The sequence below is a fragment of the Pituophis catenifer genome, unplaced genomic scaffold (assembly GCF_029215685.1).
Source record: "Pituophis catenifer annectens isolate HBS135680 unplaced genomic scaffold, rPitCat1.0.hap2 SCAF_1, whole genome shotgun sequence".
In the NCBI taxonomy this organism is placed as follows: Eukaryota; Metazoa; Chordata; class Lepidosauria; order Squamata; family Colubridae; genus Pituophis; species Pituophis catenifer.
The window spans coordinates 341,599,817-341,660,764 of record NW_027256881.1 but is presented as its reverse complement, the minus strand read 5'-3'; the positions used below and the strand labels follow the sequence as shown (position 1 = coordinate 341,660,764).

The 60,948-nt window shown below is 46.0% G+C and overlaps 1 protein-coding gene across 1 annotated transcript; it reads right to left on the bottom strand.

The window, feature by feature from the left end:
* Positions 1 to 10,324: 10,324 nt before the first annotated feature.
* Positions 10,325 to 52,225, bottom strand: MIER2 (MIER family member 2). Its single transcript, XM_070931874.1, has 11 exons — positions 52,062 to 52,225; positions 46,911 to 47,036; positions 40,128 to 40,251; positions 32,131 to 32,237; positions 28,121 to 28,188; positions 26,794 to 26,947; positions 21,725 to 21,806; positions 14,487 to 14,581; positions 13,649 to 13,752; positions 12,180 to 12,316; positions 10,325 to 10,791 (listed from the first exon to the last, which is right to left on the bottom strand). The coding sequence occupies exons 1-11, from the start codon at positions 52,215 to 52,217 to the stop codon at positions 10,325 to 10,327; spliced, it is 1,620 nt and encodes a 539-aa protein (XP_070787975.1). The 5' UTR covers positions 52,218 to 52,225.
* Positions 52,226 to 60,948: the final 8,723 nt, after the last annotated feature.

Here is a 60,948-nt window from a genome sequence, read left to right as displayed (position 1 = left end):
ATCTGTAGGTGTGATCAGAATCCCCCAGGGGTTTTGCATTAAAAAATAATAAGACGCTTGTCCTTGGCTGATTGTGTTAGGAGCAACGCAATCTGGGCTGGCTTCATTATCAACTGTTTAATTTACTCAAAGCTCATTTCAAGTGTTGCATCTAGTTCTTTTTTTAAAAAAAGAGAGCCTGAATAGAGTGGAATGGGTGCAAAAAAGGGGAAATGATCTGAGGATTGAAAAGAAAAACCTGTAAGGAGAATGTTTATGAGATAACAAAGAGCTGGAAGGGCTCTTGGAGGTCTTCTAGTCCAACCCCCTGCAGAAGCAGGAGACCTTATCGCCGTGATGCCAGACCTATGGCACATGTGCCACAGGTGGCACACAGAGCCCTCTGTTGTGGCCCGCCAGCGGCCTGCGCGGATCGTGGCTGATCCCGACGACGAGGAGGCTGGTGTGGTGTCGCGCCAGCAGCCTGTGCAGCCGGTGCTCGCGTCGGACAGCGAGGAGGCTGAAGAGGATGTGGTGCCAGAGGCAGAGACTCAGCCAGGGCCTTCAGAACCTCCAGAGGCTCCTTCAAGTGAAGAGAGTAAAGTGGAGGAGCCTCTTCTCAATGCTCGAGCACGCAGGGTTGCCAAAAGACAGGAGTGGCTACTCAGGAGGAGGAGGTCTCCTCGAGAGTAAGGCTTGAGGATAATTGGCCACTCCCTTAGCCTATTTAAGTCACATGCCGTTAGTAAGTTTCTTGCAGGAAACAACTTGTAATTATCATCAGAGCATTTTTGGAAAAGTCTTATCGTATTTTGTTTTCTGGGATGGTTGCCAGCCTTTGCTGGACTTTGGTTTATTCTTGCTACTTAATAAATTTGATAAGGACCGTTGGTGTGTGTCAATATCCTCGGAAATCCGGAGCTGGGGCAGAACATCCTCTCAGCAGGCAAGCGAGCCGTCGCCCAGCTCAGCTCCACCGTACCGGCCAGCTGATTTTTGGGTCTCTGCCGCGCATGCGGGGGGGGGGGGGGGCGCATGTGGGAGAACATGGAGGGCAGAGGGGGGCGGGTGGGTCACGTGCGCGCATTGCATTATGGGTTGTAAGTGCAGGGAGGCTTACTAGGCCCAAAAAGGGGCATGAGGGGGTTGTACGGAGTGGCCTCCCCACAGCCCATTTTTGCTCCCAGGAGGCTGCAGGAAGGCCTACTAGGCCCAAAACGGGGTGCGGGGGCAGCACGGGGGGTTCGCGTGTGCATGCATGGGGGCAGAGGAAGCGGGGGGGGTCACACGCACATGCGCGCGGGGTGTGTGTGCCGCGCGCGCATTGCTTTCGGCACCTGACAATAAAAAGGTTAGCCATCACTACCCTATCGCATTTCAGACCATACGGTTGTCCAGTCTCTTCTTAAAAACTTCCAGAGTTGGAAGTTTTCCATTCCCCACCACCACCCAGTCAGAGCTGAAGAAGCTTCTTGGATGAGAAGCGAAATGTCTTCAGAAACAAAACAAAAAAACAAGAAAGTCCAGTTGCCTCATGAAGAAGTACCTTTGGGGACAACCATGACCTGGATGACTGAGGATCTCCACGGACTTTTAGCTGTACAATTTGGGATGAACACCCTTTGAATGGTGTGGGAGTAGGAACGGATTTCGTAGGGCCGTGATGGTGAACCTATGGCACGCGTGGCACAGGTGGCATGCGGAGCCATATCTGTGGGCACACGAGTGTTGCCCTAGCTCGGCTCCAGCGCGCATATGCGTGCCGGCCAGCTAATTTTCGGACCTTCTGGGGCCCACCGGAAGTTGGGAAATGGGCTGTTTCTGGCCTCCGAAGGGCCCCGGTGGGGGGTGGGGAGGGCCGTTTTTGCCCTTCCCAGGCTCCAAGAAAGCCCCTGGAGCCTGGGGAGGACGAAAAACAGGCCTACCGGGCCCACTGTGCCATCACATGCCAAAAGTAGGGGGAGCGCAGGAGCGGGGTGCATTGAATTGTGGGTGTGGGCATGTGTGTGCGTGACCCACCCCCCCCGCGCTCCCCCCTTTTGGCACACAATGGCAAAAAGGTTAGCCATCACTGTCCTAGAAAAAAAAAATTACATTGTGGTAAACATGTTATCAGGCCATGCCTTGTCAGAATCAAATCTGCTGGTCAGGCTATTGAGAGATCTTCCTTCAAGGCTCTCTCGTTAGAAGTCCATTTTACGTGGACAAGTCAACCGGACTTCTTAAGATTGGCCGCCTTTCCTCGAAAGACACTCCTAAGGGAGGTTCAGATGTCCCCCTCAACCAGCGTTTCTCAATCCTGGTGATGTTGAGATGTGTGGACTTCAACTCCCAGAATTCCCTATCCAGCACTGCTAGCTGAGGGATTCTGGGAGTTGAAGTCCACCTGTTGTGGTCCACCAGCAGCCTGCGGAGCTGGCAGCGGAGTCGGACAGCGATGAGGCTGAGGAAGGACATGGGCCAGTCCTGGAGGCTGGGGAAGGCCCGGATGAGGGCTCTGCGTCTGAGGCAGAGATGGGGCCAGGGCCATCGGGGAGTGATGTGCAGACTTCGGAGCCTCCAGAGGTTGACAGCAGAGAGGCAGAGGAACAGGAGGAGCCTGTTCCTAGTGCACATATGAGAAGAGCTGCCAGAAGGCAGGAGCAGCTAAAGCAGAGAGGACGACTCGGGAGTAAGGCCAAGATATGATTGGCCCCTCCCATAAGGCTTAAAACAGACCAGCAATGGCGTTTAGGTTTTGCCGGAAAACGACGTTGGTAGCTTTGTCTTCTTCGTCTACGTCTTGTATTTATTTTTGTATCTGGGACTTCTGAACGTTTGCCAAGAAAGGCCTTTGGCAGTTTGCCTAATTGGACCAAGGTTTGTGATAGGACTGAGAAGTTTGTGTTGGGAGGAATTTGCTTTAATTTAGTCGAATGATGCTGGGAATGAAGTCATTCTTAGCTGTTCGAATAAAGTTTGTTTGTTTTTTCACTGACTGATTTTCCTACTATTTACTTGGGCCTGGGTGACAACACCACCTCTCTTACAGTGGTCAAGAGTGTACATTTTATATCATGTGTATAAGAAATAAAACTGAAAAACTTTTCAAGAGTGAGATCCCAAGCTCAGGCCTCAATCTAAGCCTTTAGGTTTTCCACTGACTCTCAAAAAATTCTTTTAGTTTTGGATTCTTCGCTATTCAATTTCTCAACGTACATGGTTAGCCCTGTAAATTGGATTCACAAATCGTAAATAAATAAGACTTAGGAGGACTTGAAAGTACAGGTAGACCTCGACTTACAGCAATTTACTTAATGACCGTTCCAAGTTACGGCACTGGAAAAAGTGACTTACGACCATTTTTCACTCTTTTGACCATTGCAGCATCCCCCCCCCCCATGACCATGTGATTTACATTTGGATGCTTTGACAACTGATTCACATTTATGACCATTGCACTATCCCGGGGTCATGTGATCCCCTTTTGTGACCTTTGGACAAGCAAAGTCAATGGGGAAACCAGATTCACTTTTAACGACCGTGCTACTAATTGAACAACTGCAGTGATCCATTGAACAAATACGGCAAGGAAAGACGTAAAACAGGGCAAAACTCACCAAAGTTTCTCGCTCAGCCACATAAATGTTGGGCTCGATTGTGGTCGTACGTTGAGGACTACCTGTGCTACATCATAGAGGTAGGGCCCATAACCAAATATTAAGTCTGCAGAATGCGGGCATATGGATTTTAACTCCAGGAGGGCCAGGCTTTCATTGAATTTATGAAAAAACTATCTAAGAGCTTTCAATCTCCGTTTCATGGGATGGTGTTGAAGAGATGGATGGGTCCCTGTCAGAGAGTGATGTCTGGAATGAGCAGGGGGTGAGCTGCATGACCTCAAAGAACCCTTTCGAAAATACAACAGATACGATGCCTTCTGTGAGAGATGTTGGCCAGACAGCAATCAGGTCATTGGTGGGTTTCAAAAAAATTTACTACCGGTTCTATGGGCATGGCAGGGGAAGGATATTGTAAAATCTCCATTCCCACCCTACTCCAAGGGAAGGATACTGTAAAATCTCCATTCCGTCCCCACTCCAAGGGAAGGTTACTGCAAAATCCCCATTTCCTCCCGATCAGCTGGGACTTGGGAGGCAGAGAATAGATGGGGGCGGGGCCAGTCAGAATTTTTACTACCGGTTCTCCGAACTACTCAAAATTTCCGCTACCGGTTCTCCAGAACTGGTTCAGAACCTGCTGAAACCCACCTCTGAATCAGGTGGTGAAATAGTTCATCTCAATTCACTCAAAGGCGGTGTGTGGGCTGTGGAGATTAGTAACTCAAAATTGAGTTTTTCAAACTCGGTTAGTTGAAGATGGGTGGACTTCAACTCCCAGAATTCCCCAGCCCAGTTTGAAAAAAAAAAAAAACAACCAAAAAACCCCACTGTACAGGTAGTCCTCGACTTACAACCGTTTGCTTAGCGACCGTTCGAAGTTACACCGCCACTGAAAAAAGTGACATGACCCTTTTTCACGCTTACAACCCCTGGAGCATCCGTATAGTCACGTAATCAAAATTCAGTGTTAGAAACTGATTCCCATTATGATGGTTGCAAGCGTCCCGACTTACAACAGTTCGTTGAGTGAGTGTTCCAACGGCACTGAAAAAAATGGACTTATGACCATCTTTCAGAGTTATGAACTTTGCAGCATCCCCATGGTCACACGATCAAAAATTCAGACGCTTGGCAACTGGTTCATATTTATGACGGTTGCAATGTCCCGGGATCACGTGATCCCCTTTTGCGACCTCCTGACAAACAAAGTCAATGGGAAAGACAGATTCACTTAACGACTGTGTTCAGTAGTGGGTTTCAAATCCCGCCGCTACTGGTTCGCTATTGGTAGCACGTGGGCGCGCTTGCTTGCTTTGCGAGCGTGCGGCGCTTCTGTGCATACACAGAAGCTTCTGCACATGTGCAGAGTGTTTTTGATGACGTCTGAGTGCCGCTACCAGTTTGCTTGAACCGGGGCGAACTGGGAGCAACCCAGCACTGATTGTGTTACTAACTTACTAACTTAAGGACTTTAGCGATTCGTTTAACAACTGTGACAAGAGAGGTTGTAAAATGGAGCAAAGCTCGCTGGACAATTATCTTGGACAAAATTTTGGACTCAAGGGCGGTCGTTAAGTCGAGGACTACCTGTATATGAACTCTTCCGGTGAAGCAGCCAAGCTGTCCCAGTGATAGGTACCTTAATACAGGAGTGGGCAACTGTGGCCCTTTTACAACCTGTGGACTTCAACTCCCAGAATTCCTGAGACAGCCAAGCTGTCTCAGGAATTCTGGGAGTTGAAGTCCACAGGTTGTAAAAGGGCCACAGTTGCCCACCCCCTGCCTTAATGCAAAAAAGAAGGGGGGGAAAATGGACAAAAGGAAAAAAAGAACCAGAATATTGAGAAGTAAGGCAAGAAGGCGAAAGGGGAGAGGATAAATCAGAAAAAGGGAAAAGGGGAACAGAAAGAAAGTGAGATATAGATATAGATATATATTTATTTTTATATATATATATTTTAAAAAAAGACACAAGTCTCCCATTTGGTTTTTCTTCCCCTCCACAAACTTATGCTTTTAATTAAATAAATAAAGGGTATTCAAGGCAATATCACTTCACAGTGGAAAACCCTCCGCGGCTTCAGCAGTGGGGGGAGGGCGGGGAGGGGGCAGGGAGAGAGGCAACCAGGAAATAGGATGAAAAAAAAACAAAAACAAAACAAAACAAAAAACAAAAACAAAAACAAGGCAACGAAGATAAATGAACGCTTCGTAACAAAATAAAGGAATAAAGATTTTCTTCTTTTGTGGAACAACCTTCCCTCCCCCCACCCCCATTAGCACGGTATTCCTTAAAAAAAAAAAAAAAATCCCCCCCCCACACTCAATGTAAACAAACTTGGAAAATTCGTAGTATAAATAAGACATTTTCAAATATTAAAACAGAAGGAATGAAATAGGGCCGTTCCAAAGGAAGCGAGGGGACAAGATGTTAAAAGGATTCATTGGAGCAAAATATTTATATTTTTATATATATATATATATGTATATGTATATATATATATAATCTTTTGAGAAAGGACATTATGAACAAAGGGGATTGTACGGGATTGATGGTTGCTTCCATCAAATCAGTGTTTCTTAACTTTGGCAACTTGTAAGATATTGTGGATTTCAACTCCCAGAATTCCCCAGCCAGATTTGCTGGCTGGGGAATTCTGGGAGCTGTAGTCCACACTTTAAAGTAGACAGAGTTGAGAAGTGCTGAATTAGATGGCGTTTGATTGGGGTAGGGGGATACATCCATCAAGAAGGGCCCAAACGTATATGGCCCAAGACCCTTCCCTAAAATACAGCGAAGGGCAAAGGTCACACAAGAGCTTCCTGTTGCCAACTGCAACTTTCTGTCAACAGGGGAAATCCGTCGGCAGAACCTCTGCCCCCTACTGGTAGAACCTAGGAATGCAGCAAGAGAAGAAAAGCATTCTGGACATTGGTCTAAAAGGGGGAATGTGGAACTCTTCTGGGTGACCTGAGAAATCATGTACCAATACATTGTTTTGTCCTGGGTGGGATTACGTGATCCTGTGGAACATTTTGGAGACCATTGGACATGCCAAGAAATCAAGTTACCGTATTTTTCGGAGTATAAGAGGCTCTGAAGTATACGACACACCTAGCTTTTGGGGAGGAAAACAAGGGGGAAAAAAATCTGCCTCTGCCTCCCAGCAATTTGCCTCCTTGCAGCAAACAGCAGTCTGTTTCAGTTTCAGCTGCAGCACAGCCTGATTAGCACAAGCAGCTGATTGTCAGTTGGATGCCTCCCGACGATCAGCTGTTTCAGGCTGCAGGGATTGCCATAGCCTATTGCCGTCTCCACATGCCCCATTCTCGGCCTCTGCATCCCATTTTTGGCCTCCGCACACCCCATTTTCCACCCATTCTGATCCCTGCCACCCAGAACAGGCGGAAAATGGGGGTGGAGGCTGAAAATGGGGTGCATGGAGGCGGCAATAGGCTATGGCAACCCCTGCAGCCTGAAACAGCTGATTGTCGGAGGCCAATCCAGCCGACGACCAGCTGCTTGTGCTAATCAGGCTGTGCTGAAGCTGAAACTGAAACGGCTGTTTGCTGTAAGGAGGCAAATTGCTGGGAGGCAGAGGCCAAAGGATGGGGGCCGGCGGGTGGGCGGGGCTACATTCGGTGTATAAGACGCACCCTAATTTTCAGCCTCTTTTAGGGAGGAAAAAAGTGTGTCTTATACTCCGAAAAATACGGTATTATGCTCCTCAAAAGGGCAGACCCAGCCCTGTGCAAAGGAATGGGCAGGCGTTCTCAAAACGGGATGTGGGTGGTGGTGGGTTTCGCCTTACGGTATCCAGAACAATGATTGAATGCGTGAAGCCCCTTGGAAGAAATGTTAACCCTGAGAGTTGAAGATTGACCGGTCTGGGGCGACATTAGCGGGTGACGAAATCCAGAATCCCCAGAATAATCAAGGTTTAAAATGAGGAAGAGAAAGGCGGAGTGGGGGAAGTGAGAAGGAAGAAAAGAATACAGGACGTTAGAAAAAGGAGTGGAATTCTTGTTTTGCTGCCAAAAAAAAAAATAAAAATTTAAAAAACTCTTCAGAAACCAGGTTTTTTTGGGTGGGTGGGTGGGTGGGCGTGGGTTCACTGAATCCAGAGGAGCACTGAATGAGAAGAACAGGAAGAGGGGAAAAAAAAAGAAAAGAAATATATTTCTCGGACAGTCCTAAAAGGGATTTTTCATCCCTGCTAAGCTGCAAGGAAACCCCCACTTGTAGGACATTGAGTTCTCAGCTCAACCAACCAAGCATCGCTGCTTGATTTGCTCCGTCCACCACCCGGCGCTGGTCCCTAAAAGCAGATCCGGCCATCTTGTCATCACCGCTTCATTTTGGAGCTGGTTTTCCTTCCCTGTGACCTGGCGCCTCGCCTCTGCAAGCTCTCTTTTTTCCAGAGAGGCTCTCCAAGGTCTGTGGTGGGAGAGGCGTGAGATAACCATTGACCTTCCCCTTCAAAAGAAGCCGGGGAGGATGAAGGACGATTAACTCTGCGACTGGATCCAGAATGATTAAAAAAATAAAAATAAAAACACTTCTGGCTTTCCCTCCTGCACCCATCTTCACTTCCCCCCAAAACATCTGGGGCAGAAACAGCCCGCAAACCAGCAGGGAAATCCAGTGAAGTCTGCTACCAGTTCGGTGAATCTGCTACCGACAGCGAGACGGGGAGAATCCGCTGTGCCACATGATTTAGATTAGCTAGAAAGCAGGAAATCCGACGATTCTAGCTAATATAAATCGTGCGTCACAGCTGATCGTCGCCCAGCTGATTGTCGGAAATACTGATTCGCCCGAACCGGTAGCATTTTTTACTACCAGTTCGCCTGAACATGTTCGAACCGGTAGCATTTCACCCCTGCCAGAAACGATGCGGTGATTGGATGGAAGCAAGGTGCGGTATTATGAGGTAAGGTGGTGTCCTCATTTCCCGTTCGTTTCCATTTTTACCTGTTCTAAGGCTCCAGTTGTACAAAATTGGGGAGAACGCAAAGCTTGGGCTGTCTCTTATCTCGTTGAATTGGGAGGGGAGTTGGGGTGGGGGTGGGGATGTTCTCTTTTGAGAGTATAAATGCAATACCCCCCTCTTTGGGACTTCACGGTTTAAAAATTTTAAAAGGAAAAGGATCTGAAATGCAATCTGGGAACATCGTGGAGAAAGGAGCTGCGTGTATGGCACTGTCTTTGTCCTTGCTAATCCTGCCAACGTTTCGGAGTGGTCAGAACAACTAAGCTTGGAGAGGGGGGGTGGGTGAGAGAACTCCTCATGCTCCCCTTCCCTCTCTTACTCCTCTCTGCACTCCCCTCACCCACCCTCCAAGTCTCAGTTTGGCACACCGAAGAAGCAGCAGTAGTAGAACTGCTGCGAATGGAGTAGTAGGTCGTGAAAAATATCTCTCTTTAGCAAAAATAAAAGACAATAAAATCAGAGGGTGGGGTTCCCCCCCCCCATCTTTCCCTTGCCTGAAATCACTCTGCTAAACATGGAATGTATGTTTTTGGGGTGTGTGGGTGTGTGTGAAAGGGGATGTGCAAGGAAAAAAATGGGGGCCACTGAATACCACCCAAAGATGCTGCTAGGCCAAATTCCCCTCTCCTTACTCTTTTGTCTCCCTACTTGCACGGATTCTGCACTAAATGTGACTTTATCAGAAGTGGGAAAAATAAACCTTGTGAGCAATTCCTGTAGGGCAGTGTTTCTGAACTAGGGCAACTTTTAAGATGGGTGGACTTCAACTCCCAGAATTCCTCAGCCAGCATGGATGTCTGGGGGAATTCTGGGAGTTGAAGTCCACAAAATGCCAGCTTGGGAATTCTGGGAGTTGAAGTTGCCAGGGTTGAGAAACATGAGGATCAGAGACGTGCCCCCCCCCGGACTGTTTTCTGCACCTGACTTCGAGGAAGCCCCCTCCTCCCCACCAGATAGAGGTCACAGGGAGGAGAAAACAGGACCCAACAGGGTTTCCACTCGTTCTAACTACACAGGGTGCAATCACAAAATTTGGCAACAAGTTGTCCCACGTACGCACGTGCCCGTGTGCGCATGTATAGCAACACACTCGGACGCTCTCACCCACCCACACCAAATCAGGTGTACGGAAAAGACCTGAACTAGCGGGAGGTACCAGTCCTGACATTGATGAAACTAAAATTCAGGTATTCTCTACCCTATTTTGCTCCGGTGATTAGGAACCCGATGCATTTTTATGCCTAGTTCCCGCGCTCCAGGAAACCTTGCATTCCACCCCCGTCCAGCCCCCTCCCTCTTCAAAGTGCTCGCGGCCAGCCTTCCTCCCTGCAGAGTGTCCGTTCTGGGGCCAAAGCGCCTTCCCCTGGCAATCCGAGGGGTTTGGCTGAATGTGGAGACGGCGGGTGGGGGGGGAAGACTCGGTCTGTCCCGCATGGCTTTGAGGGGGTCCCCGTCCGTGATGACCCCATGGGGGTCACAGTTCCCTTCGGCCAGCTCCTGCGATAGGCGCACAGGAGATTGTGACGGAGGTGTTTGGTTTTGCTGGAGAGACACTGGAACTGCCAGGGGTGGGGTTGGCTGGCGGGGAACCGGCGCTCCTCGGATTTCGGAAGGGGAGAAGCAGCAGGTTTGTCACCGAGGACCAGGAAAAGATCATCATCGAGCCAAGATTTCTGATCTCTCGTCCCCTCGTCTCCCCCAGAATACAAGTCAGCTCCTGGCCTACAAAAGACCTCTTGATGGCCGCTGTCACTGAGACACTGAGTCTGAATGGGCCACGGGTGCCGGACAGGATTGTGGCGTGGTCAGGAGGCTATCGACTTCTCCAAGACCCAGGAGGCTGAAATCGGGGACAGCTAAGGACACTTGCGCAGGGGCCACCAACGTCTCTGGATCTCCCTCCAGTCCCGCGTGGCTGGAAATTAAAGGTAACCTTTCCGTGACGCTCTCGGGGAGTGGGGTGAAGTCCACGGTGATAGCTTCTCCCGAGCACTGCAAGGGCTCCTCCTGCTTGTCCGTCGCAGCCATCTGGTAGAATCCGGCTTCGGAGGGATTTGGTGGGTGCTGAAGGTACGTTGGGACACGGCTGGCGGGGGGCACCTCCTCGGGGGGGTCAAAGGAACAGTTTGTTTCTGAAGGCGTGCTGCACTCGTAGCCATGCCCGGATTCGCTGGTGCTGCCGAGACTGCAGGCAGCGCTTTCAATGCTCAATGGCTCTGCAGGGGATTGGGGGCGTAAGGAGGGGGGGAAAAATCCCAATTCATTCAATACCACTCATTAACTTGCATTTCATAAACTACCCTAAGCTTTTTCGGTCTGGTAGTTAAGCAATATAGATATGGCACTGGGCCAAGTTATCTGCGGGACCACATTAACAGTCCTTTGGGTCGGAGATGGAGAACACAATTCTTGTCCCTTTCCCTGAAACGGCTCAACAGTAGTAACTGTGAGAGGAATCTCAGACTCCTGGTAGACAATCACTTAAATATGAGCCAGCAGTGTGTTGCAGCAGCCAAAAAAGCCAACACAGTCCTAGGTTGCATTAACAGAGGGATAGAATCAAGATCACGTGAAGTGTTAATACCGCTTTATAATGCCTTGGTAAAGCCACACTTGGAATTCTGCATCCAATTTTGGTCACCATGATGTAAAAAAGATGTTGAGACTCTAGAAAGAGTGCAGAGAAGAGCAACCAAGATGGTTAAGGGCCTAGAGACTGAAACATTTGAAGGACAGTTGCAGGAACTGGGTTATCTAGTGTAGTGAAAAGAAGAACTGGGGTGACATGATAGCAGTGTTTCAATATCTAAGAGGCTGCCAAGAGGAAGAGGGGTGGGTGGGGTGTCAACCTATTTATTTATTTATTTATTTATTTATTTATTTGTTTGTTTGTTTGTTTGTTTGTTCAATTTATATGCCGCCCTTCTCCGAAGACTTAGAGCAGCTTACAATGCACTTATAGCAATAGCCTTCATTCTTTTGTATATACCTGCTTATTAGGGCTTTTGGCCCCCCATAAGCGGTGTTTCTACAAAGTCAGCTGATTGCCCCCACAATCCAGGTCCTCAATTTACCTACCTACCTAAGGATGGAAGGCTGAATCAAACTTGAGCCTGGTGAGATTTGAACTTGGACTAATTGCAGGCAGCTAAGTGCTATATAACAGCACTTAGTCCGCTGCACCACCAAGGCTCCTAAATTTTCCAAAGCAACTGAAGACCGAACAAGAAGCAATGGATGGAAACTAATATATTCAACCAAGAACTAAGGAGAAATTTCCTGACAGTGAGGACAATTAATCAGTGGAACAACTTGGCTCCAGAAGTTGTAAATGCTCCAACATTGGAAGTCTATCTATCTATCTATCTATCTATCTATCTATCTATCTATCTATCTATCTATCTATCTATCTATCTATCTATCTATCTACAGTGTTTCCCTGAAAATAAGCCCTCCCCAAAAAATATTTAAACGCACGCGCAGCTGGTCCCCACCATTTCCTCTGCTTAGAGTTAGGGAGACAGAGCTGGATGCATCCACTCGCAGGACTAACCACCCCCGTTTACTGGGATCGAGAAGACGTGCAAACCTTGTAAAAACGTACCTGCCGTCTCCATTGTTAAATGATCCGGGTTGAAACAGGAGTCCAGGCAGCCAGCGGCCGACGCAATGGGCGGAGAGCTTCGCGCGCGGCTGGCGCTTTCCACTTCCCCGCCATCTAAAAAGTTATCCACGTAATCCCTACGGAGTTGGGAGAGACGGAAGGAGACAAAAGAGGGGCAAACATGTCGGTGGTTTTTCCATAGGAACAAAGCAATCTTCAGGTAGTTCTCGACTTACGACCACAATTGACTCCCCCCCAAATTTCTGTTGTTAAACGAGACATCAATGAAGCGAGCTTTGCCCCATTTTACGACCTTTCTTGCCACAGTTGTTAAGTGAATCACTGCGGTTAATAATAAGTTAGTAACACGGTGGTTAAGTGAATCTGGCTTCCCCCGTTGATTTTACTTGACAGAAGGTTCGTAAAAAGGGATTGCGTGACCTTGGGACGCAGCGACCGTCATAAATACGATCCAGCTGCCAAGCATCTGGATTTAGATCATGTTATTGTGCCTCTGCTGCGAAGATCGTTACTGTGAAAAACGGTCGTAAGTCACTTTTTTCAGTGCCGCTGTAGACTTTGAACGGTCACTAAACGAAGCGTTGTAAGTCGAGGACTACCTGTAGTTTTCAGAGTCTTCCACACTCTGCAATCCTAGGAGACTTTGTAGGATTAAACCAAAGATTAAAAATTTCCATCTATGGCCATTTGATGCCCCCACATCCTTGTCCTTTGGCTGTCTCTGTCTGGCATGAGGTCAATTGTAAATTAGAAATCAAATGCAAATCACAGCAGTGCTTAGACTTATATACCGCTTCACAGTGCTTTTACAGCCCTCTCTAAGCGGTTTGCAGAGTCATCCTCTTGCCCCCAACAATCTGGGTCCTCATTCTACTGATCTCGGAAGGGTGGAAGGCTGAGCCAACCTTGAGCTGGTGAGGATCGAACTCCTGGCAGTGGGCAGAGCCACCCTGCAATAGTGCACTCTCACTACTGTGCCACCACGGTCCTTCCTTCCTTCCTTCCTTCCTTCCTTCCTTCCTTCCTTCCTTCCTTCCTTCCCTCCCTCCCTCCCTCCCTCCCTCCCTCCCTCCCTCATACTCCTTTCCTTTCCTTTTTCTTTTTTTTTTTCTTTCCTCCCTCCTTTCCTTCCTTCTTCCCTCCTACTCCTTCCTTCCTCCTATTCTTTCCTTCCCTCCCGTTTAGTAACTTTAAAAGGTCACTAAACGGATGGTTGTAAGTCAAGGACTACCTGTATTCTACCAAATTCTGACTTTACCAAGGATGTGGGTGTGTTAATTTCCAGCTTTCAAATGCCCATATGCAGATTTCTGGACTCAAGCCACCTAAGGATTAGGGTCAAAAGCTCTGGGCGCAATTCCATGGGGATTCAATGCTTCGCCAACTACGGCCAGTGGCACCAGACATTACTCTCTGGCCAGCAAGTGGCTTCAGGAGGTAGGACGTACTTCTTCCTTCCAAACCGCGTCTGTTGGGTGAAGTAGTCGTACCGCTCCGATTTCTTCCATATGTAATAGTATTCCACGCATTCACCTACCGACCTGGTCCGGACCTACAAAAACCGGTAGAAAGGTGAAGCGTTATTTGAAAAGACGGGACAGCCACTTGTCTGAAATGGTATAGGGCAGGGGTGAAATCCAGCAGGTTCTGGAGAACCGGTAGCGGAAAGTTAGAGCAGTTCGGAGAACCGGGTAGCGGAAAGTTAGAGCAGTTCGGAGAACCGGTAGCGGAAAGTTAGAGCAGTTTGGAGAACCGGTAGCGGAAATTTTGAGTCCATGGCTGACTGGGGAATTCTGGGAGTTGAAGGCCACAAGTCATAAACTTGCCAAGGTTGGGCAACCTTCGTCTAAATCAGGGGTCGGCAACCTTAAACACTCAAAGAGCCACAAAGGTCCTAACCGGAAGCCCCCCATTCAATTCTGGAGCCGACCGGAAGTCCAGTTCCACAACCATAGAGTCTCCTCCTAGCACGGCGTCCTTTTTCTTCTACCTGTCCTAACCGAAAGCCCTATCAATTGTGAAGCTGACTGGCGACAGGGAGCCACAGCAGAGGGATGAAAGAGCCACATGCGGCTCCAGAGCTGCGGGTTGCTGACCTCTGGTCTAAACTGTCATCATGATGCCCAAACTTGCCAGGCCCTGCAAGAAGGTAAGAAGGGGAGTCAGCCTCCTGCCACTTAGCCTTTTCCTCTGTACCTTTGCAAAGGAGCCACAATCCTGCTTAGGATTCCCAGAGGACATTACAGGTACCTGGCTGGTTTTGAAAGTGGGTGACTTTAAAATTACCTTGTTGGCTTGAATAAGGTGGAAGTTTTTTCCATGCACCCGGAATCCATGTTCGAAGTTCCTGCATTCTTCTTCGCTCCAGGCACAGAGCTCATCTGTAAGGGGGAGAGAAGCAATCAGGAACAGAATGTCAGCCCTGCAAGATAGGCCAGGCCAGGTCAGGATATAAAGGCTACCAAAAATACTAGAATTCGACTTTATTGCTATAGGTTGTTAAGAGCAGAATCTTAAAAGCCATAAAAAAAAAGAATCAAAGTAGGACAAACAAGCTTTTTTCTCTTATTTTCTTGTCCTAAAGTCACATTTTACTGACAGTAGATGCAGTCTGTCTCTATGGTCGTCTTCGTACAGGTAGTTCTCGACTTAGAGCAGGTTTTTTTTAGTGACCGTTCAAAGTTTCGTCGGCACTGATAGAAATGACTTATGGCCATTGTTCACACAACTATTGCAGCCTCCCCAGGGTCACAGGATCAAAAATTCAGACACTTGGCAAGTGACTCCTATTGCAGTGCCCCAGGGATCACGTGATCCCTTTTGCGACCTTCTGACAAGCAAAGTCAATGGGGAAGCTGGATTAATTTAACAAGAATTCATTAACTAATTTAACAGCTGCAGTGATTCACTTAACAACTGGGGCCAGAAAGGTGATCAAATGGGGGCAAAACTCACTTAACAACAGTCTCTCTTAGGAAAAGAAATTCTGGGTTTAACTGTGGCCCTACTAGAAAGAAAGAAAGAAAGAAAGAAAGAAAGAAAGAAAGAAAGAAAGAAAGAAAGAAAGAAAGGAGGGAGGGAGGGAGGGAGGGAGGGAGGGAAGGAAGGAAGGAAGGAGGGAGGGAGGGAGGGAAGGAGGGTGGACGGAAGGAAAGGAAGGAAGGAAGGAAAGAAAGTAAGAAAGGAGGAAGGAAGGAAGGAAGGAAAGAGGAAGGGAGGGAGGGAGAAAGGAAGGAAGGAAGGAAGGAAGGAAGGAAGGAAAGAAAGAAAGAAAGAAAGAAAGAAAGAAAGAAAGAAAGAAAGAAAGAAAGAAAGAAAGAAAGAAAGAAAGAAGGAGGGATGGTGGAAGGAAGGAAGGAAAGAAGGAAGGAAGGAAAGTAAGAAAGTAAGAAAGGAGGGAGGGTGGAAGGAAGGAAGTAAAGAAAGAAAAAGAAAAAGAAAGAAAGAGGGAGGATAGAAGGAAGGATATACATATACATACATACATATATATCTTAGATAGGTAGGTAGGTAGGTAGGTAGGTAGGTAGGTATAGATTGAAAGATAGATAGATAGATAAGATAGATAGATAGATAATGAATGGATGATGGATGGATGGATGGATGGATATCCTCTATAAAGAAAAAATATTTTTCCTAAACTTTTAGAAATTAGAGCACTCCATGTAGATTTTTTTTAAGCTGTTCAATAACTGAGGCAGATTTTTTTTTTTTTAAATTAAAGGAGAAATATGCTTCAATCTCCAAGCACTGACATATTTTTATCTGGTCTTGCCGGATCGTTCTGCAACGAGATCCTGACTTTATTGGAAGTGACTGCATTTAATTGTTGCATCGATCGCTGATCCACGATTCTTTCTTTCAAGGCAGGAGACGTAGGACTGCCTTGGAAACGCTCTGTTCTTTGACTTTCGCACAGAGTGCACGAGCTACGCAGGAACTGCTTAGCAAGACCTACTGAGAGGGAGAGGAGAGGGTACGAGAATTCTAGCAAACCGGATTACAGCTAGTCCTCGACTTACGACAAGCCCAAAATGTCTGTTGTTAAGTGAGACGCTTGTTTAGTTTTGCCCCATTTTACAACTTTTCTTGCCACAGTGGTTAAGTGAATCACTGCGGCTGTTAAGTTGGTAACACGGTTGTTGAGTGAATCCAGCTTCCCCAATGACTTTGCTCGTCAGAAGGTCACAAAAGGGGGGGGGGAATCATGTGACTCCAGGACACTGCAACCGTCGTAAATATGAGCCGGTTGCCCAGGATTCTGAATTTTGGTCACGTGATGAGGCTGCAATGGTCGTAAATGTGTAAATCGGTCATAGGTCGTTTTTTTTCAATACTGTTGTACCTTTCAACATTCACTAACTGTTTTAAGTACACGTAGTCCTCGACTTACAACAGTTTGCTTAGTGACCGTTTAAAGTTACAACGGCACTGAAAAAAGTGACTTATGATCATTTTTCACACTTATGACCGTTGCAGCATCCCCATAGTCATGTGATTTACATTCGGATGCTTGGCAACTGACTCACAATTATGACGGTTGCAGTGTCCTGGGATCATGTGTTCCTCTTTTGCGACCTTCTGACGAGCAATGTTCATGGGGGAAACCATATTCATTTAACAACCGTGTTACTAATTTAACAACTGCAGCAATTCACTTAACAAAGGTGGCAAGAAAAGTCGTAAAAAATGATTAAATATTTAATTTGATTAAATAATTTTATGGTACTACTCCCCATAAAAAAGGGGGTGTTATTAGCTAGTTTTTAGAAAATGCACTTTTCCCAAAAGGTTTCCACAATTTTGGCCGCTACTGTATAAGTCTTCTTGCTATTAAGGGACTGGAGGCTTAAACAAAGAATGGTTTCTGGAATTGGGAATTCTAGTGGGGTCAAAAAGGAGAACTAGGGGGTGACATGATAGCAGTGTTCCAAAGTTTGAGGGGCGGCCAGAAAGAAGAGGAGGTCAAGCTATTGTTGTGGCCCGTCAGCAGCCTGTGAAGATTGTAGCTGATTCTGACAGCGAGGAGGCTGGTGTGGTGCTGCGCCAGCAGCCTGTGCAGCTGGCACTTGAGTCAGACAATGAGGAGGCTGGAGAAGATGTGGTGCCAGAGGCAGGGATTCAGCCAGGGCCTTCAGAACCTCCAGAAGCTCCTTTAAGTGAAGAGGATGAAGAGGAGGAGCCTCTTCTTGATGCACGGGCATGCAGAGCTGCCAAAAGGCAGGAGTGGCTCCTCAGGAGGAGGTCTCCTCGAGAGTAAGTCTTGGGGCTAATTGGCCACTCCCTTAGCCTATTTAAGGACGAACGCCGACTGAAGCAATTTGTAGGGAACAACTTTAGTTCATTCTCCTTCGCGTCTGGATTCTCTGCAAATTGCTTCTGGGCTTTCTGCCAACCTTCGTAAGATTGTGATAACTTTATCTTTGGTTTCTCGTAGGCTGTTAAGAAAGTTTATTAACAGCCTTTGTTTGGAAATTATTTTAGTAAATTTAAGTTTTGTATAAACTTTGTGTGTGCTGTGTTCTTTGGGGTCCGTAGCTGGGGCAGAACAGCTATTCTCCAAAGCACCCGAGGGCAAGGCAGGACAAGAAGCAACGGATGGAAACTAATCGAGGGGAGAAGCAACCTAGCACTAAGGAGAAATTTCCTGACAGAACAATTCATCAGTGGAACAACTTGCCACAAGAAGTTGTGGGTGCTCCAACACTGGAAGTTTTTAAGAAGATGTTGGATAACATCTGTCTGAAATGTTATAGGACCGTGATGGCGAACCTATGGCACGCCTGCCACAGGTGGCACACATAGCCATATCAGTGGGCATGAGAGCTCAGCTCCGGCACTTCTTTCTGACCTGCTCCAGGGCCTCTCTAGGAGTCTGGGGAGGGCAAAAACGGCCTTCTCCACCCCCCCCGGGATGTCCTCCACAGGCCGAAAACGGCCCAAAAATGGTCCCACCAGAAGTTATCAAATGGGCCGTTTTCGTCCTCTGGAGGTCCTCCAGGGAGATGGGGAAGGCCGTTTTCACCCTCCCCAGACTCCTAGAGAGGCCCTGGAGCCAGGTGAGAAAGAAAAACAGGCCTACCGGGCCATCGCATGCCAGGAGCTTGGGGGGGGGGTCGCACGCGCACACACATGGCACATAGAATTATGGGTGTGGGCACGTGCGCGCCCCCCTCCTCCTGGCACGTGATGGCAAAAAGATTAGCCATCCCTGGTGTAGGATTTCCTGCTTGAGCAGGGGGTTGGACTAGAAGACCTCCAAGGCCCCTTCCAACTCTGTTATTCTGTCATATAGAAGCTGGAAGAGGAAATGGATAGCTGGAAGGGGGGCGAGCCGCCGCCTCCTTTGCCCGCCCGGACCTCCGTCCTTCTCAGCTCTGCCTTCCTTGGGGGCTCCGGGGGGCCCCGCGGTCGTCCAGCCGAGGGGAGCCTGGCACCAGCCTGCCAAGCGGAGTCCTCCTTCAGGCGGGGCAAGAAGACTCCCTGTTGGGATGAATGGATTTCCTCCGAGCGGCATGAAGATGGAGAAGCTGCCCGAGAGAGCGCTGGAAAGCACAATGGAGCCTGGATAGCTCAACAGACAGAGCTCTGTAATTTAACACCAGCTGTCTGCAATTAAAGTAAGATCGAATCCCGCCAGGCTCAAGGTTGACTCAGCCTTCCATCCTTTCTAAGGTAGGTAAATTGAGGACTCAGTTTGTGGGGGCAGTAAGCTGACTTTGTATAAATATACAAAAGGATGAAGGCTATTGCTTAACGCATTGTAAGCCACCCTGAGTCTCCGGAGAAGGGCAGCATATAAATCAATTTTTTTTTAAAAAAAAATGTAAGTGCGGATTGAGCCTCCTTCAGACGTACACGATGATTTAGAGCAGTGTTTCTCAACCTTGGAAGCTTGAAGATGGGTGGACTTCAGCCAGCAGCGCTGGGTGGGGGATTCTGGGAGTTGAAGTCCACCCATCTTCAAGCTACCAAGGTTGAGAAACACTGATTTAGAGGCTCTAAATCTAACACAAAGCATGGCTTGATAATGTGGCCAACATTCTCCATCTTAATCACTTTATCCTGGTTCGGATGACATCTCAGAGCTAAGTGTAATAAGGCTCCGTGAGATGTTCAAACCCTCCCTTAATTAATTCTTCATTAACTCTTGTCCCTGAATCCACCTGGATATTGGGGTTGTTAATCCAGCAGCCCTTCTCTTCACATTAAGGGGCCGAGATTAAACTGGAGAGACCCAGGTTTAAAACTCCGCTCAGGGGTGAAATTGATCCATGGGTAACCTTTATCTTTAATCAATCTTTTTCTTTTCTTTTTTTCAATTCCCCCCCACCACCTCCCCCCACATTTCCTTTCTATTTCTTTTCCTTTTAAAGGAATAGGTGGTAGACCTCTACTTACAACAGTTCATTTAATGACCATTCGAAGTTACAGCATCACTGAAAAAAGTGACTTAAGTTGGGTTTTTTTCCCCACACTATCATCATTGCAATATCCCCGTGGGTCAGGTGATCAAAGTTCAGACGCTTGTCAACTGACTCATATTTATGACGGTTGCAGCGTCCCAGGTGATTCCCCTTCTGACAAGCAAAGACAATGGGGAAGCCGGATTCATTTAACAACCGTGTGACTAACTTGACGACGGCAGTGATTTGCTTAAGAACTATGACAAGAAAGGTCGTAAAATGGGGGCAAAACTCATTTAACGAATGTCTCACTTTAGCAACAGAAATGTCGGGCTCCAATGTGGGCATAAGTCGAGGACTACCTGTACCAATAGTAGTGTTACCGATATTTATTTATTTATTTATTTATTTAGCGTATGGCATAACATACATGGACTAGCAATAGATATTAACATTTAATCCAGATTAACAGAACCCAATGCAAGTATAAATGTTAAAAAGATCTATGCTCAACTATCAACTGCCTAGACAAATACAAATGTTCTTATAATATTAATAACTAGAGATTTCTAGCTAAAATGCCGCAGGAAACCGAGTTCTTTACATTTCAATAATCAATTCATGAGGTAAGGAAATTCAAATTTGGTGGTATTTGCAAATACTTTGTTCATTTAGCGGCATTTTATTCTTTATCTACCAAGTCTCTTTACATCTTTTTTTTTATTTCTTTTTCATTTCATTTCATTTTTTTCATTTTATTTAATTTGTATACTGCCCTACTCCTGAAGGACTCAGGGCGCTGAACAGGCACAGAATAAAACACATAGAATACAAAAATTAAGAACAAAAGTAAAATCGAATTAAATCAATTTAGTCCAAGACAAATTTAAAACCCCCAGGTTAAGAACAAATTTAAAATTTACATTAAAATTTACATTAAAAAAAGAATGGGAAAGGTTAGGCCAGACCAGCCTGGTGAAATAAAAAGGTTTTAAGAGCGCGGCGGAAGGTGCGTAGATCTGGGATCCTCCGTTCCAGATAGTAGGTGCCCCCACAGAGAAGGCTCTCCCCTTGGGGGCCGGCAGCCGACATTGTTTGGCCGACGGCACCCGGAGGAGTCCCTCTCTGTGAGAGTGTACCAGCCGGTGGGAGGCCGTTTGGGGCAGCAGGTGGTCCCGTAAATAACCAGGCCCTAAGCCATGGAGCATCTAAAGATGGTAACCAAAACCTTGAAGCGCACCCGGAAGACCACCGGGAGCCAGTGCAGCTCGCGCCGGAGAGGTGTTACATGGGAGTGCCACGTCGCTCCCATAACCACCTGCGCAGGCCGCACTCTGCGCCAGTTGGAGCCTCCGGGTGCTCCTCAAGGGGAGCCCCATGTATGCTACTGTTTCTTTAAATGTTGTAATAAGTACAGATAGTCCTCGACTTATGACCACAACGAAGCCCAAAATTTCTGTTGCTAAGCGAGACAGTTGTTAAGTGAGTTTTGCTCCATTTTACAACCTTTTCTTGCCACCGTTGTTAAGTGAATCCCTGCAGCTGTTAAGTTACGAACACGGTAGTTGAATGAATCAGGCTTCCCCATTGACCAGGTTTGAAAAGGTTTGGGGAATCTGGAGGGGAGAGAGGTTTTTTCCAAGTGGGACTACAGAACTTCTGCCAAACAAAAGAAAGGAGAGAAAGAAGAGAAAGATAGAAAGAAGAGAAAGGATAGAAAGAAGAGAAAGGATAGAAAGAAGAGAAAGAAAGAAGAGAAAGATAGAAAGAAGAGAAAGGATAGAAAGAAGAGAAAGGTAGAAAGAAGAGAAAGGTAGAAAGAAGAGAAAGGATAGAAAGAAGAGAAAGGATAGAAAGAATAGAAAGATAGAAAAAAGATAGAGATAGAAAGAAGAGAAAGGTAGAAAGAAGAGAAAGGATAGAAAGAAGAGAAAGATAGAAAGAAGAGAAAGGATAGAAAGAATAGAAAGATAGAAAGAAGAGAAAGATAGAAAGAAGAGAAAGGATAGAAAGAAGAGAAAGATAGAAAGAAGAGAAAGGTAGAAAGAAGAGAAAGGATAGAAAGAAGAGAAAGATAGAAAGAAGAGAAAGGATAGAAAGAACTGCCTTCTGTCTCACCTCGAATGACTTTCACGTTGAACCGGAGTCGCCGCAAAGCTTCTTCTGCATTGAAGTTACATTTCACCAATTCGTAGAGGGCCTGTGGGAGACAGAAGCGCACAGGGAGGCGGATGATCAGAAAAGCAGCTTTGGCTACGGGGACAAGAAAGAGGAACCCGAGCAGGGAAAAGGGATGGGAAGAAGAAGCGAGACCACTGTCACCGTGCACAAAAGCTATGGGGTAACAATGGCTGAGGAGGGACCCAGCTCAGCTGCAGCGCGTTGTGAAGCAACGTGTGCAAGAAAACAACCAAGTTCAGGGAGCATCAAGGACCTCAGTCGTTCTCCTCCATGTTCTCCTCTCCCTCTTCTCCACTCCCTCCTCCTCTCCTTCTCCATGTTCTCCATGTCCTCCTCCTCCACCACCACCTCCTCCTCTCCATGTCCTCCACCTCCTCCATGTCCTCCTCCTCCTCTTCCTCCCCCATGTCCTCCTTCTCCACCACCTCCTCCTCCTTTCCATGTTCTTCACCATCTCCTCTCCTTCTCCATGTCCTCCTTCTCCAACACCTCCTCCTCCTCCTCTCCATGTCCTCCTTTTTCACCTCCTCCTCCTCCATGCCCTGCTTCTCCACCACCTCCTCCTCATCTCCATGTCCTTCACCACCTCTTTTCCTTCTCCATGTCCTCCTTCTCCACCACCTCCTCCTCCTCTCCATGTCCTCCACCTCCTCCTCTTCTCCTCCATGTCCTCCTTTTTCACCTCCTCCTCCTCCTCCATGCCCTGCTTCTCCACTACCACCTATTCTCCATGTCCTCCTCCATGTCCTCCACTCCTCCTCCACCACCACCTCCACCTCTCCATGTCCTCCTCCTCCTCCATGTTCTCCACGTCCTCTCCTCCTCCATGTCCTCCTTCTCCACCACCTCCTCCTCTCCTCCATGTCCTCCATGTCCTCCTCTCCTCCTCCATGTCCTCCTTTTTCACCTCCTCCTCCTCCATGCCCTGCTTCTCCACCACCACCTCCTCCTCTCCAGGTCCTCCTTCTCCACCACCACCTCCTCCTCCTCTCCATGTCCTCAACCTCCTCCATGTCCTCCTCCTCCTCTTCCTCCCCCCATGTCCTCCTTCTCCACCACCTCCTCCTCCTTTCCATGTTCTTCACCATCTCCTCTCCTTCTCCATGTCCTCCTTCTCCAACACCTCCTCCTCCTCCTCTCCATGTCCTCCTTTTTCACCTCCTCCTCCTCCATGCCCTGCTTCTCCACCACCTCCTCATCTCCATGTCCTTCACCACCTCTTTTCCTTCTCCATGTCCTCCTTCTCCACCACCTCCTCCTCCTCTCCATGTCCTCCACCTCCTCCTCTTCTCCTCCATGTCCTCCTTTTTCACCTCCTCCTCCTCCTCCATGCCCTGCTTCTCCACTACCACCTATTCTCCATGTCCTCCTCCATGTCCTCCACTCCTCCTCCACCACCACCTCCACCTCTCCATGTCCTCCTCCTCCTCCATGTTCTCCACGTCCTCTCCTCCTCCATGTCCTCCTTCTCCACCACCTCCTCCTCTTCTCCATGTCCTCCACCTCCTCCTCTCCTCCTCCATGTCCTCCTTTTTCACCTCCTCCTCCTCCATGCCCTGCTTCTCCACCACCACCTCCTCCTCTCCAGGTCCTCCTTCTCCACCACCACCTCCTCCTCCTCTCCATGTCCTCAACCTCCTCCATGTCCTCCTCCTCCTCTTCCTCCCCCATGTCCTCCTTCTCCACCACCTCCTCCTCCTTTCCATGTTCTTCACCATCTCCTCTCCTTCTCCATGTCCTCCTTCTCCAACACCTCCTCCTCCTCCTCTCCATGTCCTCCTTTTTCACCTCCTCCTCCTCCATGCCCTGCTTCTCCACCACCTCCTCCTCATCTCCATGTCCTTCACCACCTCTTTTCCTTCTCCATGTCCTCCTTCTCCACCACCTCCTCCTCCTCTCCATGTCCTCCACCTCCTCCTCTTCTCCTCCATGTCCTCCTTTTTCACCTCCTCCTCCTCCTCCTCCATGCCCTGCTTCTCCACTACCACCTATTCTCCATGTCCTCCTCCATGTCCTCCACTCCTCCTCCACCACCACCTCCACCTCTCCATGTCCTCCTCCTCCTCCATGTTCTCCACGTCCTCTCCTCCTCCATGTCCTCCTTCTCCACCACCTCCTCCTCTTCTCCATGTCCTCCACCTCCTCCTCTCCTCCTCCATGTCCTCCTTTTTCACCTCCTCCTCCTCCATGCCCTGCTTCTCCACCACCACCTCCTCCTCTCCAGGTCCTCCTTCTCCACCACCACCTCCTCCTCCTCTCCATGTCCTCCACCTCCTCCTCTTCTCCTCCATGTCCTCCTTTTTCACCTCCTCCTCCTCCTCCATGCCCTGCTTCTCCACTACCACCTATTCTCCATGTCCTCCTCCATGTCCTCCACTCCTCCTCCACCACCACCTCCACCTCTCCATGTCCTCCTCCTCCTCCATGTTCTCCACGTCCTCTCCTCCTCCATGTCCTCCTTCTCCACCACCTCCTCCTCTTCTCCATGTCCTCCACCTCCTCCTCTCCTCCTCCATGTCCTCCTTTTTCACCTCCTCCTCCTCCATGCCCTGCTTCTCCACCACCACCTCCTCCTCTCCAGGTCCTCCTTCTCCACCATCTCCTCCTCCTCCTCTCCATGTCCTCAACCTCCTCCATGTCCTCCTCCTCCTCTTCCTCCCCCATGTCCTCCTTCTCCACCACCTCCTCCTCCTTTCCATGTTCTTCACCATCTCCTCTCCTTCTCCATGTCCTCCTTCTCCAACACCTCCTCCTCCTCCTCTCCATGTCCTCCTTTTTCACCTCCTCCTCCTCCATGCCCTGCTTCTCCACCACCTCCTCCTCATCTCCATGTCCTTCACCACCTCTTTTCCTTCTCCATGTCCTCCACCTCCTCCTCTTCTCCTCCATGTCCTCCTTTTTCACCTCCTCCTCCTCCTCCATGCCCTGCTTCTCCACTACCACCTATTCTCCATGTCCTCCTCCATGTCCTCCACTCCTCCTCCACCACCACCTCCACCTCTCCATGTCCTCCTCCTCCTCCATGTTCTCCACGTCCTCTCCTCCTCCATGTCCTCCTTCTCCACCACCTCCTCCTCTTCTCCATGTCCTCCACCTCCTCCTCTCCTCCTCCATGTCCTCCTTTTTCACCTCCTCCTCCTCCATGCCCTGCTTCTCCACCACCACCCTCCTCCTCTCCAGGTCCTCCTTCTCCACCACCACCTCCTCCTCCTCTCCATGTCCTCAACCTCCTCCTCTTCTCCTCCATGTTCTCCTTTTTCACCTCCTCCTCCTCCTCCATGCCCTGCTTCTCCACCACCACCCTCCTCCTCCTCTCCATGTTCTCTACCACCTCCTCTCCTCCTCCATGTCCTCCTTCTCCACCACCTCCTCCTCTTCTCCATGTCCTTCACCACCTCTTCTCCTTCTCCATGTCCTCCTTCTCCACCACCTCCTCCTCCTCTCCATGTCCTCCTCCTCCTCCATGTTCTCCACCTCCTCTCCTCCTCCATGTCCTCCTTCTCCACCACCTCCTCCCCTTCTCCATGTCCTTCACCACCTCCTCTCCTTCTCCATGTCCTCCTTCTCCACCACCTCCTCCTCCTCTCCATATCCTCCACCTCCTCCTCTTCTCCTCCATGTCCTCCTTTTTCACCTCCTCCTCCTCCATGCCCTGCTTCTCCACCTCCATCTCCTCCTCTCCATGTCCTCCTCCATGTCCTCCACCTCCTTCTCCACCATCACCTCCACCTCTCCATGTCCTCCTCCTCCTCCATGTTCTCCACCTCCTCCTCTCCTCCTCCATGTCCTCCTTCTCCACCTCCTCACTTCCTCCTCCATGTTCTCCACCTCCTTCTTGTCCTCTCCATGTCGTCCTCCATGTCTTCCATCTCCTCCTCCTCCACCACCTCCCATTACCTTCTAGCACTGATATCTTTGGGTAATGAAACATCTGCACGAAAACAACCAAGCTCAGAGAGCACCACTGGCATCGTGATACTCGATGCTGAAGACGTTGACATGGCTTGGAAACATCCTTCTCTCCAAGAGAAGGGAATATATGTAGCTCAGGGTTAATCTGTGCAGTCCTTGGTGCTCTCTGAACTAGTTTATCTTTTTTTTTTTTGTTCTTTCCACTACCCAACTAGGTTAACATCTTCCCCAGCCAAGCACCTGCCAACTTTAGCATCTAGTAGCTAAAGCTTTGTCTGACCTGGGCATATCTTTTGCACAAAGAAAGTAAGTTAAGAATCACTGTTAGGGCCGAAACACCTTTGCAAACAGGCTAATCTATTTTTTTTTTTTTTTTGGTTTTGTTGCCCTAGTATCCTTTTCTGCTGAGGGGAGGTTTGAGGCGGCATCAGAATTTTTAAATTACCGTGTTTTTCAGAGTATAAGACACACTTTTTTTCCCCTCTAAGAGGGTGAAAATTTGGATGCGTCTTATACACCAAATGTAGCCAAAAACATGAGGCACAGAGGAGGCAATGGTCTATGGCAATCCCTGTACCCTGGACCAGCTGATTGGGGTATTCCGGGAGGCCGATCCACCCACCAATCAGCTGCTCGTGTTGAATCAGGCTGCAATAATGTCCTGAAGCTGACTTGGCTGTTTGCTATTTGCTGCAAGGAGTGTCAGAGTTTGTAGCAGCAAGCAAAACACAAGCAGAGGAGAGGAGTTTCAGTTTCAGTTTCAGAGATCAGCACAACATGCAGCTTTAGAACAACTGACCTAAGCCATGCCCAGGCTCCTTGCTGCTCACATAGCAAGTACTGTTTCAGTTTCCAAACAGTCTCACACACTGACAGGACGCTAGCCAGATGAATACCGATGGATGCTGGTAGGCAAAGGCAGATTTTTTTTTTCTTATTTTCCTCCCCCAAAACTAAGGTGCGTCTTATACTCCGGAGCGTCTTATACTCCAAAAAATACAGCAACTCATTAATTAATCTTCCTACCGTTCATAAGCATCTTCCTTGCAGCAATCTCACTCGTGATGGGGGAGCCTTAGCCACACAGAACTCACTTGTTCGTTATCCTTCACCATCTCTCCTTCAGGAAGCCTGGCGTTGGAGACTTCATCCCATCTCCTCTTGATAGCTCGGAAGAGGAATTCTTCCACCTCCCTCTCCGGAAGGATGTTTGGGTCCCACAGCAACTGGTCATCATTTTCATAGACTAGGTGAAAAAAGAAAGAGTGAGTGAGTGGGAGAGAGAGAGAGAGAGACAGAGAGAAAGAGAGAGACTAAACCCAGAGTTTAGTGTGGTGGTTAAAGTCCTGGCCTAGAAACCAGGAGATTGTGATTTCTAGTCCCACTTTAAGCATGAAAGCCGGCTGGGTGATGTCAGGCCAATCACAAGAGGTGATTGAGTTCTAGTTCCACCATAGGCATGAAAATTGGCTGGATGATTTTAGGATCAATTACCAGGAGACTATGAATTCTAATAGGTATAGGTATAGGTATATACATATACCTAATAGGTATATACCTATACCTAATAGGTATAGAAGCAGACTGGGTGACTTTGGGCCAATCACCAGGAGACATTGAGTTCTAGTCCCGCCTTAGGCATGAAAGCCAACTGGGTGACTTTGGGCCAATCACCAGGAGACGGTGAGTTCTAGTCCCACCTTAGGCATGAAAGCAACTGGGTGACTTTGGCCAATCACCAGGAGACGGTGAGTTCTAGTCCCACTTTAGGCATAAAAGCTGGCTGGGAGTGACTTTGGGCCAGTCCTTCTCTCTTAGCCCAACCCATCTCACAGGATTGTTGTGGGGAAAACAGGAGGAGGACGGAGTATTAAATATGCTTGCTGCCTTGAGTTATTTATAAGGTAAAAAAGGAGGGGTAAAAGTCTAATAAATAAGGAAATAAGCAAGCAAGCAAGCAATTTCTCCATTCCCGTTACAAGGAATCTAGGAAACTGGGCTCAACCAAACTCACTCCTAGGCCCTAGTTGCACACATGACAATTGTGAGACCAACGTTCTGGTTGCACCCATCACAATTGTGTGACAAATGTTCAGCACTTTAACTCTGAGGTGAGAACCTCAATGAAAAACTCAAATACTGTAGGTTTGTAAAGAAGAAGACAAAGTGTTCAAGCAACAAGGCTTGTTCTTTTCACTGTCTGCAAAACATGGCAAATTTTCACTTTTTTTCCCCCCAGGGGCTATTTCTTTGTTTTTCCAAAACTCCGAAATCCTCAACTGGTGTTGTCCAAGGACAGCCCGATTTGCACAGCTCCTGGCCCTGAAGGTTAACTTCTAGGAAGAGAAGATTAAAGACACCCATACAGCACTGCCGAAGGCTAAAACAACAAGGCTCCTCAGGAGAAAAATTGCTCACCTTTTTCGCCCCTGCCGGTTCAAGTCCAAGAGAGGGACAATGGCCTGGTACTGAGGTCCCACCATGATCTCCTAAAAGGGTGGGGGGAGGAGTAAAATGTGTAGATATTATAAGCGGAAGGACGCCATCTTTGAGGGCACAGTGGCTAAATTCCATCTGCAAAAGGGATACTTGTTTCCTTGACTGAAATCTCTGCCTAAGAAGCTTCAAGGGTACAGGTAATCCTCAATTTACAACCCCAATTGAGCTCCAAATTTCTTTCTTTTTTTTTTTTTTTGCAGTTTTTTTAAATACAATTTTTAAAACACACAGACAAACATACAATAATACATCTTTTCAGAACAGAGCATTGATCCGGTCATAAATTTGTTCAGTTTTTTTCGTTTCATTTTTAACACAATTTTGTATGTTCTATTTTTGCCATAACATTTATTTCTTAATCTTGGCTCACATATCTCAACTATTACCATCTTATCATAAGCATACTCATATTAAGATAATCAAAACAATTACCCTTCTATTAATCCACCTTAAATCTTAATTCAAATAATACCTCATAATACATTTCACAATTCTTACCCTAAATTCTCACTATTAACAGTACAGTTCAAACATATTTATGTTTCCGAATCTTATTTCAATTTCTAAAACTTCCCTACATTTTATTATTACTTCATATACTATTCATTAATTCTTGATTTGATTATTACTTCATCAAATTTAAATCTTATCTCTGATCTTAAAAATATACCAATTGAGCTCCAAATTCCTGTTGCTAAACAAGGCAATTGTTAAACAAGCCTCGTCCCATTTTTTTTTTAAATTTGATTTATATGCCTCCCTTCTCTGGAGACTCAGGGCGGCTTACAGTGTGTTAAGCAATAGCCTTCATCCTTTTGTATATTTATACAAAGTCAGCTTATTGCCCCCACAAACTGGGTCCTCAATTTACCTACCTTAGAAAGGATGGAAGGCTGAGTCAACCTTGAGCCTGGCGAGATTTGAACCTGCAGTAATTGCAGGCAGCTGGTCTTAATAACATTTTAACATTTTAGGACCTTTGTTGCCACAGCTGTTGCGCAAATCACTGCAGTTGTTCAGGGAATCATGTAGTTTTTAAGCGAATCTGGTGTCAACCCTGATGTGGCCTAACTTTGGCCATTTGCTGCCCTTGTAGCCTTTCCTATGAGAGTTTTAGTTTTCACATTGCTGCAGGGCTGACACAGCCTGGAGCTGAGGGGCAGGGAGGGGGGGTATAGAGCAGTGGTGGGATTCAGCCGGTTCTCTCCGGATCACACAAACCGGTAGCAGAGACTGCGGGAGGCTCCGCCCACCCGCCCGCACGTAATGCACGACTGTGCGTGCGCAGAAGGCCGTGCGCATGTGCAGAGATGGCGTGTGCGCTCACATTTGAGGACTGGTAGGGAAGGTAAGTGAATCCCACCTCTGGTATAGATAGCTGGGGTGCTGTAGCCAAAATAAAATTCTTTCCCCTGGGAATCAAGGACGTTTCTGCAGGTGTTCAGAAGGTGGAGACTGAGGTCACCTAGCAACTGGACTGTATGCTGATTGGGTCATGTGACTGGTGACTTATCTGAATTGGATACAAAACCGGCGGGAACGTAAGAGCTGGTTTTCCACCAAGCTTGTGCCAATATGATATGTCCCAATAAAATGTTCTTTGAGGACATTTTTTTTTGGGGGGGAGACAAACTTATTTGAATTGGATGCAAAACCGGCGGGAATTTAAGAGCTGGTTTTCCACCAAGCTTGTGCCAATATGATATGTCCCAATAAAATGTTCTTTGAGGACATTTTTTTGTGGGGGGGAGACAAACTTATTTGAATTGGATGCAAAACCGGCGGGAATTTAAGAGCTGGTTTTCCACCAAGCTTGTGCCAATATGATATGTCCCAATAAAATGTTCTTTGAGGACATTTTTTTGTGGGGGGGAGACAAACTTATTTGAATTGGATGCAAAACCGGCGGGAATTTAAGAGCTGGTTTTCCACCATGCTTGTGCCAATATGATATGTCCCAATAAAATGTTCTTTGAGGAATATGCCTGCCTCTGAGTTCTTATTGTTGGGGATGTATTACTTGGAACCTGTTGTGGCCCGCCAGCGGATCTGGAAGCAGATTCGGACAGTGAGGAGGTTGGGGAGGAACATGGGCCAGTCCTGGAGCCTGGGGATGGCTCTGATGAGGGCTCTGCATCGGAGGCAGAGAGGGGGCCAGGGCCATATGCCAGTTATCATTTGCCTTCGGAGTCAGACATCAGTGGGCAGACGAACAGCTGGGGCCTGTTCCCAGTGTGCGCATGCGCAGAGCTGCCAGGCGAAGGGAACAGCTAAGGAACAAGGGTCGACTCAGGAGTAAAGCCACAGGTGGACAGTGAATGGGCCCCTCCCAGAGGGAATAAAAGGGGAGCAAAAGAGGAGGGGAATTTGCAGGAGACAATTAGTTCATTATTGCATTCTTGCCAAGTATTGTGGTGTCTGAAAGATATCGGCCTGGCCACTCTCCAAGCCTGATAAAGGTCGGTCATTGTGAACTATCTTGAAAGACTTTGCTGGAGAGGAGTTCACTGTCAATTAAATAAAAGTGGTTTATCGGGATGAGGACTTGGCTTCGTGCTGCAGGGGAAGCCTAGGTCAGGACAGAACCTTGACATCTGGCTTCTCCCACTGACTTTGCTTGTCGGAAGCCGGCTGGGAAGGTCGCAAATGGCGATCAGGTGACCTTGGGACAGTACAACCGTCATAAATTCATGCCAGTTGCCAAGCGGCCGAGTTTGGATCACGTGACCACGAGGAGGCTGCAACGGTCGTAAGGGTGAAAAACGGCTGTAAGTCACTTTTTCAAGTCTAAGTCAACACCGAGCCTGGTGAGATTTGAACTACCAAATTGCAGTCAGCCGGCAGTCAGCAGAAGTAGCCTGCAGTACCGCACTCTAACCACTACACCAATGCAGCTCATAGTTAGAATGCAATATTGCAGGCTATTTCTGCCGACTGCCAGCAGTTTGGCAGTTCGAATCTCACCTGGCTCAAGGTTGACTCAGCAGCCTTCCATCCTTCTGAGGTCTGTAAAATGAGGACCCAGATTATTGGGGGCAAGATGCTGACTCTGTAAAACCGCTTAGAGAGGGCTGTGAAGCACTGTGAAGCGGTATATAAGTCTAAGTGTTATTCCTATTGCTATTCTGACGAGCAAAGTCACTGGGGAAGCTGGATTCACTTAATGACCATGTTACTATCTTAACAACTGCAGTGGTTCACTTAACAACTGAGGCAAGAAAGGTTGTAAAATGGGGCAAAATTCACTTAACAAATGTCTCACTTAATAACAGAAATTTTGGGCTGAATTGTGGTCGGACGTCGAGGACTACCTGTAATACAGACTTCCAACCCTAACCATAATCAGAAGTCACCTCGCTCTGAAAAGGGGAACTTAAATCATGTGATATCACTTGCAGGATTTCCACTGTGACCATCCATGAATAGAATAGAATAGAATAGAATAGAATAGAATAGAATAGAATAGAGTAGAGTAGAGTAGAGTAGAGTAGAGTAGAGTAGAGTAGAGTAGAGTAGAATAGAATAGAATAGAATAACAGAGTTTAAAGGGACCTTGGAGGTCTTCTAGTCCAACCCCCTGCTTAGGCAGGAAACCCTACACCACTTCAGACAAATGGTTGCCCAATCTCTTCTCAAAAACTTCCAGTGTTGGAGCATTTACAACTTCTGGAGGCAAGTTGTTCCACTGATTAATTGTTCTAATTGTCAGGAAATTTCTCCTGTCTCTTTTACGGCTTCCTTCTGAGCTACCTGGGGATACCTGGCTGTCAGGAACAGAGATAGATGGGCCTCTTAAGCCAACTTCTGCTGGCTGCTGAAAACACCAACAGCTTGAGCCTCAAATCTTCTCCGTGGAGTCTGAGCCAGAAAGCAGAATTTGCTGGGCGCCTGTGCTAATGAGGGAGGACAATTATGGGATGCCAAAGCCTTACCTTCTTGCAGTCATTAGGAGCGATGGAATCTTCTTCGGAGTCTTCAGCTGAGAAGGAAGCACAAGGGGAGGAACAAGGAACCTTGTCTCCATCTGCCACAAAATTAGCTTTGGGGGAAAGAAAAGACAAGATGACCTCTTTCCGATTTAAATTGAGAAAATTGGTCTCTGAGCTTCGTTGCTTTTTTTTTTTTTTACAGATGTTTCATGACCCAACTAGGGTCATGAAGCGAGTGGGGTTTGCTGAGAGCATGGGAGCTGAGAACAAATCTTACTGCTTTCTAGCACTGATGATGTTACTTAGTTGGGTTATAAGACGTCTGCAGGAAAACAACCAAGCTCAGAGACCACCAAGGACCTCACAGTTCAGCCCTGAGCTACACATTCGGTTTTGTCAACAATAAAGCAGAGAACAAGCAGAGGACACTTAACAACTGTTCTAAAGCCAATTAGCACAATTTGGAGTCAAACTGGATAATTATTTTGTCTACCGATGAAGTCACAAATATCGACTCTCTTTAGGTAGATATTATCTCTTTTTTTTTAAATCTTGATTTAGTCAATTTGCAACTTGATGTTTCTTCCAATAACTTTCATCCTTGATTCTGTAACAGTTCTATAGCTAATTGTATTTATAGTACAGTTTTTATGTTTTAATATTTTACTTGCAGATTGCACACAGAGTTGCTTTGGGAAGGAAATGGGCTGTTTTTAACACATGCACACACAAACACACACAGCACACACACAAAATTGTAAGCAGCTGTAATATTTTCCGCTACATCCTAGAACCGTGATGGTGAACCATGATGGTGAACACGTGCCACAGGTTACACGCAGAGCCATATCTCAGCTCCAGCACACATGCGTGCCCTGGCCAGCTGATTTTTGGGCCTCCCAGGCCCACTGGATATCAGGAGGCCGTTTTTGTCCTACCCAGGCTCTTAGAAAGGCTCTGGAGCCTGGGGAGGGCGAAAAATGGGCCTTCCGGTCCCACCGTGCCATCGTGTGCCAATAGCGGGGGTCGCGGGTGGGGTGTTGCACTCACATGCGTGGGGGGGCGGGGCACATTGAATTATGGGCGCCAACATGCGTGTGCGTGACCCCCCCTGCGTTCCCCCCGCTTTTGGCACACGATGGCAAAAAGGTTAGCCCTCACTGTCCTAGAATATAGAATATTCTACATACAGACGTATATTGAATTAACACTATAAAAAGGCGGATGAAGAAGTATATATCCAAAGCGTTCATCGTTTTTCTTTTATTAAAAAAAAAAAGACTATGCATCCCACTTTTAAAGTTTCCTCAACCCCAAATTTGCAAATTGTAGTTTTGGACTACAATTCCCATCCAACTGGCCACAGTGGTTGGATATTCCTTGGAAAAGTGATCCAATTCAGAAAACTTTGTCAGCGCCGTTTCTGTCAATGTTCTGCAATCTGGGTGACTTTCTTTCTATTACGTCTCATCCGTTACACATCTATAGGAGCACTTGGTTTGAAGCCTGCATATTACAGGTCTTTTCTCTCAAAGTACAGGAAGTCCTCGACTTACGACAGTTCGTTTAGTGACCGTTCAAAGTTACAACGGTGCTGAAAAAAAAAAAGGGACTTGTGGCTGTTTCCCACACTTACGTCCATCGCAGCATCCCCCAATGGTCACATGATCAAATTTCAGCTGCTTGACAACTGGTTCATATTTATGACGGTTGAAGTATCCCGGGGTCATGTTATATCCCCTTTGGAGTCCTTCTGACAAGCAAAGTCAATGGGGGGAAGCCAGATTTACTTAACAAGAGTGTTACAAGAGCCACGGTGGCACAGTGGTTAGAATGCAGTACTGCAGGCTACTTTTGCTGACTGTCAGCTGCCTGCAGTTTGGCAGTTTGATCCTGACCGGCTCAAGGTTGACTCAGCCTTCCGTCCTTCCGAGGTAGGTAAAATGAGGACCCAGATTGTTGGGGGCAAGAGGCTGACTCTGTAAACCACTTAAAGAGGGCTGTAAAGCACCATAAAGCAGTATATAAGTCTCCTTCCTTCTTCTCTCAAGAGTCCTGGTGGCACAGTGGTAAGAATGCAGCATTGCAGGCTGATTCTGCCCACTGCTAGCAGTTTGATCCTGACCAGCTCAAGGTGGACTCAGCCTTCCATCTTTCCGAGGTGGGTAAAATGAGGACCCAGATTGTTGGAAGGGCAAGAGGCTGACTCTGTAAACCGCTTAGAGAGGGCTGTAAAGCACCATAAAGCAGTATATAAGTCTCCTGCCTGCCTTCCTTCCTTCCTTCCTTCCTTCCTTCCTTCCTTCCTTCCTTCCTTCCTTCCTTCCTTCCTTCCTTCCTTCCTCTCTCAAGAGTCCTGGGGGCACAGTGGTAAGAATGCAGCATTGCAGGCTGATTCTGCCCACTGCTAGCAGTTTGATCCTGACCGGCTCAAGGTGGACTCAGCCTTCCATCCTTCTGAGGTGGGTAAAATGAGGACCCGGATTGTTGGAAGGGCAAGACGCTGACTCTGTAAACTGCTTAGAGAGGGCTGTAAAGCACCATAAAGCGGTATATAAGTCTCCTTCCTTCCTTCCTTCCTTCCTTCCTTCCTTCCTTCCTTCCTTCCTTCCTTCCTTCCTTCCTTCCTTCCTTCCTCTCTCAAGAGTCCTGGTGGCACGGTGGTAAGAATGCAGCATTGCAGGCTGATTCTGCCCACTGCTAGCAGTTTGATCCTGCACTACCTGCCTCTGTGGTCTCTTCCCCAAACCCCCATAACTTTAACCTTAAACTGTCTACTGTTGACCTCAGCCCATTCCTAAGAGGTCTGTAAGGGGCGTGCATAAGTGCACCAGCGTGCCTAGCGTCCCTGTCCTAATATTCCTTTTTTACCTGCTCTTTTCATGTATCCAATCCATGCTTATACTTATTACCTAATATGTTCTTGACAAATAAATAAATAAATCATGAGTATCTTGAGGGTCATTTGATCCCCTTTTGCGACCGTCTGACAAGCAAATTCAATGGGGGAAGCCAGATTTACTTAACAACCGTGTTACTTCCTTAGCAGTTGCGGTGATTCACTTAATAATCGTGGTGGCAAGAAAGGTCATACAATGGAGCAACGGAACAAATGTTTCGCTTAGCAACGAAAATTTTGCTTGTTGGAAGCTAGCTGGGAAGGTTGCCAGTGACGTCTGGATAGTGCAACTGTCCTAATTATGGATAAATACGGATGAGGAGCAAAACGTCTTCAAAGAAAAGCGAAGGAAGTCCAGTTGCCTCTTGAAAAAGCACCTTACGTGAGCGTTGAGTTTTGTATTGCTTGTGTATTTTGTTACCTGTCCAGGATTTCTTTTATATAAGGTATAAATCTGTATGGAGATTCTCAGCCATCCAGGTCATGGTTGTCCGGAAGGTGCTTTTTTCAAGAGGCAACTGGACTTTCTGGTTTTTCTTTGAAGATGTTTCGCTTCTCCTCCAAGAAGCCTCTTCAGCTCTGACTGGATTGGGGTGGGGTGGGGAAACGGAAGGATTTAGATCCCTTTGCAGACAGTTGGTCATTTGCATCGTTTTAGAGAATCAGTGAGGCCACTTGGAGGTTTATCTGTGTCTTCAGGGTCATCTGAGTGGTAGACTGGATACAGATGTCGTATCCCTTCCCCTTTTGTTGAGAGAGGGCTGTTCAATTTTGACATAAATGGCCTCTTTGATCCCTCTTTCAAACCACTCTCCAGATGGCCTCAACAACTCTCTAAAAAGGATGCAAATGACCAGCTGTCTGCAAGGAGTATCAATCCTTCCGTTCCCCACCATCCAGTCAGAGCTGAAGAAGCTTCTTGGATCAGAAGCGAAACATCTTCAAAAGAAAAAACCAGAAAAGTCCAGTTGCCTCTTGAAAAAAGCACTTTTGTAACATATAAAATTTTCAGTTTAAAAAAAAAAATCACAGCTGAAAGGGAAAAAAAAAAGATTTGTTTTTTCGGCTGAAGTAGAAACGAAACGGGAGGCATGCTGGAGACGTAAAGACGATTAATCCCAGGAAAGACGGAAATGGCCAATTTAGGCGAGATCATGAAGGGTAAGGATATTTCTATGACAACTGGGATCAGAAGAGTGAAAGCAATGGGTCTCCCTAGGAGCAACGCGTGGCTGCGAAAGCTGGACATTTAAGAAAGAATTAGAGGAGAAAGAAGACAGAACATCTCTGAATTATGGGTTACTAAGTTACCATGGACTTCAAGAAGAGTCAATCAATGGGGCCAAGAGGAAATAAAGGCTGACCATTATCCTGAGGAGACAATTAGCAAGCAGAATCTCACATATTATGGACATGTAATGCGAACAGATAACAGAAAATCTGCATCCAGTTTTGGTCGCCACGATGTAAAAAAGTTGTTGAGACTCTAGAAAGAGTGCAGAGAAGAGCAACAAAGATGATTAGGGGACTGGAGGCTAAAACATATGAAGAACGGTGGCAAGAACTGGGTATGTCTAGTTTAATGAAAAGAAGGACCAGGGGAGACATGATAGCAGTCTTCCAATATCTCAGGGGCTGCCCCAAAGAAGAGGGAGTCAAGCTATTCTCCAAAGCACCTGAGGGCAGGACAGGAAGCAATGGGTGGAAACTGATCAAGGAGAGAAGCAATTTAGAACTAAGGAGAAATTTCCTGACTGTTAGAACAATTAATCAGTGGAACAGAAGTTGTGAATGCTCCAACACTGGAAGTTTTTAAGAAGATGTTGGATAACCATTTGTCTGAAGTGGTGTAAGGTTTCCTGCCTAAGCAGGGGGTTGGACTAGAAGACCTCCAAGGTCCCTTCCAACTCTGTTATTCTATTCTATTCTATTCTATTCTATTCTATTCTATTCTATTCTATTCTATTCTATTCTATTCTATTCTATTCTATTCTATTCTATTCTATTCTATTCTATTCTACTCTACTCTACTCTACTCTACTCTACTCTATTCTAAAAACAGAGTTGGAAGGGACTTTGGAGGTCTTCTAGTCCAACTGCCAGCTCAGGAAGGAGACCTTACCATTCCAGATAAGCGCCTGTCCAATCTCTTCTTAAAAACCTCCAGTGTTGGAGCACCCATAACTTCTGGAGGAAAGCCATCCCACTGAGTAGTTAGCTTCCACCCATTGCTTCTTCAGGTCCTTTGGAGAACAGGCTGACCTCCTCTCCTTTGTGGCAGCCCCTTAGATATTGGGTGGGTTAGAAAAATACAGCGGTGATTGACATGCTTGAATGAAGGAGAAAGAAGGAAGGGCAAGACACTAAATAAGATGGATGAAGAAGATCAGAGATTTCTCTGGAACGTTTTCCTGTCGTTGAGCGAGACAGTCGTTAAGTGAGTTTTGCGACTTGTCTTGCCACAGTTGTTAAGTGAATCAGTGCAGTTGAGAAGTGAGTAAACTGGTTGTTAAGCGAACCCGGCTTCCCCATTGACTTTGCTTGTTAGGAGGTCGCAAAAGCGGATTGCGTGGCCCTGGGACACTGCAACCGTCACAAATATGAGGCAGTTGTCAAGCCTCCGAATTTTGCTCATGTGACCATAGGGATGTTGTAACTTTGAACGGTCACTAAATGAACTGTTGTAAGTCGAGGACAATCTGTAGACTACCGGAACAATCTTTGAGCCTGTTAAATAGGTTGCATGAATAAGGCCAGTACGGGTAGTCCTCGACCTACGACCACAAAATTCCTGTTACTAAGCAAAGTACTTGTTAAGTGATTTTCGCCTGATTTTATGACCAATTTTTATGACATTAATCCAGTTACGCCACAGCAAATTACTGAATTACTGCAGTTGTTAAGTGAATCACATGGTCATTAAGCTAATCCAATTTCTCTCATTGACTTTGCCTGATGGAAGCCTGCAGGGAAAGTTGCAAATAGTGATCATGTGTCCCCCGGGATGCTGCAACCGTCATAAATGTCTATGGAGATTCTCAGTCATCCAGGTCATGAATAGAATAGACTAGAATAGAATTGAATAGAATAGAAAATAGAATAGAAAATGAATAGAATAGAAAATAGAATAGAAAATAGAATAGAAAATGAATAGAATAGAATAGAAAATAGAATAGAAAATGAATAGAATAGAATAGAAAATAGAATAGAAAATAGAATAGAAAATAGAATAGAAAATGAATAGAATAGAATAGAAAATAGAATAGAAAATAGAATAGAAAATAGAATAGAAAATAGAATAGAATAGAATAGAAAATGAATAGAATAGAATAGAATAGAATAGAATAGAATAGAATAGAATAGAATAGAATAACAGAGTTGAAAGGGACCTTGGAGATCTTCTAGTCCAGCCCCTTGCTCAAGCAGGAGAACCTATACCAGGGATGGGCAACCTTTTCCGGACCGAGTGCTCAAAGTGCGTGTGTGCGTGCCCGAACCCCCAATGCACGCGGCCCCCATGCATGCGCCCCTCCCCTCCGCGCATGCATGTACGCCCTGCACATGCCCCACCCCGCTTCACATGCGCGTGTGCCCCCCCCACATGCCATCCACTCCCACCGCACAGCAGAGACCCGACAACCAGCTGGCTGGCGGGAGGCGCATGCGCAGCAAAGCTGAACTGGGGCGACGGCTGGCGTGCCCATAGACAGGGCGCTGCCATCATTGGCAGACCTATGCCGTTTCAGACAAGTGACTGTTAATAGTCTCTTCTTAAAAACCTCCAGGTTGTCCCAAAGGTGCTAGGCCCATAGACTTTTAGCTATGCCCTTTGGGATGAACACCCTTCCAATGGTGTGGGAGCATGAACGGATTTCCAGAAAAACTGCAGAATACAGGAACCATCAGTTTGAGATGCAGCCAACAGAGGCTCATCCCCAACAGCCTGTTGTGGTCCGCCAGGAGCCTGCGGAGCTGGTAGCGGAGTCGGACAGTGAGGAGGCTGGGGAGGAACATGGGCCAGTCCTGGAGTCTGGGGAAGGTCTGGACGAGGGCTCTGCGTCAGAGGCAGAGATGGGGCCAGGGCCATCTGGGGGTGATGCACGGACTCTGGAGCCTCCAGAGTCGGATAGCAGAAAGGCAGAGGAACAGGAGGAGCCTGTTCCTAGTGCACGCATGCGCAGAGCTGCCAGAAGGCACGAACAGTTAAAACAAAAGGGACGACTTGGGAGTAAGACCTGGAGATGATTGGCCCCTCCCATAAGGCTTAAAAGAGGAGCAAAGGCACGTGGGCCCTTTGCAGGAAAGCAACGTTGTTAATTCTGTTCCCAGTCGGCATCTCTGTTTGATTCTGGACTCTGTGTGGCTTTGCCAAGTAGGTCTTTGGCAGAGTGTCAAGGGAGATAAAGGTTGGCGATTATCCCAAAGGACTTTTTGCAACTAATTGGGACCTAGCTATGAATGAACGTAATTCACAGCTGTTGCAATAAAAGAGGTTTTTGCGACTACTCCGCCTGTCTTCAACAGTGAAGGGACATAGGGCAGAAAACATCCTGCAGCCAAGAAAGTTCCACACCCATTTGCACCGCTCAGGTGACCCTGAGGACACAGATAAACCTCTAAGTGGCCTCAGCGGCTCTCTAAAAAGGATGCAAATGATCAGCTCTCTGCAAGGAATATAAATCCTTCCATTCCCCACTATCCTGTTGTGGAAGCTTCTTGGATGAGAAGCGAAACATCTTCAAAAGAAAAACAAGTAGCCTCCTGAAAAAGCACCTTTTGGGACAACCATCATAAATTACACGCTGGTTGCCAGCGCTCCAATTTTGATCACATGACCATGGGGATGCTGCAATGAATGTAAATGTTGATGACCGGTTGTCAATCACTTCTTTGCAGGGCCTGCTCTAACTTTGAACAGTCGCTAAACGGATGGTTGTAAATCGAGGACGACCTGTGTGAAGAAGCGTGCTGGGGACAATCTCTTTTTTCGTGGTGTTGCAGCTGCCAATCTGCAGCCTGACGTACCACAAAGAGCCGAACGACTCCATCTTTCCTTTTGCCCACCTCTGCAAGTGTAGGAGATGCTCTTAATCAAACTTACAGCCGGTCTGATTGGGGAAGAGGTCTGATGCATCGTGAGAAGTGACCGAAGGCGTCAGGTCATCTGCCGAAGATTGCGTCTCCTCCTCTTCTTCTCCAGAAAGTAGATCCTTTGCTATCTGCTCCTTCATTCAACAATCAGAAAAAGAGATTTATTTTTTTTAAAAAAAGACAAGATTATGTAGAGTCAAAGATTGGGGTTGACGAGACTTAAAATCAAGGAGAAAGATGACACCGAATACTTTTTAACATGGGATTTGTTTTAGAATAGAATAGAATAGGAATACTTTATTGGCCAAGTGTGATTGGACACACCAGGAATTTGTCTTTGGTGCATATGCTCTCAGTGTACATAAAAGAAAAGATATATTCGTCAAGAATCATAAGGTACAACACTTAATGATAGTCATAGGGTACAAATAAGCAATCAAACCATACTAGGAAACGGTCAATATCAATCGTAAGGAGACCAGCAACAAGGTTACAGTCGTACAGTCATAAGTGGGAGGAGATGGGTGGTGGGAACGATGAGAAGATTAATAGTAGTGCAGACTTAGTCACTAGTTTGACAGTGTTGAGGGAATTATTTGTTTAGCAGAGAGATGGCGTTCAGGGAAAAACTGCAGCTATAGTTCCCTGCACCCGGAAACGCGTGACAGAAAATTCAGCTTTGAGGAATTTATCTCTTTGAATGGCCTGTGTATAAGGAAACCGTTCATTTGGTGGTGGGGGATTTGACCAAATACAGGTAGTCCTCAACTTACAACAGTTCGCTTAGTGGCCGTTCGAAGTTACGACGGCACTGAAAAAAGTGACTTCTGACCACTTTTCACTTATGACCGTTGCAGCATGTATGATTTACGTTTTGATGCTTGACAACTGTGTCAGATTTATGACGGTTGCAGGGTCCTGAGATCACGTGGGATCCCCTTCTGCCACCTTCTGACAAGCAAAGTCCAGGGAGGAACCCAGATTCGCTTAACAACCCTGTTACTAATTTAACAACTGCAGTGATTCCCTTAACAAATGTGGCAAGATAAGTTGTAAATTGGGGCAAGATTCACTTAACAAATTTCTCACTTAACAACTTGTTTGTTTGTTTTGTTTTATTAAATTTATATAAACTTAAACTTTGGGCTCAACTGCGGTCATAAATTGAGGACTACTTGTAATTCTGCAGACCTAACAAGGTTAATAGAATCAGGCAGAACTGGTGCACATTGGGTCTCCTTAATTAAACCAGGCCATCGGAAAGTCAGCCTTCTAAGTGATGGCAGGAGCCATGGTGACGCAGTGGTGAGAATGCAATATTGCAGGCTAACTCTGCTCACTGCCAGGAGTTCGATCCTGACTGGCTGAAGGTTGACTCAGCCTTCCATCCTTCCAAAGTCGGTAAAATGAGGAGCCAGATTGTTGGGGAGGCAAGATGCTGACTCTGTAAACTGCTTAGAGAGGGCTGTAAAGCACCGTGTGGCAATATATAAAATTTAAGTGCTATTGCTATTGGTGGCACCTGCATTTCGGAGTATTTCCTCAGAAATCTTTATAGCGTCCACCTTAAAGTCTTTAAGAGACATGGTTGCTCAGTGGCTAAGACGCTGAGCTTGTCGATCGAAAGGTTGGCAGTTCAGCGGTTCGAATCCCTAGTGCCGCGTAACAGGGTGAGCTCCTGTTACTAGTCCCAGCTTCTGCCAACCTAGCAGTTGCAAAAAATGCAAGTGGAAAAATAGGGACCACCTTTTGTGGGAAGGTAACAGCGTTCCATGCGCCTTTGGCATTTAGTCATGCAGGCCACATCACCACAGAGACGTCTTCAGACAACGCTGGCTATTCGGCTTTGAAACGGAGATGAACACTGCACCCTAGAGTCGGGAATGACTAGCACATATGTGCGAGGGGAACCTTTACCTTTACCTTACTAAGGTCTTTAAAAATTTGGGTGTTCTCTCAATCCTTGGAGTAGGCTGGTGGTGGACCTCAGTTGTTTGTTTATTATGATGTATAATATGTGGTCATTTTCGATACGTAGGTTTTTTTCTTTGTAATATTTTTTGCTTCTAGGTGTAAGCCGCCCAGAATTATTCTGGAGTCAGCCAGTCCCTAAATCTGTGTTTCTCAATCTTGGCAACTTTAAGACATGTGGACATGAGAACCGATGAAGCTTCTTGGATGAGAAACATCTTTATTTTATTTTCTTCCTTAAGAGGGAAACAAATCACAGTCCAATTGTCTTTTGAAAAAGCACTTTTGAGACAACTATGACCTGGATGATTGAGAATCTTCAGAGACAAGTGTGGACTTCAACTCCTAGAATTCCCCAGCCAGCACAGTTGACTGTGGAGTTCCGGGTATAAAACTGCACGCATCTTAAAATTGCCGAGGTTGCAAAACACTGATCTAAATACTTATATACTTATACTTTGTTTACTTGGCCAAGTGTGGTTAGACATAGAAGGAATTTTGTCTCTGGTACAGAAGCACTCGGCATACTTGCAAAATAACAGAATATAACAGTAATACTAAAATGTACAACCAATAAAGAGAGAGAGGTAAAAAATAACAAAAGGGATAAATAATAATATTGCAGTCATCCCCTAAAGATAAATATACATATGCATTAGACAAAAAACGTAGCAGTCACTGTATTTTATCATCTGCGAAAGATTTAGCACGTAATAATAAATCTAAATCTAGCACATAACCATAAATGATAATACTGTAACAGACTACAGACAACGGCAGTGCAAAGTAGCAACAATTGGTGCATTGAAAGATCTGCAAGAAATACCATTTGCCTGCAAGCAAGAAGTGGTGGGACCATAAAATAGAGAAATAGAAAATGAAGACGCTAAAGTACTTTAGAATTCAGACTGAGAGACACCTGCCACAACAATACCCCAGACTTATCAACTGTCAATACGAAAGTTTGAAAAGTGAACGTGGCAGTGCCTGGGGACAGCAGAAAAGTAGACAACACCTGGAGAAGATAACAAAATACGAAGACCTGCAAATAGAAGCAGGGCAACTGTGGAAAAAGAAAGCAAAGGTAGGACCAATAGCGATAGGCATCTTGGGTGCAATCTCAAAACATCTGAAGCAGTATTTGAACACCATCGGCATTGATAAAATCTCCATCAGTCAATTGCAAAAGGCAGTTTGACTCGAACAGATGACATCCTGCGACGAGTCCTTGAAGACCATCAAATATCCACATCTGCCTATCTCAGGTCCTTGGGAAGGACTTGATAGGTGAATAAAAAATGCCAAGTCCAATATGAACATCTGGCTGACTGTGTGACGAACCATACTAATACTTACTAACTACTGGAGAGAGCAAAATGGCCTACAAGAAAAACCAAATGAAGAACAGAATGGAGGCAAGAATGGAGACATTTAAAAAAAAAAAACAGCAAGAAAAGCAGATAATAACAAGACCTGGCAATGGCTAAGAGCAGGGAAGTTGAAGAAAGAGACTTGAGGGAGTAATTTTGGCTGCAGAAGACCAAGCCTTTTTTTTAAAAAAAAATATTTTTAAACAAACAATTCACCATTAATCAATCAGTGTAACATCTTGGTACAAACTTTTTTCATCATATTCAACATTTATCATCATTTTCTTAGTTAGTACATATTTATCTTTCCTCTTACATTTAAACTTAATGTACTACAACATATTTTCCCCATATTTCTTATTTTTACATTGCCTATATTCAGTCTCTATCCATTGATAAAATTGCCCCCCATATGTTGTAATATTCCGATTCTTCCTTCCCTCTAATTGCTAATGTTAATCTACTCATTTCTGCACATTCTAATATTTTCTTAATTAGCTCTCCCTTTGTAGGAATTTTTTTTTGCTTTCCAATTTTGTGCAAATATTATATTGCTTAACGCACTGTAAGCCGCCCTGAGTCTCCGGAGAAGGGCGGCATATAAATCAAATTAAAAAAAAAAAAATACCATTCTTGCTGCCGTTATTACATGTATAATCAAATATGTATTTTCTTTACACATGAAAATAAAAATGACACAGCAACACATTAATCTTAAATTGCAACTGTTCCTTTTGAGGATCTTACTGGAGAAATTTAGTAAAGACCAAGCCTTAAGGAGACAGGAATACAAAGCCAGAATGGAGAAGACAGCAACAGACAGCAAGTGCTGCCTATGCAAAGAAGCTGCGGAAACAGTGGACCACCTGGTAAGCTGCTGCAAGAAGATCGCACAGACCGACTACAAGCAGCGGCATGACAAAGTAGCAACAATGGTGCATTGGAAGATCTGTAAGAAATATTGTTTGCCTGCAAGCAAGAACTGGTGGGACCATAAAATAGAGAAAGTCATAGAAAATGAAGAAGTTAGAATTGTTCTGGGACTTTAGAATTCAAACAGACCTGCCACATAACACCCCAGACTTAACAATTGTCGATAAGAAAGACAAAAAAGCTTGGATAGTGGACGTAAGAGACAGCAGAGTAGAAGAGAAATACAAAGATCTACAAATAGGAATAGAACAATTGTGGCAAAGGCAAGCAAGGGTAATGCCAATAGTAATAGGCGCCTTGGGTGCAATCCCAAAACAACTGGAGCACCCCTTGAACACCATTGGCATTGACAAATTTGCCATTAGTCAATTGCAGAAAGCGGTTTTACTTGGAAGAACTTCCATCCTGCGATGATATCTGTAACACTGTCAAACATCCAGATCTATCTATCCCAGGTCCATGGTAAGGACTCAATAGGTAGACAAAAACGCCCAATCCAGTCTGAACAGAATGTGCGATGATCAATAACAACAATAATAATAATTGAAGTTGAGCGATTGCGGAGGAAGAAATCAATGGTTTTACAATAGTAATAGGAGCCCTTGGAGCAATACCCAAAGGGCAGCCTAGATACATGAAAATTTTGAATTTATCATACCTGAATATCCTGACTTTGCAAAAAAAACCCCACCTTACATGGAACTGCCTATATAGCCAGACGTTACCTTAACTGCTCTTCGGTTCTTGGTTAGGACTTGAACTGTTAAGTTTTTACCAGTCCCAGACTGTGAATCGAACTGAAGATTAAATCTTAAATAATAATAATAATAATAAAGTGCAGGCTTTTTTGTGCTCAAGTCTGCAAGTTATTCAAAACTATTAAGGAACACGTAAGCCTCGCCTACAAAAAGCAGAGACACCTCTTTACTGTTGGAGGACCGGCTTCTGAGTGCAGCAAATCCCAGTTTTCTTCTTGGCATCTCCGGGGAGCAAGTATCAGCTAGCAATCCGCGAGAAAGATCTCCTCTTTATGAAATAACTGGAAAAAAAAATTCTGCTTGTCCTTCGCTTTAACAAAGAAGCGATAGACTCAAGAAGGTCAAAGGCAGACAGATGGCCCTGGAAGTTCATAACATTCAGTGAGGTGTTGGTGGGTTGGACCAACATGCTAGCCTAAGCTCAAATGGCTTTAAAGTAATCGGCAGCTCGGTGTATTGCGAGAAGAAGCTATGATGTTAAGCCACACTAACGGTTTACTACTTTGGGCACTGCATGTCATGTGAACACAGCAACTGTGTTGAGATAAGTTTAGGACGACTATTTAAGGAAGAGAGAGTCAGTCTGGTGTAGTGATTAAGGCGCGAGGCTAGAAGCGGGAGACTGGAAGTTCTAGTCGCATCCTAGCCATGAAAGTCAACCGGGTGACTTTGGGCCAATCACCAGGAGACGGTGAGTTCCAGTCCTGCCTTAGCCAGGAATGCCAGCTAGGTGACTTTGTGCAATATGAGTTCTAGTACCACCTTAGCCACGAAAGCTGGCTGGGGGACTTTGGGCCAATCACCAGGAGACAGTGAGTTCTAGTCCCACCTTAGCCAGGATAGCCAGCTAGGTGACTTTAGGCCAATCACCAGGAGGCGGTGAGTTCTAGTCCCACCGTAGCCACGAAAGCCAGCTAGGTGACGTTAGGCCAATCACCAGGAGATGGTGAGTTCTAGTCCCACCTTAGCCAGGAAAACCAGCTGGGTGACTTTAGGCCAATCACCAGGAGATGGTGAGTTCTAGTCCTACCTTAGCCAGGAAAGCCAGCTGGGTGACTTTGGGCTAATCACCAGGAGACAGTGAGTTCTAGTCCCACCTTAACCATGAAAGCTGGCTGGGAGACTTTGGGCCAATCACCAGGAGACAGTGAGTTCTAGTCCCACCTTAGCCAGGAAAGCCAGCTGGGGGACTTTGGGCCAATCACCAGGAGACAGTGAGTTCTAGTCCCACCTTAGCCAGGAAAGCCAGCTAGGTGACGTTAGGCCAATTACCAGGAGACAGTGAGTTCTAGTCCCACCTTAGCCAGGAAAGCCAGCTAGGTGACTTTAGGCCAATCACCAGGAGTCAGTGTGTTCTAGTCCCACCTTAACCATGAAAGCTGGCTGGGAGACTTTGGGCCAATCACCAGGAGACAGTGAGTTCTAGTCCCACCTTAGCCAGGAAAGCCAGCTGGGGGACTTTGGGCCAATCACCAGGAGACAGTGAGTTCTAGTCCCACCTTAGCCAGGAAAGCCAGCTGGGTGACAGTGGGTCAGTCACACTCTCTCTCAATCCAACTTGCTTCACAGGGTTGTTGTTGTTGTGGGGGAAATAGGAGGAGGACAGTCTGGTAGGTATGTTTGCCATCTTGAGTTATTTGTAAAAATAATAAAACGGGATAGAAATGACATAACAAATTAAAATCCAGGAGAATCAAATTCTACCACATCCGTCTCAACCTGGGCGCCCCACCGGACAAGGCAGTGTGGATCATCCCCTACCTTATCCAGGGTCATGTCTGGAAGGTTGGGCGTAGCATCGTTGCTCTCACTCTCCTGCTCAGAGATGGCGTCAGAAGCCTCATAGCCGTACAGGGCCAGCAGCTCTTCAAAGGGCATCTCACTGTTCTGAGCCACAAGACAAGAGTAATAATACTTACCTTCAGTTCTGGCAATGGGGAACTTGCAAATCAGCAGCACGATATATAGGAACATAAGAGGTAGCCCTTGACTTAACAACCATTCGTTTAGTGACAGAAACTTTGGGCTCAATTGTGGTCGTAGGCTGAGGACTGCTTGTATTCAAATTATAGAAGATTAGCTGAATTACCCGTGCTGTGTTACAAAACTATATGATTGGGCTTGATAAATCGACACTTAAGAATCCAGTCTCTCCTTGAAGGGTGATATAAAGCTCCCACAACTTCTGAAGGCAACTTCTGTTCCACTGGTTGATTGTTCTCGCTGTCAGAAAATTTCTCCTTATTTCCAGGTTGAATATCTCTCCTTATTCAGTTTCCATCCATTATTCCTTGTCTGGCCTTCGGGTGCTTTGGAAAATAGCTTGACCCCCTCCTCTCTGTGGCAGCCCCTCAGATATTGGAAGACTGCTATCATGTCTCCCCTGGTCCTTCTCTTCACTAGACTAGCCATGCCCAGTTCCTGCAACCGTTCATCGTATGTTTTAATCTCCAGACCCCTAATCATCCTGGTTGCTCTTCTCTGCACTTTTTCTAGAGTCTCAACATCTTTTTTATAGTGTGGTGACCAAAACTGGATGCAGTACTCTAGGTGTGGTCTTACTAAGGCTTTATAGAGTGGTATTAGTACCTTACTTGATCTTGACTGTATCCCTCTGTTAATGCAGTTTTAGGATTGTATTGGCTTTTTTGGCTGCCGCCGCACACTGCTGCCTCATATTTAGCTGGTTGTCCACTAAGACTCCAAGATCCCTCTCACAGTCACTGCTATTAAGCCTGGTTTCACCCAGTTTATATGTGTGCTTTTTCTTGCCTAAGTGTAAGACTTTACTTTTCTCTACATTGAATTTCATTTGTTAGATAGGGCCCACTGTTCGAGTCTGTCAAGATCCATCTGGATCTTGAACCTACCATCTAGAGCCGTGATGGCGAGCCTATGGCACGCGTGCCCAAGGTGGCACGCAGAGCCATCTTTCCAGGCACGCGAGCTGTCGCCCACCTCACCTGCAGCTGCGCATGTGCGCACGCCCCAGCTGGTGTCCAGGCCTCCGGTGCGCATGTGTGCAATTCAGGAGACCCAGCTGGTTTTCAGAGCTCTCCTGCGCATAAGCATGCATTTGCTCATGCGTGGGAGAGTACATGCGTAAATGGCATTCACACATGTGCATTGCCATGCGTGAAAACCACATGCATGCGCAGATGATGCAATTGCACGCGGAGCACACGGAGGGAGCCACGTGAAAGCCGCACGCATGCGCAGAGGGTGTGGTTGCACACGCAGCGCAGGGGGCCGTGAAACCTGTGTGGATGCATAGATGGTGCGGTTGTGTGCGCAGCACATGGGGAGAAGCCGTGCGTTAGCGCGGGTAGCACGCGTGCATGCAAAGCACCTGAAGCGAGTTTCTGTTCGGCACTTGGTGAGTAAAAGATTCGCCACCACTGATCTAGGGTGTGGGCTATTCCTGCCAGCTTAGTACCATCTGCAAATTTGGTAAGTTCCCCTTCTATTCCCTCGTCTAAGTCATTTATGAAGAAGTTATTGAAGAGTACTGGGTGTCAACTCTCAAAATGACTCTAGCTGAAGCCATATTTCATTGCAGATGACACTGAAGTCATTGCAGATGACACCAAGCTGGCAGGAATAGCCAACACTCCAGAAGATAGGCTCAAGATAAAGAAGGATCTTGACAGACTTGAACATTGGGTGCTATCTAACAACAGAGCCAGTGCAGTACAGTGGACTAAAGCACTGTTATTAACATCTATTAACATCTGCTGCTTGCAGTTACTGCAAGTTCAAATCTCACCAGGCTCAAGGTTGACTCAGCCTTCCATCCTTTCAAAGGTAGATGAAATGAGGACCCAGATTGTGGGGGCAATAAGCTGACTTTGTATAAATATACAAAAGTATGAAGGCTATTGCTTAACGCATTGTAAGCCGCCCTGAGTCTCCGGAGAAGGGCGGCATATAAATTAAAGCCAAAATAAAAAATAAAAAATGAAATTCAACGGTGAAAAAAGGAAGGTTCTACATTTAGGCAAGAAAAACAAAATGCACAGGTACTGTATATGTGGTACCTTGCTCAACAGTAGTAACTGTGAGAGGGATCTTGGAGTCCTAGTGGACAACCATTTAGATATGAGCCAGCCGTGTGCAGCAGCTGCCAAAAAAGCCAACACAGTTCTAGGATGCATCAGCAGAGGGAGAGAATGAAGATCACGCAAAGTGTTAATACCACTTTATAAAGCCTTGGTAAGGCCACACTTGGAATTCAGCATCCGGTTTTGGTTGCCACGGTGTAAAAAAGATGTTAAGACTCTAGAAAGAGTGCAGAGAAGAGCAACAAAGATGATTACGGGACTGGAGGCTAAAACATATGAAGAACGGTTGCAGGAACTGGGTATGTCTAGTTTAATGAAGAGAAGGACTAGGGGAGACATGATAGCAGTCTTCCAATATCTCAGGGGCTGCCACAAAGAAGAGGGAGTCAAGCTATTCTCCAAAGCACACAAAGACAGGCCAAGAAGCAATGGGTGGAAACTAATCAAGGAGAGAAGCAACTTAGAACTAAGGAGAAATTTCCTGACAGTTAAAACAATTAATCAGTGGAACAACTTGCCTGCAGAAGTTGGGAATGCCCCAACACTGGAAATTTTTAAGAAGATGTTGGATAACCATTTGTCTGAAGTCATGTAGGGTTTCCTGCCTGGGCAGGGGGTTGGACTAGAAGACCTCCAAGGTCCCTTCCAACTCTGTTATTCTATTCTATTCATATTTTTCTTGCTTCGTTTCTGAGTTGCCATACATGGGGAGGGTTTGGGGGGGGAGGAGGACTTATGGAATGTAGGATGCTTTCCTCCAATGTGCCAGACATAACAAAGATAAGGCTCCTGAGAACCAAGGTCAGATCAATGTGCCCTGGTAACAGCAGGAGGGAGTGCTGAGAAGTTCATCACCCGCTTGGTTGGCTAACGTGACCTGTGACACAAAGGGTGTGTTTGTGTGTGTGTGTGGACAGTATCTATTGTTTAATTATACCAAAAACACGGGAATTATTCAGTGTTGGTTTTACATTTGACCGTGCTGATATGATGTACCCAATAAACAGGGTTTTGGAAGAGGCCTATAGGCCTCAGAGTCTTGAATTGCCATTACTCGGAACCACGACATTGGGCCTAAGACGGAACCTTGTGGTACCCTCCTTGCAGTCACATGACCACATTTTGAACCGCAACCGTGTTGTGGTGGAATCCCCTGGCTAAAGAGAAAGAGGAATAAAGAGGTGGTCTACTTTACAGTCACTCATGGAAGAAAACAGCAGAGGCCAGACTACAGGTAGTCCTCAACTTACAACTACAACTGAGCCCAACATTTCTGTTGCTAAGGGAAACATTGAATTTTGCCACCATTTCCCGACCTTTCTTTTCCACAGTTGTTAACTGCATCACTTTTCAGTTCAATCTAAAGTGGTATTCGAGCAGCCCCAATTTCCTAATTATCTTTATTCTCATTCTTTTCTGAGAAAAAATGATTTATGTCCATTTTTCAGAGTTACAACCTTTGTAGCATCCCCATGATCACGTGATCAAAATTCAGAAGTTGGCAACCGGTTCATATTTATGACGGTTGCAGTGACCTGGGGTCACGGGATCCCCTTTTTGCGACCTTCTGATAAACAACGTCAATGGGGAAGCCGGATTCACTTTACAACTGAACCGACTTCAGGGTCGTAAAATGGGGCAAAACTCACTTAACAAATGTCTCACTTAACCCCAGAAATATTGAGGCTCAATTGTGGTCGTAAGTCGAGGACTACTTGCATACTATTGTGCAAAAGTAAAAAAGTCGAGGTTGTAAATATTATTGTCAGGGTTCCAAGTAACACACCGAACGAAAGAAGACTCCGAGGCTAGAAGTTCCTCAAAGTTTATTAGAGATGTCATATTGGCACATCTGGGAAAACCCGAATCTGAAAGCTTCCAAGTTTTCCCCACCCAAAGGAAAGTCCAAGTCCTTTCCCCTGCACCCACATCTCCATCACGTGGCCCAATCAATGCACCGTCCCAACTGGAGATGCCTCCCAGTCACACTACTCCAGATGGAGGGCAAGCTGTCCTTGACTCTCAAAGAAAAGAATGTTATTATGGCTAGATATCTCCCAAACTCCATGCAATCCCCACAGCACTAAATGTGGCAGCCCTGAAGATCCAAAGAAAAAGATGGCTTCCAGGACTGACAATTATATTCTACTATGCTAAAAAGAGTTGGAAATTAATGCTTCTTCCCCCCCCCTTCCTACCCCACATCGTCTCTTCTTCCCTTTGTCTCTCCCCTAGTTTTCCATAACTTTTGATTTTCGTTTGTATTTTATATTTTGATAAACTAATAAAATTTATTAGCTGGGCCTGGTGGCTCAGCAGACTAAAAGCATTGTGATTAACATCAGCTGTCTGCAATTACTGTAAGTTCGAATCTCACCAGGCTCAAGGTTGACTCAGCCTTCCATCCTTTCTAAGGTAGGTAAAACGAGGACCCAATTTGTGGGGGCAATAAGCTGACTTTGTATAAATATACAAAAGTATGAAGGCTATTGCTTAACGCATTTTAAGCCGCCCTGAGTTTCCGGAGAAGGGTGGCATATAAATCAAATTTAAAAAAAAAATTGAAAAAACTGAAAGAAGATAATCACGGTTTATGACGTTAATTGCCAGGCTCAGTTATGGTCAGTTAGCTTATCTGAATAAGTCAGCAGAGCTACCTGTATGTACTTGTGTACATACACAAGTATGTTTTTGGAGGCTAAAACATACAAAGTTTTCAACATGCTCAAAAACCTAAATCCTCTTGAAAAAAGCACCTTTGGGACAACCTTGACCTGGATGACTGAGAATCTCCTTAGATCTTCCCTGGGTAAGCAAAGAAGATGAAAGAATAGACCTCCAAGCCCCTTACCTGGGCGGCATTGAAACTCTTCTCTATCTCTTCCAAAGGCTTCGCTTTCTCCTCTGCGTGGTCTGGCTCCTCGTCGGCCTCCTCCGTTTTTTCCTGTACTCCGTAGTTCTGGGACAGGATCTCAGCCAGGTTGAATCGATGGTCAGCTGAGCCCATAGACACCACTGTGTGGATTTTTTGTGGGGGGAGGGCAAGAAAGGGGAAAAAAGGTTACCGTTAGCCACTTGAGAACTGAATTTGATTTGCTTATTTTTTTTTTAAATAAAGTTTATTTTCATTTTTAAAAATACAATACTTTACATATATACATACAAGGTTATTATTGCAACTAACGTACACAAATCTGCGCCTATACCACTAATAAAATCTATTGATTTGGAAAATTACAGAATGCGCAGAGGCAGACCGGTTAACAAAATTACTTAGGAACCAAAAGGATTCTGATTATTACAAATGTTGGAATTTATGGTATAATTAGGTGAAAGAAAAGAGAGAGAAATGAAATGGATTGATTTGCTTATTTATAAAATTTATAGGGCGCACATTTTACCTCAAAGTGTAAACACCCGAATACACCTGAGATCCATCTAGATTTCATCACTTTATACCGATAGCCTATGACCAAAATTTCCATTGCTAACGAAGACATTTATTAAGTGAATTTTCCGCCATTTTCTGACCTTCCTTGCCACAGTTGTTAAGTGAATTGCTGCAGTTATTAAGATATTAACACGGTTGTTAAGTGAATCTGGCTTCCCCATTGACTTGGCTTTGTCACATGGGGATCACATGACACTGGGACATGCAACCGTCATAAATACACGCCAGTTGCTGAATTCTGATCACTTGACCATGGAGATGCTGCAATGGTCATAAAGGTGAAAAACATTGTAAGTCCCTTTTTTCAGTGCCATTGTAACGCTGAACGGTCACTTAAAGGAATGGTTGTTAGTCGAGGACTAGCTGTAGAAGGATCATGAGGATGAAGGTAAACACAACTTTACTTTACTTTACTTTATTTTGGATTTATATACCGCCCTACTCCCGAAGGGCTCAGAGCAGTGAACAGCCAGAAGATAAAACACACATAATACAAAATTTAAAAACAATGTAAAAGCACATTATTAAATAATTTGGCCCATACAGATTAAAACACCCCTATCGTTTTAAAACAATTTTAAAATTAACAATTAAAAGGAAGTTAGGCCAGGCCAGCCTGTTGAAATAAAAAGGTCCTGAGCGCACGGCGGAAAGTGCATAAATCCGGGATCCTCCGTATCTCTGGAGGGAGCTTGTTCCAAATGGCAGGTGCCCCCACAAAGAAGGCTCTCCCCCTGGGGGCCGCCAGTCGACACTGTTTGACCAACGGCACCCTGAGGAGCCCCTCTCTATGGGCGCATACTGGCCAGTGAGAGGCTACTGGTGGCAGAAGGCGGTCTCGTAAGTACCCAGGTCCTAAGCCATGGAGCACTCTAAAGGTGGTAACCAAGACCTTGAAGTGCACCCGGAAGACCACCGAGAGTCAGTGCAGCTCGCGCAGGAGAGGTGTTACATGGGAATGCCATGTCGCTCCCATTACCACCCGCGCGGCTGCATTCTGAACCAGCTGGAGCCTCCGGGTGCTCCTCAAGGGGAGCCCCATGTAGAGAGCATTACAGTAGTCCAGGCGGGAAGTGACGAGGGCATGAGTGACCGTGCGTAAGGAGGCCCGATCCAGAAAGGGATGCAACTGGTGGATCAGGCGAACCTGAAATAAAGTCCTCCCGGCCACTAGCCATCAAATGCTTTTCTAAAGACAGCCGAGAATCCAGGAGGACACCCAAGTTGCGAGCCCTCTCCGTGGGGGCCAACGACTCGCCCCCATAACAATTGATAAAATACAGAAAGTATCTCATAAGGGAAATTATGCATCTCTGGCAGATGGGAATCCTGAATTTGGGAGGCCACCAACAAAGATTATGTTTTTCTTGCTATCTATCAATCAACAGGTAGTCCTCAACTTACAACCATTCATTTAGCAACCATTCAAAGCTGCAAGAGTTTAGGACTGGTCCTCACACCTATGACCACAGCAGCATCCCGACGGTCACGTGATTGCAATTTGCAACCTTCCCGGCTAGCTTCCAATGAGCAAAGTCAGTGGGGGAAGCCGGATTCGCTTAATGGCCATGTGATGCACTTAACAACTGGTGTGCTTAAAAACTGTGGTTCAAAAAGGTCATAAAATCGGCTGTGACTCACTTAGCGAACACAATGCTTAGCAATGGAAATTCTGGTCTCCCAACTGTGGTCATAAGTCAAGGACTACCTGTAATTCTTACTTTTGGTGGAGATAAAAGCTGATTCTCTTTGGTTGGGCAGCTCCAAAGTAGATCAGCCCACATATACAGCTAGCCCTAAAGGTAGTAATTGCAGCAGATGTAGATTTGGTCTATAGCGGGGGTCTCCAACCTTGGCAACTTTAAGCCTGGAAGACTTCAACTCCTAGAATTCCCCAGCCAGCTTCTGAGAGTTGAAGTTTAATTTAATTTAATTTAATCAATTCAATTTATATGCCGCCCCTCTCCGAAGACTCAGGGCGGCTCACAATACATTTTAAAAATTCATTATAAAAAACATTTAAAAATTAAAAGCATTAAAAACATTAAAAACTCATTTTTAAAGTCTGCCAAGCTTAAAGTTGCCAAGGCCGGAGACCCCTGATCTATAGTGTTTTGGTATTTTTTGGTGGATTCACAGCAAGTTGGTTGCAGAGATGGAGAACCAAAGCATTTATCAGGAGAAGTATTAATGAACAATCGTAATTCAAAATTAACGAAGAACAATGATTCAAAAAAGACCAGTCTTAAGACTGGAAGGAGACCTCCTTACCTGCCGTGGTATGAAGATTGGATCGCCCAGAACATAAGTTATGTGCAGGATAAGACACGATCCTGGGGCTTTGCCTCCCAATTGAGGCCTTTAAAGGAAAAAAAAAAAAGAGTTATTTCACGATTCATATTTATATGATGTAGATTTACACTTTGCCTTTCTGTTAAAGAAAGAGATTGAGATTGTTTCCTAGCTCATGCTGTACTACATTTCTCAGCTGTGCTAGTCTTCATCTTCAAGATCGAAGCCTTAGTAAGACCACACTTGGAATTCAGCATCCAGTTTTGGTCACCACAATATAAAAAAAAGATGTAGAGACTTTGGAAAGAGTGCAGAGAAGAGCAACAAAGGAGACTGGAAGCTAAAACATACAAAGAACAATTGAAGGAATTGGGTGTGTCTAATTTTTTTTTATTTATTTTTTTTTAAATTAGATTTATATGCCGCCCTTCTCCAGAGACTCAGGGAGGCTTACAATGCGTTAAGCAATAGCCTTCATTCTTTTGTATATTTTATACAAAGTCAGCTTATTGCCCCCACAAACTGGGTCCTCAATTTACCTACCTTAGAAAGGATGGAAGGCTGAGTCAACCTTGAGCCTGGGGAGATTCAAACATGCAATAATTGCAGACAACTGAATGTTAATAACAGGCTTTTTTAGTCTGGTGAGCTATCCAGGCTCCTAATTTAATGAAAAGAAGGACCAGGGGCGACATGATAGCCGTCTTCCAGTATTTGAGGGACTGCCACAAAGAAGAGGGGGTTACAATCTATTCTCCAAAGCACCTGAAGCAATGGATGGAAAGTAATCGAGAGATCCAACCTAGAATTAAAGAGGAACTTCCTAAGGGTGAGGAGAATTAATCTGTGGAACTGCTTGCCACCAGAAGTTGTGGGTGCTCCATCACTGGAGGTTTTTAAGAAGACACTGGACAGCCACATGTCTGAAATGGTGTAGGGCAGTGATGGCTAACCTTTTTGCCGTCGTGTGCCAAAAGCAGGGGGAGCAGGGGGATGTTGTGTGTGTGTGTGTGCCCCATAATTCAATGCCCCACCCGCGCTCCCCCAGCTTTTGGCACGTGACGGCAAAAAGGTTATCGGTGGGCCCAGCAGGCCTGTTTTTTTGCCCTCCCCAGGCTCCAGAGGCTTTCTTGGAAGCTGGGGAGGGTGAAAACAGCCTTCCCCACCCAGCCCGGAGGCCGGAAACGGCCCATTTCCTGACTTCCGGTGGGCCTGGAAGGCCCGAAAATCAGCTGGCCAGCGCGCGCATGTGCACTGGGCAATGCTTGCGTGCCCACAGATATGGCTCCACGTGCCACCTGTGGCACGCGTGCCATAGGTTCGCCATCACGGGTATAGGGTCTCCTGCTTGACCAGCGGGTTAGACTAGAAGACCTCCAAGGTCCCTTCCAATTCTTTTATTTGTCTGGTGGACTATTGTTTTTCAATGGCATTCATCTAAATCTGAAGACCTCCGGATGATTTAAACTAAAGCAGGGATGTCAAACTAAAGGCCTGTGGGCTGGATTGGCCCTCGGGTTGATTAGTTCTGGCCGGTGGGGCTGCCCTGTGAACAGCAAAGGACTGGCCCGCGGTGCCTCTGGCAGCGAAAACAGAGCTTGGGGCGGGGGCACACGAGGAGGAGGTAAGCGCAGCCGGGCACCCCCTCAGGGAAGCGGGGCTGGGCTGTGGGGTCCCATTGCCTTGGGAGCTCAAAGGCCAGGCCGGGTACTTGCCCCCTGCTGCCTAGGGCTCTGGACGGCCTGCACCACTATCCAGGGGTCCTCTGCATGGCCTAAGAGGCACGGCGAAGCTCTTCTGGAGGACAAGGGATTGGCCCTCTCCCTGATTTCACCTTCCTCTACTGGAGACAATGGACCCGTCCCAGGCCACCACAGGCGCCCCCCCACCCGACACGAGTGATGTCATGCTGGCCACACCCACCATTGCCCCCCCCCTCCGGAGGTCAAACACAACTCTGATGCGGCCCTCAATGAAATCGAGTTTGACACCCCTGAACTAGAGCTACCATCATTCCCAGCGACTCAGCAGCTGGGATTTTATTTATTTTATTTTATTTTATTTTATTTTATTTTATTTTATTTTATTTTATTTTATTTTATTTTATTATTTTATTATTTTATTTTATTTTATTTTATTTTATTTTATTATTTTATTTTATTTTATTTTATTTTATTTTTTTATTTTATTTTATTTTATTTTATTTTATTTTATTTTATTTTATTTTATTTTATTATTTTATTTATTTTATTTTATTTTATTTTATTTTATTTTATTTTATTTTATTTTATTTTATTTTATTTTATTATTTTATTTTATTTTATTTTATTTTATTTTATTTTATTTTATTTTATTTTATTTTATTATTTTATTTTATTTTATTTTATTTTATTTTATTTTATTTTATTTTATTTTATTCGGCTTATATGCCGCCCTATCTCACAATGGACTCAGGGCGGCTCACAACAATAAAACACAAGCCACAATAAAAAAAAAGACTAAAATCTAAAAAATTTAAAATTAACCCATTAAAACCCTTAAAACATCCAGCTGGGATGATAGGAACTGTGGTGCAATGTATTTATTTGGACCAGTTAATCTTTCTCAGCCCAACCCGTCTCACAGGATTGTGGTTTATTTATTTATTTTATTTTTATTGGTTTGATTTATATGCTGCCCTTTCTCTGGAAACTCAGGGAGGCTTACAATGCGTTAAGCAATAGCCTTCATCCTTTTGTATATAACTGCTTAGTAGGGCTTTTTTTGCCCCTCCCCAAGCGGTGTTCTTTTTTATACAAAGTCAGCTTATTGCCCCCACAGTCCGGTCCTCATTTTACCTACCTCGGGAGGATGGAAGGCTGAGTCAACCTTGAGCCTGGTGAGAATTGAACTCGCAGTAATTGCAGGCAGCTGGTGCTATTTAACAACACTTTAGTCTGCTGTGCCACCAAGGCTCTTAATGATTGCGGGGAAAATAGAAGGTGGACTGCTGCCTTTTGAGTTACGTAAATATAATAAAGGCAAGGATGCTCGCCCTCATCTTACGACCCCAATTGGAGTCCAACACTTCTGTTGTTAAGTGAGACATTCGTTAAGTGAGTTTTGCCCCCCCCCCATTTTACAACTTTTTTTTTTGGCCACAGTTGTTCAGTGAATCACTGCAGTTGTTAAGATAGCCACACGGTTGTTAAGTGTATCTGGCTTCCCCCGTTGAATTTGCTGGTCAGACGTTCGCAAAAGGGGATCACGTGAGCCCGGGACACTGCGACCGTCATAAATATGAACCGGCTGCCAAGCGGCTGAATTTGATCATGTGATCATGAGGATGCTGCCAAGTATAAAAAAATGGTCATAAGTCACTTTTTTCAGTGCCGCTGCAACTTTGAACGGTCATTAAACGAACTGTTATAAATTGAGGACTACCCAAGCTCATGGGTCTTTTAGGAAAATCTTGTGAGGAAGATGCCTTCAACCTATAGGCAGGAGCGCATGTGTTGTAATGCGTTATTCCCACGGGATTTACTGATTAGTAAATTGCGGATGTGCCCTCATTAGAGACTCTTGCTGGCTTGGGAAAAGAATCTACTAAATACCAGAAATGGAGAACAGAACCAATTCAAAATCCTCCACCAGTGGTTTAACACGCCTACAGGGAGTCCTCGATTTACGACAGTTCATTTAGTGATGGTTCCAAATTCACAACGGCACTGAAAACACAGACTTGCGACCGTTTTTCACAGTTACGACCTTTGCAGCATCCCCCATTGGTTACGTGTTCGAAATTCAGGCGCTTGGCAACTGGTTCCTACTTATGACCGTTGTGGAGTCCCATAATCACGCGATCACCCTTTCGCGACCTTCTGACAAGCAAAGTCAATGGGGAAGCCGGATTCACTTAACGACTTATCCACCGCAGTGATTCGCTTAACGACTCTGGCAGGAAAGGTCGTAAAACGCGGCAAAGCCCACTTGACAAACTGCCTCACTTGACCACAGAAATTTTGCCCTGAATTGTGATCGTAAGTCGAGGACTGCCTGTACGCATATACGTTTTGCCTTCCAATTTCTTTTGAATGGCAGCAAAGGCGATAGATGCCCAGAAACAGAGAATTTGGATGCCAATTCCTAGAAATCTTAAATAACCTTTTCAGATCGGTGCCAAAAAGAATTTTAAAAGCTGGCTCAGTTATTGTGGAGCGTAAAAGAAATCCGGAGCCAGAGCAGTTCAAATGAATGCAGGGTTATTGCATGCTAACAACTCTTTACAAGAATCTGAACTAATGACGGTCGAAGCAAATTGGGGATAGATAAGGGTCAAGAGAATTCAAATTCTCCTATACGACACCAGCTGATCCTATACAGGTAGTCCTCGACATACAACAGTTCATTTAGTGACCATTCAAAGTTATAAGGGCACTGAAAAAAAAGTAATTTACGACCGTTTTTCAGAGTTACGACCTTTGCAGCATCCTCGTGGTCGTGCCTCAGTTGTTAAGTGAATCACAGCAGTGGATAAGTTAGTAACCCGGCTGTTAAGTGAATCTGCCTTCCCCCCCTTGACTTTGCTTGTCAGAAGGTCGCAAAAGAGGATGACCTCGGGACACAGGAACCGTCATAAATAGGAGTCAGTTGCCAACTGTCTGAATTCTGATCACATGACCACGACGACGAAACGCAATTAGTTCATATTTAGGACGGTTGGTGTATCCTGAGGTTATGCGATCGCGTTTTGCGACCTTCTGACAAGCAAAGTCAAGGGGGAAGCCGGATTCACGTAACAACTGGGTTACTAACTTATGAACCGCGGTGGTTCACTTAACAACCGAGGCAAGAAAGTTCATAAAATGTGGCAAAACTCACTTAATCAACGATGCCCTTGAAGTGATGTCCCGGTGCCTGGAGGCCGTACGGATCTGGATGGGGAGGAACAGGCTCAGGCTCAACCCATCCAAGACCGAGTGGCTGTGGTTTCCGATGTCCCGATATAGCCAGTTGACGCCATCACTGACTATTGGGGGCGAATCATTGGCCCCCACGGAGAGGGCTCGCAACTTGGGCGTCCTCCTGGATTCACGGCTGTCTTTAGAAGAGCACTTGACGGCCGTGACCGGGAGGATTTTTTATCAGGTCCGCCTGATTCGCCAGTTGCGTCCCTTTCTGGATCGGGACTCGTTACGCACGGTCACTCATGCCCTCGTCACCTCCCGCCTGGACTATTGTAATGCTCTCTACATGGGGCTCCCCTTGAGGAGCACCCGGAGGCTCCAACTGGCGCAGAGTGCGGCCGCGCGGGTGGTAATGGGAGCGACATGGCGCTCCCATGTAACACCTCTCCTGCGCGAGCTGCACTGGCTCCCGGTGGTCTTCCAGGTGCGCTTCAAGGTTTTGGTTACCACCTTTAAAGCGCTCCATGGCTTAGGGCCTGGTTATTTACGGGACCGCCTACTACCACCAATAGCCTCCCACCGGCCAGTACGCTCTCATAGAGAGGGACTCCTCCGGGTGCCGTCAGCCAAACTGTGTCGACTGGCGGCCCCTAGGGGGAGAGCCTTCTCTGTGGGGGCACCTACCATCTGGAATGAGCTCCCCCCGGAGATACGGAGGATCCCGGATCTGCGCTCCTTCCGCCGTGCTGTGAAGACCTTTTTATTCCATCAAGCGGGCTTGGCCTGATCTCTTCCCTTTTTAAATATGTAAATTTTAATCTGTTTTTAAATTATTGGGGTATTTTAATTTGTCTGGGCCAAAAAGTTTAATTTGATTTTATCGGGTTTTTAAATTTTGTGTATTTATGTATTTTATTGTTGGCTGTTCACCGCCCTGAGTCCTTCGGGAGTAGGGCGGTATACAAATCAAATAAATAAAAATAATAAAATTAACAGATGTGTCACTTAAGCACAGAAAGTTTGGGCTCAATTGTGGTCGTAGGCCGAGGACTGCTTATATTCAAATTATAGAAGATGTCCAACTAAGATAAAGGTAAAGGTTCCCCTCG

Bases quoted from the DNA above. Each gene is read 5' to 3' on its own strand.
- MIER2 (XM_070931874.1), bottom strand. From the start codon at position 52,217: ATGGGCTCAGCTGACCATCGATTCAACCTGGCTGAGATCCTGTCCCAG. The intron at 40,252-46,910 runs GTAGGGGATGAT...TGTTGAATGAAG, and splicing joins CAGACATGACCCTGGATAAG to GAGCAGATAGCAAAGGATCT. The intron at 26,948-28,120 runs AAGGTGAGCAAT...CTTTTTTCACCT, and splicing joins TTGAACCGGCAGGGGCGAAA to AGTCTATGAAAATGATGACC.